Genomic DNA, 72089 nt, shown 5'->3' on the forward strand with positions numbered 1-72089 from the left:
TTATTCTTCAGGACATTCAAAGGCCTCTCAGAAACAACAATAATAAATCCCTGTCTGAGAGGACGAGAGTGCAGTACAGAAATAAACGCGTCGCAGGTAATGGGATCATAACAAGTGTGAGATGGACAATATTTATTTGAAAAACAGCTGCCACGAGAGAAACATATTTACAGGTGTTGTGTTTCCAACTACCTCATCACCCAAAATGCGTATAACTGTACTTGGAGGTTCACATTATTTTCATTGAAAAATGCAGGTAGTGGGATAAATGGTGGTAGAATTTTCGTGAATAACGTGTCCAGTGTAAAAGAATAAGTACGTAAGGAAGGAAGGATGAATTTAAGGTCCGTCAACAACATTCTGGAGGACGACGGTTCAGACCTGCGTCCTGGTGTCCTGATTTAGGTTTGCCGTTATTTCCCTAAATCGCTTCAGGTAAATGCCGGAATCCTTTGAAAGGGAACTGCCGACTTCCTTTCCATCCTTCCCTAATCCAAGCCTGAGCTCCGTCTCTAATGACCTCGTTGTCGACGCTGAACACTAATCTCCTCCTCCCTAGTGATGTAAAATGCCTGACCATTTATTAGTTGGGGCAAATGACCAGGATAAATGTCTGGAAAAATGCCCAAAATTCATAAATGCTCGAGAATTTGGGCATTTTAAAGATTAATTGACAAGCGGAGCTTATAAAAATATTCAAACCAATGTTTTGTACTGGAAAAGATGTTTTGCAAGACTGCTCCTGTAGTAACTTGTTAACCAAGAGAGTTAGGGATGAGTTATTAGGGGGAATAAACGAAACTAAAAACATAACTACACGTTTTTAATGTGCTTAATTCTTAGGGTAATAAATAATATAAAAACAAAACTCAAGTTTAAAAGTAATTCTTCAAATAAAGTGCAGTTTATATTAAGAAGCTAGCCTTTAGGTACTATTTTTACTTATACTATACTACTGCAGAAGGATTGGAGTGAAAAACTTTGTCTATAATGATTTTAATCAGTCATGTGCCGATTCCAGTTCGACGAGTACAAGAATCGTCGATTCTCTAGGAATCGACTAGTATCGGAATCGAACGATTCCAGTGTCTTGGGCGTCGATTCAATACTATTATATATATTTTATGTTACTTTTCTCATTTTACCTTCACATCAGTGCAGTCATACGAAAGGAGGTGAAGAAGGGAGAAGAACAGAAAACTGTAATTTCTCTCGAATGTTGCGACATCTGGCAGTAAAGCATTTCCTTTGTTTCTTCGAAACAGTTTAACATTTAAGGATACATTTACTATCAAGACATACATGCCAGCTGTTTAATATATGCAGCAATAATTTTGCTATCAACAATCATTCTTCAGTAATATTCAGAGATTTGACACGGGTCATAAAGTGTGTTACGTTACACATCCATGACCTAAGGACAATGTTTTCTCCTATACCAGCTTGTCACTAAACAGCTGATCAACACGCTTGTCTCTTCTTTCATTTCGTTCTTAGTGGAACGACCACATATGTTTAAATGTAACATTTACTAACTTCTAAAATCGAGAGTATCGCCCCATCTCTTACGTTAACTGGTAAAGTACAATTTCTAGCAGTTTTTATTTCTTTTTTTTTTTTTTTTGTCATCAGTCTACTGACTGGTTTGATGCGGCCCGCCACGAATTCCTTTCCTGTGCTAACCTCTTCATCTCATAGTAGCACTTGCAACCTACGTCCTCAATTATTTGCTTGACATATTCCAATCTCTGTCTTCCTCTACAGTTTTTGCCCTCTACAGCTCCCTCTAGTACCATGGAAGTCATTCCCTCATGTCTTAGCAGATGTCCTATCATCCTGTGGCTTCTCCTTATCAGTGTTTACCACATATTCCTTTCCTCTCCGATTCTGCGTAGAACCTCCTCATTCCTTACCTTATCAGTCCACCTAATTTTCAACATTCGTGTATAGCACCACATCTCATATGCTTCGATTCTCTTCTGTTCCGGTTTTCCCACAGTCCATGTTTCACTACCATTCAATGCTGTACTCCAGAAGTACATCCTCAGAAATTTCTTCCTCAAATTAAGGCCGGTCTTTGATATTAGTAGACTTCTCATGGCCAGAAATGCCTTTTTTGCCAAAGCGAGTCTGGTTTTGATGTCCTCCTTGCTCCGTCCGTCATGTTATTTTACTGCCTAGGTAGCAGAATTCCTTAACTTCATTGACTTCGTGACCATCAATCCTGATGTTAAGTTTCTCGCTGTTCTCATTTCTACTACTTCTCATTACCTTCGTCTTTCTCCGATTTACTCTCAAACCATACTGTGTACTCATTAGACTGTTCATTCCGTTCAGCAGATCATTTAATTCTTCTTCACTTTCACTCAGAATAGCAATGTCATCAGCGAATCGTATCATTGATATCCTTTCACCTTGTATTTTAATTCCGCTCCTGAACCTTTCTTTTATTTCCATCATTGCTTCCTCGATGTACAGATTGAAGAGTAGGGGCGAAAGGCTACAGCCTTGTCTTACACCCATCTTAATACGAGCACTTCGTTCTTGATCGTCCACTCTTATTATTCCCTCTTGGTTGTTGTACATATTGTATATGACCCGTCTCTCCCTATAGCTTACCCCTACTTTTTTCGGAATCTCGAAACGCTTGCACCATTTTATGTTGTCGAACGCTTTTTCCAGGTCGACAAATCCTATGAAAGTGTCTTGATTTTTCTTTAGCCTTGCTTCCATTATTAGCCGTAACGTCAGAATTGCCTCTCTCGTCCCTTTACTTTTCCTAAAGCCAAACTGATCGTCACCTAGCGCATTCTCAATTTTCTTTTCCATTCTTCTGTATATTATTCTTGTAAGCAGCTTCGATGCATGAGCTGTTACGCTGATTGTGCGATAATTCTCGCACTTGTCAGCTTTTCCCGTCTTCGGAATTGTGTGGCTGATGCTTTTCCGAAAGCAGATGGTATATCGCCAGACTCATATATTCTACACACCAACGTGAATAGTCGTTTTGTTGCCACTTCCCCCAATGATTTTAGAAATTCTGATGGAATGTTATCTATCCCTTCTGCCTTATTTGACCGTAAGTCCTCCAAAGCTCTTTTAAATTCCGATTCTAATACTGGATCCCCTATCTCTTCTAAATCGACTCCTGTTTCTTCTTCTATCACATCAGACAAATCTTCACCCACATAGAGGCTTTCAATGTATTCTTTCCACCTATCTGCTCTCTTCTCTGCATTTAACAGTGGAATTCCCGTTGCACTCTTAATATTACCACCATTGCTTTTAATGTCACCAAAGATTGTTTTGACTTTCCTGTATGCTGAGTCTGTCCTTCCGACAATCATATCATTTTCGATGTCTTCACATTTTTCCTGCAGTCATTTCGTCTTAGCTTCCCTGCACTTCCTATTTATTTCGTTCCTCAGCGACTTGTATTTCTGTATTCCTAATTTTCCCGGAACATGATTGTACTCCCTCCTTTCATCAATCAACTAAAGTATTTCTTCTGTTACCCATGGTTTCTTCGCAGCTACCTTCTTTGTACCTATGTTTTCCTTCCCAACTTCTGTAATGGGCCTTTTTAGAGATGTCCATTCCTCTTCAACTGTACTGTTTACTGTGCTATTCCTTATTGCTGTATCTATAGCGTTAGAGAACTTCAAACGTATCTCGTCATTCCTTAGTACTTCCGTATCTCACTTCTTTGCGTATTGATTCTTCCTGACTAATGTCTTGAACTTCAGCCTACTCTTCATCACTACTATATTGTGATCTGAGTCTATATCTGCTCCTGGGTACGCCTTACAATCCAGTATCTGATTTCGGAATCTCTGTCTGACCATGATGTAATCTAATTGAAATCTTCCCGTATCTCCCGGCCTTTTCCAAGTATACCTCCTCCTCTTGTGATTCTTGAACAGGGTATTCGCTATTACTAACTGAAACTTGTTACAGAACTCAATTAGTCTATCTCCTCTTTCATTCCTTGTCCCTAGCCCATATTCTCCTGTAACCTTTTCTTCTACTCCTTCCCCTACAACTGCATTCCGGTCGCCCATGACTATTAGATTTTCGTCCCCCTTTACATACTGAATAACCCTTTCAATATCCTCATACACTTCCTTTATCTGTTCATCTTCAGCTTGCGACGTCGGCATGTATACCTGAACTATCGTTGTCGGTGTTGGTCTGCTGTCGATTCTGATTAGAACAACCCGGTCACTGAACACACCCTCTGCCCTACCTTCCTATTCATAACGAATCCTACACCTGTTATACCATTTTCTGCTGCTGTTGATATTACCCGATACTCATCTGACCAGAAATCCTTGTCTTCCTTCCACTTCACTTCACTGACCCCTACTATATCTAGATTGAGCCTTTGCATTGCCCTTTTCAGATTTTCTAGTTTCCCTACCACGTTCAACCTTCTGACATTCCACGCCCCGACTCGTAGAACGTTATTCTTTCGTACATTATTCAATCTTTTTCTTATGGTAACCTCCCCATTGGCAGTCCCCTCCCGGAGATCCGAATGGGGGACTATTCCGGAATCTTTTGCCAATGGAGAGATCATCATGATACTTCTTCAATTACAGGCCACATGTCCTGTGGATACACGTTACTTGTCTTTAATGCAGTGGTTTCCATTGCCTTCTGCATCCTCATGTCGTTGATCATTGCTGATTCTTCCGCCCTTAGGGGTAATTTCCCACACCCAGGACAAGAGAGTGCCCTGAACCTCTATCCGCTCCTCCGCCCTCTTTGACAAGGCCGTTGGCAGAATGAGGCTGACGTCTTATGCCGGAAGTCTTCGGCCGCCAATGCTGATTATTTATGAAAATTCAGGCAGTGGCGGGGATCGAACCCGGGACCGAAGACGTTTTGATTATAAATCAAAGACGCTACCCCTAGACCACGGGTACTCCGGTCTAGCAGTAAAAAACTTTAAAAAGTACTTTTTATAAATGCCCAGATTTTTGTCATTTGAAAATGCTTTTGGCAAAACCCCTTGGCATATAGCAATTTATAAACGTCCTGTCAACTGGGCATTTCTCCGGGCCACATCACTACTCATTCCCCCGCCGACATCGAGGTAAATGGAGACGGAGCACAAGCTCGGATTGTATCATTGATGGGGAAGGAAATTGACCGTGCCCTTTTAAAGGAACCATCCCAGCGTTTGCTTGCGGAAATTTTGGGAAATCATTGTGAACCTAAATCTGGATGGCCGGAGGCTTGTTTGAACCGTCGCCCTCCAGAGTGGGAATCCAATGTGCTAACCATTGCGCCACCTCGGTCGGTAGAATACCAAGTCTGTTATTAACTGTAAGTTTCTTTCAGTATGGTATTTAGCGACTTGCAGATTAGAGCTAGTAATTCACATAGGTCATTTTTATGTCGTCTGGAAACCGCCTCCTCCAATCTCATTACAAAACAAATGTCCACCCCTGGTAGCTGAGTGGTCAGCGCGACGGAATGTCATTCCTAACGGCCCGGGTTCGATTCCCGGCTGAGTCGAAGCTTTTATCCGCTCAGGAACTGGATGTTGTGTTGTCCTTATCATCATCATTTCATCCCCATCGACACGCTAGTCGCCGAAGTGGCGTCAACTCGAAAGACTTTCATCAGGTGAACGGTCTACCCGACGGGAGGCCCTAGCTACACGACATTTCCATTTACAATACAGATCGTGAAAATGCTCTAATTGACAGGCAATTAAATAAATGCAAATGCCATTGGTTCTTCCAGACGTCAGGAATACATGTATTGCGGTGTGCACTCTTTTTGTTTTCACAACATATTACGCCCGTTATTGCCGTTATAATTATAGAATACACATTTTATAATCTCAGTATTGAAACCGATTCGGTTCCTAGTTTCTTGATAGTAATTTCTATACGCACGCACTCAGTACTGAAGACATGAATTTGCCGAAATAGATCTACGTGTAGATTACGGCACGAGTGCAACTCATTTACGCAGGTACTTTTAGTGTAAGTGTCATCAAGGTGGCTACTTGCTTCTTGAGTTACAACTAGAGGATTCTTTATCACTCAGAGTGGTCTTTATGTAGATGCCTGGAACTGGAATGTTATTTAGAACAATGGAATAAATACGACAGCTGGGATGAAAATAAATTCTAATTTTATTTACGGATTCTTCCGTCGCCTCTTGGTAGAACAATTCCATATTGTGGGTTAAATAACACTTAGGCGGTTTTTTGTTCTACTGAGTTTTATTTCTATGAACTAGTTTTCGGTTTATTAGGCCATCTTCAGATAACTTCTTAGTTATCTGAAGTGTTATTCAACCCTCAATACACTCTAATTGTAAGACAAAAATAGAAAAAGAAGAACACACCACGAAGGAATTATCCGAATGGAACGGAAATCAATAGATGTCATGTAAAAATGGTTCAAATGGCTCTGAGCACTATGGGACTTAACGTCTGAGGTCATCAGTCCCCTAGACTTAGAACTACTTAAACCTTACTAACCTAAGGACATCAAACACATCCATGCCCGAGGCAGGATTCGAACCGCAGCGGTCGCGTGGTTCCTGACTGTAGCGCCTAGAACCAGTCAGCCACACCGGCCGGGGATGTCATGTACATGTACATACAAGTAAATGAGTGTAATTACGGAAAAATTTGATGATTTACTCATGAGGAAAAGCTTCACAAAATTTAGCAATTCAGTAAGGTGTTGATCCACCTCCAGGCCTTTTGCAAGCAGTTATTCGACTTAGCACTGCCTGCTAGAGTTGTTGGTTATGCTCCTGAGGCATACCGTGCCAAATTCTGTCAATTTGGCGCTTTAGATCGTGATAATCCCCAAGGGGTTTTGGGGCCAGGCCCACAATGCTCTAAATGATAGAATAACGTCGACGAACCACAGGGCTGTAGAATGCCGTTGGTGACAGCGAAAGGCGTCTTGCCATGAAAAGAAGTGACACCCCAGACCTCCACCCCCGGTTGTCTGGCCGTGGGACGGGTGACATGCGGCTGAATACCCTCCGCTGTCTGGAGTGTGTCCAGACACGTCTGCGCTGGTCGTAGTGGCTGACATCGAAGCGGGACTCATCACTGAAAATAATACTACTCCTGACAATGAGGTTCCAGGTCTAAATTGTGTCTGAAGACGCCCCAATGCTTTTCTAATGTTCTGAGGAACGGAGAATGAGAGAGCTGGCATCCCATTTAGTCAGTGTTTTAAAACAGGAGCATATTAGCTATTTTGGTACTCCAATAGGATCATTTTTCTGCTGGTCCCTTTCTTTTTCCTGTCTCTGCAAGGCATGTCACTCATTTAAAAGAGCTTTATGTGTCAGTAAAATTTTGATTGTTTACTTATGTGGTGGTTGAAATAACACCAAATTAGTTTTACACCACAGACCGAATTTTACGTGCACAAAAATTTTGCATGAGCTCAGGACTACAACATGGGGTTTCCAGAACGCTTCTGATGATAACGAAGACCTTTACAGCTCATTTCTCCATGCTACGTCACTTTATAAACTACGCATTCGCCTCACATTGGATATTACGTTCGTGTTTTGAGAGTGCAATAGGGTAACTTTGAACCTCTTTACATCGGAAACCGATAAAGATATCAAGAACATTTTTAAGATTATTTGGGATTGGGATTTTAGTAATATATATGCTAAAATTACAGCCATTTGATGTGCATAGCCATTTTGCAATCGGCGGCTCGGTTTTGATGCCCAAAAACCATGTTTTTGGGGTGTTCCTCTATAGCAGATAAATAATTTTGAAAACTGGAAGACAGCAATTCTACATAAACACCTATTGCATATACCGTTAAAATCTAAGCAATTTGTTTCGGTATCTCGGAGACTGATAAATCCATCAAGAAAATTTTCGACGTTATTCGAGATCGGGATCTTAGAAACGTATTGCAAAAATTTCAACAGTTTGCTGTACATAGCCGTCTTGGAATCCGCGGTTCGGTTTTGGTACGAAAAACTATGTCTTTCAGGTTTTCTCAGGAATCGCCCATGAACTAAATGGTGCCTCCGTAAGTCCATTTCAGCCCACGGTAGACCACGTGTAACTGATAAAGATCAAACCGATTTCCTTAATTTGCCTAAGCTGAAGCAAATGTATTATATTGGAAATTAGACCCTGCGGTGTAGGACTGTTACAGTAACACGACCCTTCTGATGAGCATAAGAATAGTCCCTGTCTCAAGGGGTATCCAAAACACTTGACGGTGCCTTTCTGTCACCAGTAGGACCCGAGGTACGAGCACCGGAAAAATTTCGTTTCTGTGTGTGGTGATTTGGAACATGCTGCGTAGCGCATGCTGTCAGATGCGTACCGATGAAGGAAGGTAATGTGTATGCCTTGCCGGCCGAAGTGACCGATCGGTTCTAGGCGCTACAGTCCGGAACCGCGCGACCGCTTCGGTTGCAGTTTCGAATCCTGCCTCGGGCGTGGATGTATGTGATGTCGTTAGGTTAGTTAGGTTTAAGTAGTTCTCAGTTCTAGGGGAATGATGACCTCAGAAGTTAAGTCCCATAGTGCTCAGAGGCATTTGAACCATTTTTGAGAATGCTTTCAGTGTGTACAGGAAGCTGACAAAAACGGATAATTTCATGCGTAATAACTTCTGTCATCCAAATGATCAAAAACTTCCTCACCTCGATGTCTAATAGACTAAGCGTTCAAATTCCCCATGAATAAACAGGGTCAAATGACTGACATGAACATTATAAGAGCTAACGAGAGCTAATGAATACCATGAAAACAAGGTAATTCTACTGGGACACTTATTATCCACAGGGTCTTTGTTTTAATTTGAGACAACTCAAAATCCCAAAACGAAGTATCGTACGAAAAAAATGTTCTAAGTGAAAAGTTAACATTTCTAAAGGGGACATCAGTCTGTGCTACAACTGGCCACCTCCTAACCACCCATTCTGCGTGGGCCGGGCCATCTTTGTACTTTCAGATGGGGACTCTCCATTTTTATCGTATATCCGTATTCTTCACCAGAAATATGTACAGTTTAATCACAACATAGTTTTCCATACTTGGTAGACGGCGCTATAATCGACAGATGTGGGTATGCCTCTTTTTGCAAACTGAGGACAGACGCATTTGATTCATTTAAGATGTAAATGTAAACCTTTTGTGATCTAACGATTGATACTGACTTTCAAGCTTGAGTTGAGTGTTGCAAATGTGACTGTACAGTACAAATAATGTGGATAGACATTGAGATTTCTGACAAATAAGCTACTTCTGTGGTGACGTAGTTTTGTGTACCCTACGGCGTTGATTCTGGTGAGTCCCCAAACCGTCTAAATGATAGATTTCGATGGCCGACGACGAACTTCGCTATCAGGTGACTGATGTCGGTGTGTGTTTCCATCCAGTCGCGCTGGCAGCTACGCGCCTACAGGCGGAATACAAATGGCAACCACTGTAATAAGGTAAAGTGTCCATGAAGTGATAGAGGCATCTGCCGTGGATAATGACCGATGCATCCCAGTGGTGAAAAGCAAAGGAACTAACGGTCACCAAGCACCCCAATGGAGAGAAGCAAGAGGAGTCACGGATATCAAGAAACCAACGGGGAACCGAAAACTACTACATCCCCATAGTTGTTCCTGGATAACGCTAAACGTAGTTTCTAGCCATATGAAAAGAGTAACCATGTTGTACTCATAAGTCAAATTTCTAACACAAATAGAAAACATAAGGACACAGAGGTTTACACTTAAATAGTAAATGAAATGTAGAATTAGGTGCGTTTGTTCTTATTTTCAAAACCAGGCACACTTGTTATTTGTCGATTAAAGCGCCATACACCACGAAGGGCAAGAGTGATCTGAGGAAACTGTACGTATTTTTTTAGTGCAGAATGTATCTCTCATTTGAAAATACAAAGTTTACTCCGCGCACGCAGGATGGGTGGTTAGGAGTTGGCCGGTTGTAATGCAGACAGATGTCCCCTTTACAAATGTTAACTTTTCACCCAGAACATTCTTTTTTGTACGATGCGTCGTTTTCGAGATACTTAGTTGCCTCAAATTAAAGGGAACACCCTGTACAGTGAGAAAAATAAAAATACCTTGAATGAACAGATTAGAAGAGAGAAAAACAGTTATTTTAAAAATTATGTAAATTTATGTAATATCAAAGACTGTGGTCAGCCACCTTAATTATAATAACGGTACTGACTTTCAGTGCGTAACGAGATATGAAATACCAGGCATCTCCGTGGGTGAGTGCATACACTCTCGTCATTAGTGAGAGTGTCTTTGTTTTTTGATTATGTATACGGTATGCTCAGTCAACCTGTATATGTGTTTGTATCCGTCGGTGTCTTTTTCTGAAGTTATACGGAACGTGCTCACCAAACCCTGTTGCCGTGCCACTACCTGTATTCACGGGCTGCATCCACCGGATCATTTCACTTTTTACCTTCTGACTAGGCGAAAGATACTGAAGCAAACTTTAAGAATACATCGTTACAACGGAAGTAACCACTGATTTTTAACTTTTCTTTAGTTATGTTTATGTTTTACAGTGTGGGGCGAATAAAAGTGGTCCGAACAGAGCTCCAGGGCACAGAGAAACGCAGGAGATGAAAGGAAATACAGTAGTCAACTGACTATGGCAGATGTTGAAAGTGACCACCATTCAGTTGCTAGCACGTCTGGGCTCCGGTCGGCAAGTTCCTGATGGAGTATCGAAGACTGACAGCTGTAATTGCTGAGATCTCATCCGAAATGTTCTGATATAGTTTTTCAACACTACGAGAACTTTTGTGATGCACGTTAGACTTGGGTGTTCCCCACACAAAGTAATCGCACACTGACAGATACCCTGTAAATTCTTTCAAAAGTCCTACAAAGTCCGAAAAATATGCTGTAGAAATGAAACAGTTTTGATGTGCATGAAATGTATTCGCAGTTGCGAATACGAACAACCGTCAGCTGTATAACAGCTGTATAGGGGGATGGCGACAATGAAAACTCGTGTTGAACTGGGACTCTGTCCTGATTTTCCCACTTAACATAAATAGTCGCCTTAACCACTTACACTGACTGCCAGACACAGACTTCCATGTGCCGTCGTTGCTGAGTCACAGACTGTACTCGTACGCACACCATGTAATTCCTGTACAGGGGAGGAGGTTAGACACTGGACTCGCATTCGGGAGGACGACGGTTCAATCCGGCGTCCGGCCATCCTGATTTAGGTTTTTCGTGATTTCCCTAAATCGCTCCAGGCAAATGCCGGGATGATTCCTTTGAAAGGGCACGGCCGACTTCGTTCCCTAATCCGATGAGACCGATGACCTCTCTGTCTGGTCTCCTTCCCCAAAACAACCCAACCCCCCCCCCCCCTCCTGTACAGGGGAGGACATTTCAATTTAATTAGAATTATATATTAATACCTTCTTTTGCCGAAGGGCGTTGATATATATCAACGGGGTGTGAGTCCCCGGCCGAGACTCGAACCCGGGATCTTCTGCTTACATGGCAGACGCTCTAGCCAGCTGAGCCATCGAGGGCACAGCGGATATTGCGACTGCAGGGAGTATCTCACGCACGCCTCCCGCAAGACCCATATTCTCACCTCATATGTCCACACACTACATTCGTAGCGTCCCTTCCCTGCTCACTCATTACTCGTGGAAGACATTCTTACCAAGTTCCGTAAGAGTTCGAGTAATATGTGTTCATCTGCACAGAATAGGAAGGTCATGGCCGGTATTGCCAGAACTATATACTTACATGGATATGGTGGCTGTTCTTTCGTCATGTCCTGGTATCGGCGAACAAATATGGTACTGCAATGCCTGCGTCGATATTAAGAACGACACAATATCGAATTGTACTGTACTTTATTTACATTCCTGCAATTGACGCACCTAATTGTTTTGTTATTAATTGCAAATTCCGCACAGAATGTTATGTACTGCTTCGTACACATCGAAAAGAAGTGTGTAGCTACAGAGCTGTGTGGTAACTGTGATCGTAGGAAAGTTAGACAGGACCAGTAATGATTAGCGCACAAGTTAACACAGCATACAGAAGATTTACTTCAATTGTATTTCTACAAACGAGCGAATATCAATTACAAATAATGCAGCAAGGCATAGTGTCCAGCTAGTACAATAGCAGAAAGGATGAGGCTCTCTGAACTAAAGCGGAGCCACGACTGGACGGCGTCTGTGCAGCGTTACGTACCGACGTGGCTCGAAGTGCGAGTGGGCTGTGTGGCTGCCGCCGGCCGTCCTATGTCGCGGCGAAAGAGGGCGCCCGTAGTCCAGAGCCGCTGGGTGCGTGGCTCAGCGGGCGTGACCAATTGGGTCCGCAGGGTCCAGCACGACCGCTATCCCTATCTGACGTAAACTTGCAGTTCCACTGCTAACTCTGAGACACCGGTAGGGTGGTAGCGATACGAGGCACCACACTGAAATACGAAAATGTTTGTGTTTAATAAATGCAATCAACATTAATTAGCTTCACAATGTAGGTCTAAGCCAAGTTCACCGCTACAGTTTAATTGATAGAAAGGAACTAGTGAAATACTGATAAGCATGAAATTTCTCATAGTTAGGGACGGGAAGGAGCGTCCTGTATTTGCCTTGAAGAAACCTCTAATAGTCCATATCGCTTCCAGTGTTATTTATTCCTGATGACCCGTTTTAGAAGTTAAGGCTTTCATCTTCTGATCTTCAGAAAAGTCCTTAGTATACGTTCTGTTCCATTATGACTGTGTCACACAATGTCATGCTGACATTATACAGTCCGCAGCTCGTGGTGGTGCGGTAGCGTTCTCGCTTCCCGCACCCGGGTTACCGGGTTCGATTCCTGGCGGGGTCAGGGATTTTCTCTGCCTCGTGATGACTGGGTGTTGTGTGATGTCCTTGGGTTAGTTAAGTTTAAGTAGTTCTAAATTCTAGGGGACTGATGACCATAGATGTTAAGTCCCATAGCGCTCAGAGCCATTTGAACCACATGACGTTATACATTATAGTATAGTACTATAGGCTGCATCAAATCTATCTTTGGACTCAAAAGCCCGAAGGCACAAGTTATATACGGTATATTAATGACGATGGACACTTGCAGCATTTAAAAATACACCTATTCCAAGTAGTTCAGCAGTCGCTATATTATATACGTTAGCAAAAATGGTATTTTGTGTAGCTTCTGTATTTAAATTTCAGTTACGCAGTGAAACTTTCTGATGTACATAAATAGTCCATCATATCTTCTAGAATTCAAGGATGTGAAGCAAACAGGTGGCAGACATGGATTTGCTATATTACTCTGTAATGCAGCAAGTTTATGTTAGTCAGACTTTTAATTTGATCATTTTCCAGATACGTTAATTCAAATATGAGATGCTTTATCCTATTTTGATATTGAATCCTCGTGAAAACAACTATTTCAGTGAGAAAGGTGAATAGTTTCACTCAAGTATATAGTGATCAGTTTCGTGGTCCAATGTGCGAGTAACGACAAGTGAACTAAACGTCAACATAGCGTCTAACAGCATTGCCCTGAAGCTCTCAGAAAGCGATAGGGGACTATCGAAAAGATTCCGATTGAGGGTGTTGCCACAGCGAGTATGCAATGTAGCGCGACTCGTTTCCCGTACCAAATTTTGCAATCACCAATGGGTCGCGGTTGGTATTTCCTCCTTTTTTTGTTTTCTGAAGGAATCAACTAAATCTGCGTGGTAGTAGTTTATGAACGGACATCACGCAGTTTTATGTAACAAAACAGTCCATCATCTACCAAATAGCACCATTAGCGAAGAACGGCTCCGTCTAATCACAATCCTTTGTACACTGCTGGCCACCGTAAATGCAACACCCTGAAGGAAGCATCCGAATCAAGTGAAATTTACACCATGGCTTTGCAGCGATGAGATATGCAACTGATTACAATTTCAGCGCAGACGCACGTCACGAGCGCCTGTGGCGCCACCTCATAGCGCCGTTTTACGCTTGGCGATTTCGACGAGTGTATGTTCGGCACGTGTGTTTACCTTGTGGTTGTTTCACAGGACGATCAGTTATGCCTCGTAGACAACAGCGAACATCGTTTGATCAAGTATCCGAGTTCGACAGAGGAAGGATAGTGGCTTACCGAGATTGTGGATTATCATACAGAGAAATCGCTAGTCGTGTTGGACGAAACCAAACAACTGTAATGCGGATATGTGACCGTTGGATGCAGGAGGGTACGACGGACCGACGTGGTCGATCGCATTCACCTCGGTGCACCACTGCACGTGCTGATAGGCAGTGACGGATCGCTCAGTGACATCCCGAACCATAGCACAGCACATTGCGTCTGTAACGCATCATGTAGTGTCTGCGCGTACCATTCGACGCCGTTTACAGCAGAGTGGTCTGTCCGCAAGACGTCCATTGCTTCGTCTACCATTGACGCAGAACCACAGACGTCTCCGTCGCCAATGGTGTGATGACAGACGGATGTGGACGGCAGAATGGAATGACGTTGTCTTTACTGACGAGGCACGCTTCTGTCTGCAGCAGCACGATGGTCGGATTCGAGTGTGGAGACACCGTGGAGAGAGGATGCTGGACAGCTGCATTATGCACCGCCACACTGGTCTTGCACCGGGTATTATGGTATGGGGCGGTATTGGATATTACTCTCGCACGCCTCTAGTACGCATTGCCGGTACTTTAAATAGCCGGCGCTACATATCCGAGGTGCTGGAGCCAATTGTCCTTCCTTACCTTCAGGGCTCGGCCACAGCCATATTTCAACAGGATAATGCGCGACCACACGTGGCACGCATTTTCCAAAGGTTCTTCGTCAATAACCAGATTGAATTGCTTCCCTGGCCGGCTCGCTCTCCGGATCTTTCGCCGATAGAAAACATGTGGTCCATGGTTGCTCAACGAGTGACCCAGATTACATCCCCAGCTGCCACACCAGATGATCTTTGGCAACGTGTGGAAGCTGCTTGGGCTGCTGTACCCCAGGAACACATCCAACGTCTCTTTGACTAAATGCCGAGACGTGTGGCATCGCTGATCTCCAACAATGGCGGCTACTCTGGCTACTGATTCTGGCAGGAACCACATGTCACAGACGTCTGTAAACGTAATCATTTGATACTTGGTCAACATGTTATCTACAAAATAAATTTTTTTGTGCTAGCTCTTGTCTTTCTTGGTGTTGCATTTACGGTGGCCAGCAGTGTACTTATTTCATATCTACGAGCCAGAAAACTGCTTACGTTCGCAGGAACAATGAATGGCCTGTATCTCTGCGCTAAATGACATACACATAGCAGTCATACAACCTGACATATCTCCCAGACTGTGGTTCGAATATGTGAAGCTAAGTAAACTTCAGGTGACGTCCAAATTTGTTATGAGACTTGGACACGGATCTTACCCCGCACATGTATGTAGAATAAAAATTCTAGTTCCTAGATGTCATGGTCAGGATTAGACTGAGGCAGCCAACCTGAATCAAGTAATTCGAACGTGCGATAAGTATAAGAAAGCACAAGAAGTATTGTAGAGGAAGCAGCAAGATGTTTTCCTTTAACAACAAGTGTTAACTCCTTACTCATCAAAGTCGATGTAAATAAGTTCAGTATGGTGGTAGAATGCTTATAAGAAGCCGATATACGGATCAAGATTAGATACGATGTGTGAAAGAGTCTTAATGGAGCAGGTTGTATAACGAACAAAATTTTTTTGAGCATCAGGAGAAGAATGCGATCTTGGCTATTAAAGGTTTCTTCATATACTGATAAACCATTATACTAGGGAAGATTGATTTGTCGTAGGATTAGAGGCTGATTACCGACGGACCATGCCTGACCACTCGAATCCCGCCCTTACACGTGTGGCGTGGAAGCAGAGGTGACACGTGGCCGGGTGTCGTGGCCCGGCTCCACGAGGGCTTCCGAGCAGATAGGCGGCAGCCGAACTGCGGGGATCCGTTACACGCGCCAGAGTTATTAGGCCAGCGCAGATACGGGCCCGCTGTGCTTTGCTGCTCTGTGCTGTGAGCCACCAGATGCGCCTCGCCAACGGCCCGTAAAAAAACCCACTCTGTCCCACAGCCCGCATGTCGCCGTTCTGCTGTGTATGGGTACGCTTGTCAGCCCACACAGCACGTATGCTGTCCTTATGATGGGATTTAATTAAACTGGTAGAGTTGTTATTGTTACTGTGTTGTCAGCAGTAGGAAGACTAGCTTGATGAATCTCTTTTCGCGAGTCCACCCTGTCCAAGTTTTCCCACACCTGTCTGAGTAATGCACTCTTGTTACTGTATTCAATACTTGGTCTCCCTCTATATTTTTTAATTCCCTCCCCCAACCCCAGACTTCCTTTCATTACCAAATCAACAATTCCTTGATACTTGAGGTTGTGTCCTATCAGTCTAACGATTCTTTTAGTGAAGCAGAACCATAAAACTCGTTTCTCCACAATTCGATGAAGTACCTCTTCATCGGTTACTCGATATACCCTTATGATCATCAACATTATTCCGTAGCACCACATTTCAAAAGCTTCTATTCTCCTCCTGCCTGTACTCTTCATCTTCCGCTTTCCATTCCTGTACTAGGATTTACTCGAGGCAGATACTTTCAAATAAGGCCCCCTATCACATTTACATCGAGTGGTTGTAATTACAGTGCACCTACTCGCAGAGGTCCTTTGTGGCCTGCAATTATCGTATGACAGCGAAACTTGGTAGTTATGTTAACACTTTAATGTAGAACCGATTTACGCTGAATAACCAATTAGCTCCAATTGTGGCCCCAGGTGCAAATCCGGCGCTGTTCGCTGTCACAATAATGGTATGACATCAACGCTACCATTTGAGAAGTCATACCGTGAATAAACAGTACGGCTATTGCGAAGAGAGACCGTGCACTGTTAGTGAAACTGTTTTATCGGAACAGCAATTACAGGGCTGTATTGAGGGATTACCGCCGACTGAAAGATCTGTGGAGAGGTCAGTGTCATTAAATTGTTTAAAGAAGATGATAATGAAATTCGAAAACACGGGTGAGCTTGGTATGGCACCTGGGAAAAAAAAAGATGTCCTATCCCAATGGAAGCTATTGACCGGGTTTCTGCTGCCGTAAGTGACCATGCAGCACGTGGCACGGCTAGTGCTAGTGCTCGTGTCGTGTCACGAGAATTGTCCATCCCATGGTCAAATGTGCACGAAGTTTTGCATTCTATTTCACACTTATACCCATACATCATCCACACATCTTGATCCGCAGCAACGTTCTGAATTTTATCTTCTGTTTCTGGCACATATCGATGTAGATGGCATGTGGCCGGGAAATATTCTGTGGAGTGATAATACACATTTTACACTATGGGCGCAGTGAATATACACAATTGCCGCATTTGTGGTACAGTTGAACAGCATTTTGAGCGCGAAGAGACATTGCACTCGCCGTATGGGAAGTCGTAATTACATTGTACGCCTCTACCGGTAGGCAGAGGAGCGCAGTGAGCATCCTTGATGTGGAGCTATTTGCATTATCCACAGAAAATCAGTTGCTTAGCAACACTTCAGTGTTGCTCTGAAATACTACAAACTGTCGTAAAACTGATGAACTTTATTAAGACGTCGTCTGAAAGCTAGAGCTCTTTAGATAAGTGGGTCCCGATATCGGTAGGGGGGTTACATACATCTAATTTTATAGCAGCATTCGTTGCCTTTCTAGGGAAGACGTACTATCGCTAATTTTTTAATTTAGGTGAGAACTTATACTTATCTGGAAGAAGAAAATCACATCAGAGCCATGTTCTTTCTACGATCCCACTTTCTTTTGAAGGTCGCATTCTTATGTGATATGTTTGAGACGTTTAACTCACTGAATAAGTCTACAAGAAAGTGAAGCTCATTTCACTCAGCTCATTGACGAAGTTCCGGCCCTGAAAAAGAACCTTCTCCTTTCGAAGAGAAGAATGAATGACGGAGGGGAAATGGGCTACTTTCCATGTTTTCAGCAGTTTATAAATGACAATGAGATTAGCCTTACTGCACATATTTTAATCGAAGGGAATTTGTCTTAACTTCAAGTTCATACTGAAAAATAATTTCCTGAGAACTGTGGTAGGTTTTGGTAGGTTCAAGATCCCTTGGGTAATGATTCTCCTTCTGACTTCAACACTACAGAAGAGGAACAGTTGATGAACTTACATCAGATTCTGCACCAAAAGAGAATTTTTCATCAATGGCATTACCGACATATTGGTATTCGGCAAAAAAAAACAGTTTCCAAGCTTCAACAAGAAAGCATTGAAGGTATTAATTTCTTTTGCAATGCCTTATGTTTCCGAGACTGGCTTTTCGACAGCAGCTATCATAAAAACCATGTGCAGATCAAGACTTTGTTTGGAGGAGGAAATGAGGATAATTGTATGTCATTTGATGCCAAAATTTGACAAGATGTATAACAAGCCCAGTGTCTCCTACAGAGAAGGATGGAAACAACAAAACGGATCAGGGGAGTTACGAACTCAAGAGGCTTGAAAACCATGCTCGTAGAGTATTGCTAGGCGTCAATCAGTCCGCTTCTCACATAATTTTGTGGTTTTGCTTTATCAAGATATGCTGAGTATCATTTCATTGCCTGTATTTGCTCATACCAGGGAAGAAGATCACGTTGGCAATCTTAATTGCGTGTGTTGAGTGTCATCTAAATTACGATTGGCAGGAAGCCTTGCATCGTGCTCAGCTGCGTTTTCCTAGACTTGCGACCAGGAGACTGGACCTGTTCAATCCAAGCTGTCTTCAAAATTTCAGTCTTTGAAGGGAGTGGAAAATTTTAGGCGGACAGGAATAATGTCTTCCTCTCTTCCGACTGGAGGAGACACTTTCTCTTTCTAGTAAATTTATCTTGGTGATAGGTCCGTGGACTGCCACTAAGTCTGTTCACTGTTTGTATGCCTGAGGCATTTTAGATTTTGGACAGAACTTACCAAGACGCGGGGGTCACAGAGTCAATTGCTGTTCCGTGGTCAAGTAAGTTTGATGTTCTGTTTCTGTACACTCGTGAACAGTAATTTTTGGATGAGAGTTACTTTAAGTTAGGATTCTCAATAGTGGCTACACTCAATAGTTAAAAGCAGTGCGAGATTCTCTCGAGTGATATTTGAGTATCGTTTTACGCAAATTGAGATGGAATGGAATTCGGTCCTTAATCGGTTACGATTCGCTTCATGTCACTAGTGCCCGGTTCACTTTCACGATTCTTTTTGCTGTGAATCACGAGCTGATTTTCATGATTCATTTATTAAGGGAAAATGGTGAACTTTGCTTCCGATTAATCAGTGAGTTTTAACCTCTGTGTGCGAGAAATCGCACTTCCGTGTCTGTTTCCTCAGTCTACAAATCCTTGTTCACTAATAATGACTGATACGTTATTATCGTTTGCTCTTATGGAAACATTCGTGGTTTTTTATGTGTGTTCCAAGTAAAAACAGTTTCAGGGGTATACTGTATCAGTTAAATTATCATTTTACAGATACTTAATTCGTTGAATTTCGCCAAGCACAGTTTCCCTCCTTCTATAATCTCTAACCTCATTTACCTTGCGAGAGAAAATCGCTTGAAATGTTCAGTAAAGTATAAACCCCGATCGATCGCTCTGGAGTTCACTAATTAAATTTCCGTTGCACAATTTTCTCCTCTGGCTAATATTCAATTAATATTCATGGAACTTCAGATTATTTGGCAGTCAGGGGCAGGTAGATAATGTTAAGTACGGTACTCGTGCAACAGATAGTTCGGCTACGGAAAGTTCTTACTGTAAGTCGAAAGCCACTCCCACCGCAAAAATAAAACATGGAACAGAAGCGAATTCTTTTAGTACTTGTTGATTTTACTGTTTTCTACAGATCTGAGTATCGTTCTTGCCGAACTGCAACCACTGATTTAAAATACTAAGTAAATCAAGACAGACAAAAGTCTTTTTTACGGGCAGTGATTTAGGATTTTCTCCAAGGATATTAGATAAACTTCTTTAAAGTGCAAGTGTTCGTGGTGTATTCTCAGAGTGTATAATGAATGAATACAACAGCCACCTCCGCTGTGACAGATGTTACTAAAATGCGGATTTTCAAAAGCTAATAGCGCGAGAAATGAGACTATACACTGAGGTGACAAAAATCATGGGATACCGCCTAATATCGCATCTGGTCCCTTTTTCCTGCGCTGTGGAGCAACTCGACGTGACATGGACGCAACAAATCATTGGAAGTCCTTGCAGAAGCATTGAGCCTTGCTACCTCTACAGTTGTCCATAATTGCCAAAGTGTTACCGGTGCAGGATTTTGTGCACAAACTGACCTATCGATTATGTCCCATAAATGTTCGATGGGATTCAATTCGGGCGATTTGGCTGGACAAACTATTCGTTCGATTTGTCCCCAAAATTTTTCAAAAAAATCGCGAACAATTGCGGTCCGGTGATTTGTCGCATTGCCGTCCATAAAAATCTCATCGTCGTTTGGCCTTCAAGTAGCCGAATATAACCATTTCCAGTCAGTGGACTGGACCACAGGATCCAGTCCATTCCATGAAACCACGGACTACGCCATTATGGAGCCACCACCAGCTTGCACAGTGCCTTGTTGACAACTTGGTTCCGTAACTTCGTGGGGTCTGTACCACAATCGAACCTTACCATCAGCTCTTACCAACTGAAATGTGGACTCATATGACCAGCCCACCAATCATCTACGGTCCAACCAATACGTTCAGAAGCGCAGGTCAGGCACAGCAGGCGGTGTCGTGCTGTTAGCAAAGCCACTCGCGTCGGACGTCTGCTGCCACGCCCCATTAACGACAAACGTCACTGCACTATCCTAACGTATATGTTCGTCGTACGTCCCAAGTGGGTATTTTGCTTTTGTGGCCTCGGTGTAAAAATGCATGTTACGATAACTCGGTTGAGGCTGTCGTGACGCAGTTCATACACATTTCATTTGGAGCGACGACAATGAATCCTCCTGCGCCGTCCACCTCCTCTGAGTAGGACTGACTGTACCAGGACGTATAATTCACGCCTCCCCCTAGCGGGCTATTATTCAGTAAGAGGAGACACACCCACTAATTTCAAGACACGCCTGTAGGGCGCCCTTCTTTCGGTGATAGACTCGCTTACCCTTGTATTTACGCCACGTAGTTCTGACAACATAATTGACGCAGAGCCGGCCAGGCGACGAGCTCGCATGTGGACACGTCGATCTGGAAGTCCAGACGTCTGCTGGCGGCGAATTGGCTATCGACACGACGAATCTGTCGCGCGCTTTCGAGTAATTGTTCCTCGGGCGCAGGCTGGCGTGCGACACGAGGTGTGTTCTCGGGATCTGTCTGGCTACAAGCACACCAGGCTCTTCATTTTCTGAATTTACACAGAATCTCGTTCGTTAAGGAGAGAGAAGCGGAGAGGCTGTGTCCTCAGGCGTCGGCGCGCTCTTTCAGAGAGAGAAATTTACGGCAGGGCTGAGCACAAGCAAAAAGTCCTCCCTTGGCGACGCCCAGTGCCTAGCTACCCAGGTACACGCCGATGCGGTGGATAACTCGACCAGGCCAGTGCGCAGAGGAGAAGACAGTCCAGGCTGAAACTTTATGCCGGCCACCTCTCACAGATCCAACCAGCTGCACAAACATACACCTACGAGGGATAATCACAAACTCCTTCTCCGTTATTTATGTGACTCGTTATTTACGTGACTCGTTATTTACGTAGGATCGAGTGAAGTTCTCCGTGGAGCTTAGAGTTCGTGTGGAGGATAGAGTTGTTGAATATGGTATATATTAGTTACTCACTAACGAGTACTCCACGAGACATCAAGCACCGTTTCGCTACTACCTTAAACATTTCTTAACTCGCATGGTTTTTACCAAGCACGCAGTTCGACTACGACCTGGGCCCAGTCAGTAGTTTCGTACCTTCCGCGGACTAGCAGTAACGGAAATGTTTCGTTACTCACTTATCTTCTTTCCCGCATGTTCGCACACTTATTTTTTATTTTTATTTATCGTTATTGACGATTAATAACGTATTTCACTAATGGTTCAAATGGCTCTGAGCACTTGGGAGTTAACATCTGAGGTCATCAGTCCCCTAGAACTTAGAACTACTTAAACCTAACTAACCTAAGGACATCACACATCCATACCCGAGACAGGATTCGAACCTGCGACCGTTGCAGTCTCGCGGTTGCAGACTGAAGCGCCTAGAACCGCTCAGCCACACCGGCCGGCCGTATTTCACTAATGAATCATTTTTATTCATTACATTTCTTTTAAAAATGGACAAAAAGAAACACACACACGTTCTTCCAAGAAACCAACTTTTTACTTCTCACTGCTCGTGACTGATAAAGTTTAATTTTAAGCATTTTAATTTTTAAATATTTTTATCTTCATTGTCTAGTCAAATAGGTACGAGGGTCACTCCAAAATAAATGCTCACTATTTTTTTTAAATTCATCTTTTATTCTAAATGTTTCAGAGTTTTACAGTGTGTAGATACATCCTTTAGGAACAATATTTTCATTTTTCCCCATAATTTCCATCCCTCTCAACTGCCTTACACCATCTTGGAACCAGCGCCTGTATATTCGCATGGTAAAATTTGGACTAACCTTTTGGAGCCACTGTTTGGCAGCATGCACAAGGGTGTCATTATCTTCAAACCTTGTTCCACGAAGAGAGTCTTGATAGTCACATGGAGCCAGGTCAGGAGTGTAAGGCAGTTGTTTCAGTGTTGTCCATCCGAGTTTTGTGATAGCTTCCATGGTTTATGACTGACATGTGGCCGTGCAATGTCGTCCAATAGCAAAACATCCAGCTTTTGCCGATGTGGTCAAACACGACTCAGTCGAGCTGGAAGTTTCTTCAGTGTCGTCACATATGCATCAGAATTTATGGTGGTTCCACATGGCATGATGTTCACAAGCAAAAGTCCTTCGGAATCGAAAAACACCGTAGCCATAACTTTTCCAGCAGAAGGTGTGGTTTTGAATTTTTTTTTTTTTTTTCCTTGGGTGAAATTGCATGATGCCACTCCATTGATTGCCTCTTCGTCTCTGGTGAAAAAAGATGGAGCCATGTTTCATCACCTGTCACAATTCTTCCAAGAAATTCATCTCCGCCGTTCTCGTGGTGTTCGAAAAGTTCGCTGCATACCGTTTTTCTTCTTTGTGAGCCACTGCCAATATCCTGGGAACCCACCTGGCACAAATCTTTTTTAACGCGAACACTTTCAGTATTCTGCAAACACTTCCATCCCCTATCCCAACGTAGCGTGACAATTCGTTCACTATGAAGCGTCTGTCAGCAGTCACCAATTCGTTAACCCTCTGCACATTGTCTGGAGTGTGTGCAGCACGAGGCCTGCCGCTGCGAGGACAGTCCTCAATATTGCCGTGCCCGCTTTCATCACGTAACCTGCTTGCCCACCGACTAACTGTACTGCGATCGACAGCAGCATCCCCATACACCTTTTTCAACGTCTTGTGAATGTTTCCCACTGTCTCGATTTCACAGCACAGGAATTCTATGATAGCACGTAGCTTCTGACGAACGTCAAGTGTAGCAGCCGTCTTGAAGACATGCAGTGACGGCACCACAGAAACAGGTTGAACTAAGTTTGAAAACAAGCAGGAAGGATGTATCTACACACTGTAAAACTTTTACACATGCAGAATGGAAACTGTATTTTTACAAATATAGTGTCCATTTCTTTTGCAGCGACCCTCGTATTAATATCTTATTTTTAGTTAGAAACACGAAAATCATTATTAACTGATCGAAGGCAGTTATCATTTGTGGTGATTTGCAACTGACTCTGTTAGAAACAAGACTATTTTTAATTATACTGTTGCAGCATCCCTCATGAGAATATGTCATCCACTCTCAAACATACAACGGCCTTCATTACAACTTACTTCTCAGCGTAGGAAAGAATCCATCTTTTCATACCAAGAGATAGACAATTCTTCCATTTTACTCATATTTTCAAGCAACTGAATATATATATATATATATATATATATATATATATATATATATATATATCCAGTTCTTGTAGTGAATCTCTCGTCAGTTTTCTGTAACCTAGACGATATATTGCAGAGCATGCATGTCCAAGGATACATTGCGTCGTAATTCGGAACAACACAAGACCTGCAATATTGCATTTATTCACCGACACCGGATAATCGACTTTCAAATAAAACGACTCGCCAGTACGAGACTATACATAATGGACGTGCGAGTACAGCTTGTAGATACATGGTTAACGACATATGGAAGTTTAGGTCTGGCAATGAGTCATTTGGTTTCTGGACGGAGGGTACAGGACGTGGGGCCAGGCCTCGGGCTGGAACCCCTGCCCACTTTGTCCCCAACCCTCCTTTTGGGCGCCAGGAAGGTAAGATTCCTTAGAAAATAAAAAAAAATAAAAATAAAAAAAGTTGAATCGAAAAAGAGAGAAATCGTAAGCCCTCCTCTCGCGATACGCAAAAGATCCCGGTTGGAGTCCAAGTTCGGCACAAATTTTTGTTGTCGTCATTCCATTCTACAGCTGATCTTTGTCAATATTCGGAATTATGAATATATTTAATGTACTCCTGTACTATGATCGTACGGACGTGCATTTCGTATTTATTATTCTCTCCATGAGCTTCATGTTACTAGCTATGTCTGATGGTAGAAAAATATGCTCTTTCCTCCAAAACACTTTCCTCGTAGCTTTCGCGGTACTTATTCAGTGGTAATGGACTCGATTAATCGTAGAATTTTACTTTAAATGATACGAAACACGAAAATGCACTTGCATGCTAGTACGGTCTTGTTCATACCTACTGCGGTTTGGTCGAAAGGGTGGAGACAGAGAACGTTTCTGAGAGAGAGGGAGAGTGGGTAAGAAGCGGCTGAGGAAGCAAGAAGGATAAGAAGAAAGAGAGAGAGTAAGAGGGAGGAAAATAAGGAGGAAGCATAAAGGAAGAAATGAACGATTACAGAAAGGAGCAAAAACATAATGAGTGGAGCGGTTTCATGATGCAATGTCTATTAAAGCAATCATCTTAAGGCATGTTTGCACCGGCTGCTTGCTATAATCCAGAGAAGTGATTTACATTCAAACGGTTCAAATGGCTCTGAGCACTATGGGACTTAACATCTGTGGTCATCAGTCCCCTAGAACTTAGAACTACTTAAACCTAACTAACCTAAGGACATCACACACATCCATGCCCGAGGCAGGATTCGAACCTGCGACCGTAGCGGTCACGCGGTTCCAGACTGGACCGCGGTTCCAGACTGAAGCGCTTAGAACCGCACGGCCACACCGGCCGGCGAAGTGATTTACATTGTGATCATTTCTGTACATATAGTTCACACGGGTAAGCAATGTGTCCAGACGTTATCAAAATGTAGGGCGTGAAGCACAAGATCAGTGTCTTTGATTTGCACGCTGTTTTCGCGAGTATTCAGTCCCTCCTAGACCACTACCTGTATTATCCCATCAGGTGGACTGGGTTGTCAGATACCATGATGTCGTGCTGAATGCTGAAATTGGCACGCCAGTATAGTAGCTTGTCATAATCATGTGGCGCTGGAGTTTTAGGGCAATTTATGCCCCGGAGCAGATGTTGGTAGATCCCTAGACTACCCATTATTGTTGGCTGCGGTGCTGGCTTCATTATCTGTGCCTATATATCACTGATCAACTCATAAAGCAGCGAGTGTAATACCAACAGTGGAAGGATCGCATACACACAAGATGTTACTATACCATCACCAGAGAATACTGTGCGAACAACATGACCATCATCAGTCCTACTGATCGTGTACTCTAGACTAGTGGGGATGAATATTTATGTTGTCGTGCAGAAGCTACACTCTACAAAGTCATTCATATTGACTGAATCGGTACTTGTCTGCTCGAGTCATCAGCGGTCTTCTGTTCTACTACATTTGTTTTATAAATTTGTTACAATGACTTTACTGCTCAGTCGAACTCTTGTTAGGTGTTGATGCATTGCATTTCGCGTCTCCTACATAACATTATGAAGGCTGTTCGGTTTGCCCTCTATTAACCATTTTCCGTTGACATCGCTCACAGTCTGGCTCAAGTATCGAGGCTGGTGTCTCCCTGACTGAGTAGCGGTGTGGAAATGTTTATACTTCCAAAAAAAAAAAAAAAAAAAAATGGCTCTGAGCACTATGGGACTTAACATCTGAGGTCATCAGGACCCTAGAACTTAGAACTACTTAAACCTAACTAACCTAAGGACATCGCACACTGCCATGCCCGAGGCAGGACTAGAACCTGCGACCGTAGCAGTCTCGCAGTTCCGGACTGAAGTGCCTAGAACCGCTCGGCCACCGCTGCCGGCTTTATATTTCCCAGTTGGAAGATGTTGATACTTCTGCATAACTGAGTAGCATCAACTGTTCGAACTTAGGAAATTTAAACTTGCATCTCCTTTCTGATTCGTCGTGTAACAGTTTTAATAGCTGTGAGAAGCACTGAATTGGATGAAATGAGTCTTGTCATACTTTAATGATAATCCGTTATACATGAAGCACTTGATGATGTTTTCAAATATTTGGTGAGATTATGTTTGGTAGGGACAGTGAAACTATTTCAGTATTCTGGCAATGCAGTTGAAAGGACGGCCAACCCTGTGATTCAACCTTGACAGCATTCACGAATTCTCCTCAAGCAAATCAGTTAGCAAAGTCTAAATCTGTATAGCTTGCCAAGAAGATTATCCAGGCTACTCCGGAATGCTAGCTCAGCGTGTTAACCGCAAAGAGCAGAGTGTCAAAACAAGCCGACGCGCTCGTGGAAGCCGCGCGAGGGGCTTCTAAATGTCAGCAGACGCTGCTCCGGGTTACGTCGGCCTTCTGGCTCGTTTAGCTCGGCGCTTCAATCAGCTCCGCGGATGCTCCGAATTCCCAGAGCGCCGCCCTGCGGCCTCCTACGCACCGAGTGCGTGAGTTTTCGCAAGCTGGCCGCCACGACACCCGCCGACGCGCAGCGCCGCCCATCCGTCTCCGCGTGCTGCGACACGCACTTAACCCCGTTAACCCAGGTTTTGTAAGCGGCATCCTTATAAATAGCACGCACTGCCTTTAACCCCCTCGACCGTGATGTCAGTGCGTGAGAGAGGGAGAGACAGGCGGGCGGAGGCGGGCAGGGGGCGCAGTTCCCCTAATTGAGAATTATGTTATCGCGCGGGGAGTCGCCCGGGGCGATCGGAGGGCCCCGGAAATATGCGTGACTCACCGGGGCCGCCATTCAACCGAGGAGAGAGCAGAGGTCGGCGGAATCGGTCAGGGGGACACACTCCCCGCTGCGGCCTCGTAAACATGCGGCTGCTCATTCACTTGCCGTTGTTTGACAGCCGCCAAGTGTTTGTGGTGTGGCTGACGCCACTTACGACGCCCTTAACATCCGTCCGCTGCTTATAGTCCCTTCTGACGAGCAATTACCGCCGCGGCAAAACTGTTTGTTCAAACGGGTCGAAACGACGCGTGCAACGCGTGCAGAAAGTACAGCTAATTTTCAGCCGACAATTCATCGGTGTTGGGGTGGCCGAGCGGTTTTAGGCGCTACAGTCTGGAACCGTGCTACCGCTACGGTCACAGGTTCGAATCCTGTCTCGGGCATGGATGTGTGTGTGATGTCCTTGGGTTCTTGATTGGCGACTCCATGGAGTGGTCTGTGCACCACGACCAGATAACGGATATAATTGGAAGGACAAACAGCATTGGTCGTAATTTTTTGTTGTTTTATTATCCGCAAAATCGATTTTCGGTCACTTAGTGACCATCCTCAGTGCTGTAATATACAATTAAAATTTGTAGGAACTGATATCAACAAGCTTAGACCGATCACATAAACATGTGATCGCTCTAAGCTTGTTGATATCAGTTCCTACAAATTTTAATTGTATATTACAGCGCTGAGGATGGTCACTAAGTGACCGAAAATCGATTTTGCGGATAATAAAACAACAAAAAATTACGACCAATGCTGTTTGTCCATCCAATTATGTCCTTAGGTTAGTTAGGATTAATTAGTTCTAAGTACTAGGGGACTGATGACCTTAGAAGTTGACTACCATAGTGCTCAGAGCCATTTTTGATAATTCACTTCCCATTTTTGTATTTACTAATACGCTGCAAAGGTTCTTGTCTATAGCAACGGTCTACAGAAGGAGCCTGTGCCCGGTACAGTCAGCGCGCTCGGATGCTGGAATATACAGCACGCTGAAGACTACATGATTCATAGTGACAATCACTACGTTTCACCAACTGCGACGTAATCGCGTGTACAAACAGTGATCCAATACTGTAAAATGCTTTTTTATTCCAGTCTCTGATCACAAATGAATTCTTTGGACGATTACCGGTTTCAGTCTGTAATGACCAACTTCAGATCTAAAATATATAAATATATACATCTAGTGAGCAGTGTGTCTTTTAACATAAAACAGCAATATGTATCACAATATACTGTCATACACTAGGGAAATGTACAGATAAAATGTGGTATAACGTACCTTTTTTACACCATGTCTTAAAGTGATACGGCCATAATGGCATCGTCAAAACACATAAATATAATCAGCATAGCATCGTCACATAGATATAAAATATGGTGTAGAATAGGCCACATCGTCCACATAGTGATTATTGCCAACTAGCTACTGAGGTATAGTAGCATCCAGGAACCTGTTTGCCTACACCCTTCCTAGATGTCGCTACTGTGGGCTTCCTTGTATGTAGTCATCATTTACGCAAGAACATAATCTGATAAAAGAACATTAGATGAAATTCATGTAGCAGACTTATTTAAAATTGATGACTATCATAGAAACCAATTGTGATACATTAAAAGATGAATGCAGTTACAAATGTAAAATTATTAAAAGAAAATATGTGAAAAGTTAGGTCCGATCCTTATTTTTTTATGGTAAATTTAAGCTCAACAATTAATGTAGCGTAATTCATTGCCTGTGGCAACCCATAAATTACTTATGAAAAATAAAATCTCTATATGACAGCTGAAAAGAGACAGATCAATGAACAGCGCCCCCTGTTGGGTCGGCCGCTAGGATCTTATGTAGGCGCGCACCTGTTGTAAGAACTTAACCAGTAGACGGCTTTACATACATCGTGACATGTCTCCCACGGAAAACTTTTAAACAACATATTAGCATTCAATAAATAAAATTATATAGTTTGGCTATACATTCCATGAGTAGGTAGGAGATAATCAGATACAAGATTAGACCGACTACTGTGCGGAAGTAAGGGAACTGCCTTCTGTTCTCAACATTAATCATGAAGTGAGGCTAAGCATAAATACGCGTGGCATTATTTGGTTATTGCAGTATGTTATCAAACAAAGCAAAGTAGGCGTTGGGTACAAAATTGCTTTGTCCATTAAGTACCCTAGTGGGCTCACGTCTCTTGGCCTTGTAAATTTCTAACTCCTCAAGCAAGTCAAGAGCGCGACCCTTCTCTGCCCTGTGTAAAATACGCATACTACTATCGTTATTGTCTACACTGTGGCCGGTTCCTGCTAAATGCATTCCTAATGCAGTTTTGTTATGTGCTTGCAAATGCTCCCTGAATCTAATTTAAAAAAAACACAATCACTACGCTTTACGCGAGGCTCCCGATACTGTATTTCGTAAACTGCTTTCCCCATTACCATTTCTCCACTTCTCGTTGCTCATGTAAACACTTCAGCATCGATTCTGGAAACGCGATTCTATAGTAACAGCCTGTGGAAGGCGAATGTGCCCGGTACAGTCAGCCTGCGCGGATGCTGAAACATACAGCACGCTGAAGACTACATGACTCATAGTGACAATCACTACGGTTTAGCCGAGGCTCCCACAACCGAATTTCGTAAACGGATTCCCATTAAGATTTCTCGTTGCTCGTGGTTTTTTTTTCTGTCATCAGTCTACTGACTGGTTTGATGCGGCCCACCACGAATTCCTTTCCTGTGCTAACCTCTTCATCACATAGTAGCACTTGCAACCTACGTCCTCAATTATTTGCTTGACATATTCCAATCTCTGTCTTCCTCTACAGTTTTTGCCCTCTACAGCTCCCTCTAGTACCATGGAAGTCATTCCCTCATGTCTTATCAGATGTCCTATCATCCTGTCCCTTCTCCTTATCAGTGTTTTCCACATATTCCTTTCCTCTCCGATTCTGCGTAGAACCACCTCATTCCTTACCTTATCAGTCCACCTAATTTTCAACATTCGTGTATAGCACCACATCTCAAATGCTTCGATTCTCTTCTGTTCCGGTTTTCCCACAGTCCATGTTTCACTACCATACAATGCTGTACTCCAGACGTACATACTCAGAAATTTCTCCCTCAAATTAAGGCCGGTATTTGATATTAGTAGCCTTCTCTTGGCCAGAAATGCCTTTTTTGCCATAGCGAGTCTGCCTTTGATGTCCTCCTTGCTCCGTCCGTCATTGGTTATTTTACTGCCTAGGTAGCAGAATTCCTTAACTTCATTGACTTCGTGACCATCAATCCTGATGTTAAGTTTCTCGCTGTTCTCATTTCTACTACTTCTCATTACCTTCGTCTTTCTCCGATTTACTCTCAGACCATACTGTGTACTCATTAGACTGTTCATTCCGTTCAGCAGAGCATTTAATTCTTCTTCACATTCACTCAGGACAGCAATGTCATCAGCGAATCGTATCATTGATATCCTTTCACCTTGTATTTTAATTCCACTCCTGAACCTTTCTTTTATTTCCATCATTGCTTCCTCGATGTACAGATTGAAGAGTAGGGGCGAAAGGCTACAGCCTTGTCTTACACCCTTCTTAATACGAGCTCATCGTTCTTGATCGTCCACTCTTATTATTCCCTCTTGGTTGTTGTACATATTGTATATGACCCGTCGCTCCCTATAGCTACCCCTACTTTTTTCAGAATCTCGAACAGCTTGCACCATTTTATATTGTCGAACGCTTTTTCCAGGTCGACAAATCCTATGAAAGTGTCTTGATTTTTCTTTAGCCTTGCTTCCATTATTAGCCGTAACGTCAGAATTGCATCTCTCGTCCCTTTACTTTTCCTAAAGCCAAACTGATCGTCACCTAGCGCATTCTCAATTTTCTTTTCCATTCTTCTGTATATTATTCTTGTAAGCAGCTTCGATGCATGAGCTGTTAAGCTGATTGTGCGATAATTCTCGCACTTGTCAGCTCTTCCCGTCTTCGGAATTGTGTGGCTGATGCTTTTCCGAAAGCAGATGGTATATCGCCAGACTCATATATTCTACACACCAACGTGAATAGTCGTTTTGTTGCCACTTCCCCCAATGATTTTAGAAATTCTGATGGAATGTTATCTATCCCTTCTGCCTTAGTTGACCGTAAGTCCTCCAAAGCTCTTTTAAATTCCGATTCTAATAATGGATCCCCTATCTCTTCTAAATCGACTCCTGTTTCTTCTTCTATCACATCAGACAAATCTTCACCCTCATAGAGGCTTTCAATGTATTCTTTCTACCTATCTGCTCTCTTCTCTGCATTTAACAGTGGAATTCCCGTTGCACTCTTAATATTACCACCATTGCTTTTAATGTCACCAAAGGTTGTTTTGACTTTCCTGTATGCTGAGTCTGTCCTTCCGACAATCATATCATTTTCGATGTCTTCACATTTTTCCTGCAGCCATTTCGCCATAGCTTCCCTGCACTTCCCATTTATTTCATTCCTCAGTGACTTGAATTTCTGTATTGCTGATTTTCCCGGAACATGTTTGTTCTTCGTCCTTTCATCAAGCAACTGAAGTATTTCTTCTGTTACCCATGGTTTCTTCGCAGCTACCTTCTTTGTACCTATGTTTTCCTTCCCAACTTCTGTGACGGCCCTTTTTATAGATGTCCATTCCTCTTCAACTTTACTGCCTACTGCGCTTTTCCTTATTGCTGTATCTATAGCGTTAGAGAACTTCAAACGTATCTCGTCATTCCTTAGTACTTCCGTATCCCACTTCTTTGCGTATTGATTCTTCCTGACTAATGTCTGGAACTTCAGCCTACTCTTCATCACTACTATATTGTGATCTGAGTCTATATCTGCTCCTGGGTACGCCTTACAATCCAGTATCTGATTTCGGAATCTCTGTCTGACCATGAAGTAATCTAATTGAAATCTTCTCGTATCTCCCGGCCTTTTCCAAGTATACCTCCTCCTCTTGTGATTCTTGGACAGGGAATTCGCTATTACTAGCTGAAACTTGTTACAGAACTCAATTGGTCTTTCTCCTCTTTCATTCCTTGTCCCTAGCCCATATTCTCCTGTAATCTTTCCTTCTACTCCTTCCCCTACAATTGCATTCCAGTCGCCCATGACTATTATATTTTCGTCCCCCTGTACATACTGCATTACCCTTACAATATCCTCATACACTTTCTCTATCTGTTCATCTTCAGCTTGCGACGTCGGCATGTATACCTGAACTATCGTTGTCGGTGTTGGTCTGCTGTTGATTCGGATTAGAACAACCCGGTCACTGAACACACCTTCTACCCTACCTTCCTATTCATAACGAATCCTACACCTGTTATACCATTTTCTGCTGCTGTTGATATTACCCGATACTCATCTGACCAGAAATCCTTGTCTTCCTTCCACTTCACTTCACTGACCCCTACTATATCTAGATTGAGCCTTTGCATTGCCCTTTTCAGATTTTCTAGTTTCCCTACCACGTTCAACCTTCTGACATTCGACGCCCCGACTCGTAGAACGTTATCCTTTCGTAGATTATTCAATCGTTTTCTCATGGTAACCGCCCCGTTGGCAGTCCCCTCCCGGAGATCCGAATGGGGGACTATTCCGGAATCTTTTGCCAATGGAGAGATCATCATGATACTTCTTCAGTTACAGGCCACATGTCCTGTGGATACACATTACGTGTCTTTAATGCAGTGGTTTCCATTGCCTTCTGCATCCTCATGTCGTTGATCATTGCTGATTCTTCCGCCTTTAGCGGCAATTTCCCACCCCTAGGACAAGAGAGTGCCCTGAAGCTCCATCCACTCCTCCGCCCTCTTTGAGAAGGCCGTTGGCAGAATGAGGCTGACTTCTTATGCCGGACGCTTCGGCCGCCAGTGCTGACTATTTATCAAAATTTAGGCAATGGCGGGGATCGAACCCAGGACCGAAGACGTTTTGATCATGGATCAAAGACTCTACCCCTAGACCACGAGTACACAATCGTGTAAATAATCTGAAATGTGTTTTATTATAGGACAACTACCCAAGGAGTTCCACCCAATAATATCCAAACAGCATACTCTCTACACAATTTATTAAATTGCCAATACTAAGCTCTTAAATAACAACAGATTCATATAACTTACAGAAATTAATAAATGGTTAAAAGAGTGAGCTTTAAAAAACAATAACGGCGGCTTGCCACCATAAAATCCAAGATCCTTTTACAATAGTGCTTTTAGAGTTTATCAAAAAGACAAAACCCAATAATAAGTTAACTTGGCAATACAATTTAAAATGATTTTTATAAAAAGAACGTTGAGAGCGACAATGGCGCTTGGCAGCATAAAATGAAAGAAGCACAACACAGAACCAATAAATATAATAGCAAAATAATAATTTGATACAACCAAAGGGCGAGGGCAGCTCCCAATGCAATCACAGACAAGCGAGCTCTCAATACTGCGGAGCCTTACCACTTGAAACGGTCCCCGAAATAAACCGCTGAGAGCTCCCCGACATGCCTCCCACAACTGCCCATCACTTACGCACCTTCGTTATGTTCTGTAACACGACAGATAATAACAACACAAGATAAAATTCGAAAAAGCAAATAACAATATAACATCCGACAGCACATGATAACCACGGTGCCGTTAACTCGGACGCTCTTAACTGCCAGAAGCCAACACACACACAAATCTTAATAAAGAATTGTCGCTTCTTAAAACAAAACAATAAAAGCCAAGCGCACATGAATTGTCAAACCACAGTCTTATAAGTGCCTTAACAACACCAACCGCGACTATTCCACCAAGTTAATAGTAACACAGCGAGAAAAATACAGAACATACCACAAAATGCTGTTACACAACCAGATTGACGAGATCGTGTTGTTCAGGTCCCAGAAGACCGCATATACCAAGCAGCAGTAATTCACTATGTATATACCGTACAAAACTGTCTTCCTTAGGCAGACTTTATCCAACACATCAAATGCTAAATATACCATACATGAACGCAACTCCGGGGAGGACTCCATTTGAGCAAATAAATTAGTGTCAACAAAAATCGTAACGAACCACACACATAGCGAAAAGTTCCGACAACGCCGTCCCACATCAGAATGAAGTTCAGAAACCGCTGCTGGAGCTTCGGGGGAAAAATCTGACAAACCAACCCAGCCCACACCCGAACCTCGCAGATGACTCCAATATTCAGCAACTCGTTGTCTCCGGGCCAGAGTATCACGAGACCCCACCGGACCTCCACATCAGGCAGGCAGGCAGAACAAGTACGCCGACTCCAATTAATCACCACCTCATAGCCAGCACAGCGGCGAGTCGCCTCCACCCCAGCCGACTTTGCTCATATTGCGGGGCACAACAACCTTAACGCTAGTTACTAGCTGACCAGGCAGGGCGAACTTCACGTTCCGTGCAATGCCTGGAAAAACCAACTACCCTCTCTATTTCCGCCGGCCACCGCAAACACACTCCAGCGACGTTATAGCAAATCGCCACCGGAGCGCCACCCGCACCAGGACAGTGAACTATAATAGATGACAGTGCGCGCTCTGAACAAGATCACAGGATAGTGGCGCTCGCCACACCACAATCCAGTATCGACTCTGAGAATGCGGTTCTAGCTACCGGATTTCCATCACTGAACGTTGGCTACCTGCGATATATAACTAAATCATAAATAGAAACTGCCAATTTCATGCCTTAACGTGTAAATACGAGAGCAAAGAACGGTTTCCGAAAGTCTGTTTTCGTCTTCCGGAAGTTTCTTTTCACGTACACGTTACAAGTACGTTGTTAATACATAGTAGGAAACGTACACCACATTTTTTTCGGCAGCCTACGCTAAGTAGGGTTGCTAGCTCTCTACTTTTGTAGCTGGGAGGTCAACGCTTCCACGTGGAGCGCCTGGCTTTAATTCTCCGTAGTGTCAGGGATGTTTCCGTGGTAGGAATGGGCTGCTCGTAGCTACAGAAGGCCAGTTGAGTAGCTACAGGGATTGGAAAAAATATGGATACACAGCGAGAAGTGCGTGTTTGAACATAAATGCAGACGCTAGACAAGCCTGCAGGTTGTAATGTCGTGTTTGACAACGAACGCCACCTGCGCAGCACCCTCAATACGTTGCAAGCGTAATTCGTGCTCACAACAGTGTTCTGTATAGTTATGAGCGCATTATGTTGTAGCTAAGTGAATTCGAACGTGAGCAAATTGTTGGTACCCGTGCGGGGATTATTTCCTTAATCAAGTTTGCCGAACTGTTTGTAGTTTCAAGAGGCACCATATCTAAGGTTTACATCGAAGACAGAGAAAGTGTCAAAATATCGTTACCTAAGTCACAACGAGGACAAATGTTGTATGCTGAATGATGGCGACAGACGGCTTTAGACGAGGATTGTGACGAAAAATATGAGGATGGCAGCTGCAAAAGTCACTGGAGTACTTGAAAGTCGGGATCTCTTTCTTCTTATCTCGTGTTTTCTACTGAATATCTCGTGCTTGTACTCTTGTTAACTTTACTATTACAGAGATCGCCTGAACTTTATTATTTTTAAATTGGTCCTATGCGCAACAAATAACTTACTTGGTCTTTCTGCTGCCACTACTTGATTTGCTGCATTCCATTATTTAACAAAAACATAAAGAAACCTATTATTCATGCTGAGTGCAATCCATGGCAGCTCCTGCTGTTGCTGCGGCTGCTGCTGCTTACTACAACTACATATAATTCAAGAGAAAGGGTTTTGTCACATCTGAACTCGATAAATGATAACCCAAACAAGTAATTCCTTTTTTCAAAAACTATATTCTGAAAGCGATTCTTTCTCATTCAACTAACAATACGCTAGAAGCTCTTTGAACAATCGCTTCGTATGTAAATCTGTCTCCAGTAACATTAAAGCAATATTACAAATTAATCAAACTCTTGTGACAGACTGAAATACTTCACAATTAAATACATAGTGAAACAATTCCCTGACAATTACAAAAGAAATCAATCACAAAAAGTTATACTTTATCTATTCGCCTAACAATGGTTTCCCTTAAGAATTCAACTCCTAGCATTATGAAAATTACCGTCTGCTGCACATACACAAACTCTTTTCTTTAAATTAACAAGCGCGCTGCAAATTAGAAAAAATATCAACCCAATACCAAATCCTGTGTCGCTGCTGGCGGACGACCCCTCGCCCAACACACGTGCGCACCATAGCAGGCGGGCTCCTACACTGGCTTCCATATTGCCACTAATTAATCCGTGCGCTGCGAAGTGCGACAACAATATCTTAGATTCCAGAGCTTGTGTATGCGCGCTGTAGCCAACCTTTAAATCCTAAGAGAGTATTGCCAACTCTCATACAGAACGTCGCATTCGGGAACCATTTTAGTACCAAAACAACAGAGCAGAGTTCTTTAAGCTGGGAATAACAGGACGAACTGGGACCCCAGAACCATTCATGAATGATACAAATACCCGTAACAGGTAAACGTGGTGCCGTAGACGTAAAATCTGGACTATGGGGCACTGGAAGAATGTCATTTGATCGGATGAGTCTTGTTTCACACTGTTTCCAACTTCTGGACAAGTTTACGTTGTAAGAGTGAAATATAGGTGGGTTTTGGTGATGGTTTGGCAGCCGCATGATAGTATTCTATGGGCCCTATGGTTGTTTGCAATGTCGCATTACTGCAAGGATTATGTGATGATTTTGGCTAACCGGTTTCCTGCCATGATACAATGCTTTTTCCCCAGTGGTAATGCTGTGTTCCAAGATGAAAGGGCCCCTTTCACACAACTGGCATCGTCCTGGACTGGTTGTATGAACACGAGTATTAAACATCGCATCTTAGTATTACTGAGCCTTCGTGGTTGACTTTGGAGGAAAGGGTGGCTGATCGCTATCCACCATCATCACTGTTACCTGATCTTGCCACTAATTTGGATGAGTAACGGTATAAGGTTCCTTTGAAAAACCACAGAGGACCCGCATTTACGTCTTCCGGGACGAATGGAAGCTGTTTTGAATAGCAACGGTTTTCTTACTCCGTAATAGACATGATAATGTGTTGTTGGCATTGTTCTTACATTTTGCCCGCCCCCTGTGCTTGGACAAATATTAGTGGTTCAAAGTTCTAAGAAGCCTAGAACGACAGAGAGAACGGATTGCTGGACCCATACCCCTCAACAGTGCATTCAAATGAAACCGTAAGGAAGTAGATGAGTCGGTTTCAATTCAGCAGATCCAGTCCAGTCACATCTGTGAAGCGTGATTTTTGCCGAGAGTGCGGCGCTACATCGCATCTACTTCAGAGGTGTACAGTTTTCGCAATGTACCATCGATGTGCAAGGCCACCTGGTCTCACGGAATGTGAACAGTCTCTCTATATACCTCTCATTCCCTCAACCTTGTGTGAAATGCTGCGCCGCTTGGAAACAGCAGCGAACAGTGAGTGCAGTAACTCAATACATTCTCGGAACGGTATGTGGTGGATATCTGTGGCTGTATCTCGTGCGTCTGGTGGAGGACACATTTAACTTTTGTGAAAGATTTACAAACTTTAAACCTAAAATTCAGTCGAAAAAGGCACCCCTATGTTGTGAATGCATGCATACAGACGATATCCCAGTGCAAAATCTTACGATTCTATTGAAAATGAAAACCTTGTAGTCTTACTGCCTCCAGAGCGGTGAAAAATGGTGACGTCAACTTTGAAATATTTCATCTGACTTCACAGGGCTCTATCATCTACATGAATTAAGATTTAACCGTGGAATAAATTCAGATTTACACACAGAACTACAAACTTTTTGGAATATATTCCAATTTGCGAATAGGGACACCACCAGCTGTGTAATGTAATGACGACAACGAAAATTTGTGCCGCCCGGGACTTGAACCCAAATTTCCCACTTATCACGAGCGGTCACCTTACCCTTGGGCTGTCCGAGAACACTTCACGGCCAGACACAAACTTCATATTTCGTCAGTCACGTGTCTGTACCTCGCACTCGTACATACATTATGCATTAGAGGGCAGAGATATTAATTGAAAGTCGCTTGCCTGGTGTCGGTAGATATACACGATATTGCATTCCTGTGTTGTTAAGAAGTACAATGTGATGCTTCTTCGGACAATCATGCATGGAACATTGCTTGATACTTCCGAACAACACAGGCAATTCAGTATCGTACAAATTTTTTTCTTATTGAGAGCAAAGGTTATTCTCTTACTATTTTCCTAATCAATGTGTGGAAACTACAGTCCGTTCTGCTGTGTGACCCACAATGCCAATGTCGTGTAGTGGCTAACACATCTGCCCAGTAAATAGAGACCCGGGTTCAATCAAGGCCTTGGTACAAATTTTAACTTATTACTTAAAATTTATAATTATCGAAGAAAAGGAAACACCTGGTAAATATTTCATATACCTCTAGATATGCAACCCAACTTACGTCATAGGTCCTGGGGCCAATTGGCCCAATTTGAGGTGCCTGTCTTAAGGTGAATGAAATGTACTACAGGGGTCTTTTATTTTTCCAACCCTGAATAAGAAGTCTTGCAATAACCACAGTAAAGGATACTGTGATTCGTTCAGAAAATATATTTCTGGCGGTAGCTCAAATAGTTTGTGCCTGAAGGTGCAACCATAGTTGCTGGGAAATCGATAGTAAATAAATTAAAATAATAAACTCAGTTGAGTGGAAGATACATTTTTTTTCGATTTATTGACTTTGGGGCTGTGCCCATTCGGTTACCTCCACTATACGAAAGTAGGGACAACACATCACCCCAGTCCCCGGCCGGATATCGAACGCACGCCTTTTCGCTTTGCAATCCACCGCGCTACCCGGACTGAGAACTGCACTGAAAAGAAAAAAAAAAACAGGTACACATGACTGATATCGGGTAGGGTCCGCACAATCACGCAGAGATGCCGCAACACGACCTGGCATGGACTCGATCAATGTCTGAAGTACTGCTGAAGGGAATTGACACCATGAATACTGCAGGGCTGTCCATAAATTCGAAAGAGCGCGAGTGGGTCGAGATCACTTCTGAACACCATGTCGCAATACATCCCAGATATGCTCAATAATGTTCATGTTGGGGAGTTTGGTGGCTAACGTAAGTGTTTAAACTCAGACGAGTGATCCTGGAGCTACTCTACAGCGAATATGGACGTGTGGGGTGTCGCATTGTCCTGCAGGAATCACCCAAGTACGTCGGAATGCACAATGGACATGAATGGATGTAGATGATCTGACAGGATGCTTACGTAGGTGTCACCTATCAGAGTAGTATCTAGACGTATCATGGGTCACATTTCACTCCAACTGCACACCCCTCGCACTATTACAGAACCTCCATCAGCTTTAACAGTCCCCTACTGACAGGCAGGGTCCATGGATTTATGAGCTTGTCTCCATACCCGTAAACGTCCATAGGCTCGATACAATTTCAGACGAGACCTGTCCGACCAGGTAAAATGTTTCCAGTCATCAAAAGCCCAACGTCGGTGTTGACGGGCCCAGGCGAGGTGTAAAGCTTTGTGTTGTGCAATCATGAAGGGCACACGAGTGGACCTTCGACTCCGAAAGCCCATGTCGATCATATTTCGTTGAATGGTAAGCACGTTGACACTTGTTGATGGTTCAAATGGCTCTGAGCACTATGGGACTTGACTTCTGAAGTCATCAGTCCCCTAGAACTTAGAACTACTTAAACCTAACTAACCTAAGGACACCGCACACATCCATGCCCGAGGCAGGATTCGAACCTACGACCGTAGCGGTCGCGCGGTTCCAGACTGTAGCGCCTAGAACCGCTCGGCCACTCCGGCCGGCCTTGTTGATGGCCCAGGATTGAAATCTACAGCAAGCTGCGGAAGGGTTGCACTTCTGTCACGCTGAACGATTCTCTTTAGTCGTCGTTCGTCCCGTTGTTGCAGGATCTTTTTCGGTCTCAGCGATGTCGGAGATTTCATGTTTTACTGCATTCTTAATATTCAAAGTACACTCGTGAAATGGTCGTAAGGGAAATCCCTCACTTCATTGCTACCTCGGAGATGCTGTGTCCTATCGCTCTTCCGCTGACTATAACACCACGTTCAAAATCATTTAAATCTTGATTACCTGCCATTGTAGAAGCTATTACCGATCTAACAACTGCGCCTGACACTTGTGATCTACTATAGGCCTTTCCGACCGCAGCGCCGTATTCTGCCTGTTTATATCTCTCTGTGTGTGAATACGCACGCCTACACCAGTTTCTTTGGCGCTTCATTGTAATTAGTTAAGGAATAGCCTTTATTCTCGACAACAACAAAAGCGTAGTGGTCCCATGCGTTTTTTTACGTTTGTACCCGTAGACGGTGTAGTCTTTTGAATTTGTATGAACGTCTATGAAACGCCTTGTATTAGAGAGCCTTCCCTGGGTGGTGGCTGCACGGCAGGCCCTCGCGGAAGTTGAACTCGAGCCGCCGGCGGACGGGGCCGGCCAGCTGCGCGCACGCAGCTCCGCCGAGAAAGCGGCCGGCTCGCAGTTGCCCAACCCGTGACCCGCGCGAGAGAGCTCCCACGTAGCGCGCATGCCGGTCACCGAACGCTGCAGACGCCCGCCGAATCTCCACTAGCCACGTGTAGCCACTCCGAGCACCTCTAGAGGCAACACCAAAGTTGCTTGCTTCTTCTTGACTCAGCGATTTCAGTCTGTGTAAATGAACTGTTAAAAATATCTCTCGCCATCCGCGTCACTTTCGTAGTTTGTGAAACAAACATATGACATGTTTAGACACCAAATAAACTTCGTAAACATACACACCATCGGTGAGTATGTGTGTGACTGTAGATTTCTGGCCATTAAAATTGCTGCACCACGAAGATGACATGCTACAGACCTGAAATTTAACCGCCAGGAAGAAGATGCTGTGATATGCAAATGATTAGCTCTTCAGAGCATTCACACAAGGTTGCCGCCGGCGGTGACACCTACAATGTGTTCACATGAGGAAAGTTTCCAATCGATTTCTCATACACAAACAGCAGTTGACCAGCGTTGCCTGGTGAAACGTTGTTGTGATGCCTCGTGTAAGGAGGGGAAATGCGTACAATCACGTTTACGACTTTCATAACGATTGCGGTTTATCGTATCGCGACACTGCTGCTCGAGATGGTCGAGATCCAATTACTGTTTGCAGAATATGGAGTCGGTGGGTCCAGGAGGGTAATATGGAACGCCGTGCTGGATCCCACCGGCCTAGTATCACTAGCAGTCGACATGACAGGCAACTTATCCGCATGGCTGTAACGGATCGTGCAGCCACGTCTCTATCCCTGAGTTAACACATGAGGACGTTCGCAAGACAATAAACATCTGCACGAACAGTTCGACGACGTTTGCAGCAGCATGGAATATCAACTGGAGACCATAGCTGCGGTTACCCTTGACGCTGCATCACAGACAGGAGCGCCTGCGATGGTGTACTCAACGACGAACCTGAGTGCACGAATGGCAAAACGTAATTTTCCGGATAAATCCAGTTTCTGTTTACAGCATCAGGTTGGTCGAAAAAAATGTTCAAATGTGTGTGAAATCTTATGGGACTTAACTGCTAAGGTCATCAGTCCCTAAGCTTACACACTATTTAACCCAAATTATCCTAAGGACCAACTCACACACCCATGCCCTAAGGAGGACTCGAACCTCCGCCGGGACCAGCCGTACAGTCCATGACTACAGCGCCTGAGACCACTCGGCTAATCCCGCGAGGCCGGGATGGTCGCTTCCGCGTTTGGCGACATCGCGGTGAACGCACATTGGATGCGTGTATTCGTCATCGCCATACTGGCGTATCACCCGGCGCGATGGTATGGGGTGCCATTGGTTACACTTCTCGGTCACCTCTTGTTCTCACTGACGGCACTTTGAACAGTGGACGTTACATTTCAGATGTGTTGCTGCCCGTGGTTCTAAACCCTACATTTCAGCAGCATAATGCACGACCGCATGTTGCATGTTCTGTACGGGCCTTTCTGGATACAAACAATGTTCGACTGCTGACCTGGCCAGGACATTCTCCAGATCTCTCACCAACTGAAAACGTCTGGTCAATGGTGGCCGAGCATCTGGCTCGTCACAATACGCCAGTCACTACTCTTGATGAACTGTGATATCGTGTTGAAGCTGCTTGGGCAGATGTACCTGTACACCCCATCCAAGCTCAGTTTGACTCAAAGCCCAGGCGTATCAAGGCCGTTATTACGGCCAGAGATGATTGTTCTGGGTACTGATTTCTCAGGATCTCTGCACCCGAATTGCGTGAAAATGCAATCACATGTCAATTCTAGTATAATATATTTGTCCAATGAATACCCGTTTGTCACCTGCATTTCTTCTTGGTGTAGCAGTTTTAATGGCCAGTAGTCTAGTTGTAGTGCTGTCTGACAGGTAGGGCGGCTACTACAGCGCTTTAATAGTTTCGGGTGTAGTCTTAGTACCAGACTTGGTTGGGTATACACTTAACAGCCAAAACATTATGACCACAGCCCACGGCAAAAATGGATGCCGCCTGTTGGCGTTGCAGCCACCTGACGAGCTAACAAAAGTATGAAAGCGAAGCAGACACGGACGGGGAATCACCCTAGCGAAAGTATGGACTGCAAAAAGGCAAATCCTTTGGGATACGCAATTGACAAAGGGCGTATTGTCACTACGCAGAGCCTGTGAGTAAGTATCTCGAAAACGGGGAATCTGCTACTCTCATGAACATCTTCTGAAAGACGCAGAAGGAAAGTGAAACTACGACTAGGCACTAAATAGTTGTACGTCCACGACTTTTCACTGAGCGTCGTGTTGTCTGCTCCGTAAAGAAAGGTAGATGGTGATCTGTGTTCTCTCTGCCGAAAGAGCAAAATGCTGGTGCACACACTAGTGTTTCTTAGCACGCCGTTCACCATACATAGTTGATCATGGAGATCCGCAAAAGACCACCCTCAGTATTAACATGTTCACCCGACAGTGGTGGGCACATGACGATTGGGATTCGACCGTCGATCAATGGAAACGTGTCTGCTTTTTGGATGCCTCTCATTTTTGCTACGCTAGGTTACTGGTCGTCCCCGCAAACGCCGTCACCGAGGTGAACGGCGGCTCGGAGCGTGCAGCGCCCCACTGATGCACGCTGGTGGGAGCGGTATCATGCTATGGGAGACTTTCTTCTGTTCTTGCATGGACCTGTGGTAGTAACCGAAGACACGCTGACAAACGTGAACCAGCTGCATCCCTTCATGCTTGATGTCTTCCGCGATGGCGATGTCATCTTTCAGCGGTATAGTTGTCCGTGTCTCGGAGGCAGAACCGTGCTGCAGTGGTTTGAGGAGCATTATGGTGAACTCACGTTGATGTCTCGTCCATCAAATTCTCCTGAGGTAAATCTTACGGCACACATCTGGGTCACTATCTGGCGTCATCGCCGCGTACACAAATCAGCGGCTCGTTATTTACGCGGATTACATAACCTGTGGGTATACTTCTCGTGCGACATGCCTCCCCAAACCTACGAACCTACGAACCTGATAAGCAGAATCAGTAAAGTATTTCTTTCAAAAGCCGGACGAACAATTTATTAAAGTGGTGGGTATCAGTTTATGAGGGGCATGGAGTCGTCGGCTGTTGAATTATCACTGAACTACACCGAGGTGCTGTGCACTCTTGTGACACAGCATTGTCGGATCCAGACAGAGTTTGAAAGCTGTCTCATTGAGAATCTCCATTTGGCCATGTAGACGAACCGTGCAATATTCACATTTCTGGGGCATTCGGACGTGACGGTGGCCCGATTTTGAACTACTTGGGAACGTGAAACCACGTGCACTCGTCTTCAAATTTCCAGTCGACCTGTCTGATCATCACAAGCGATGATCGCTATATTATGTACCAAACGAATCTTAACCCCTTCACATCTGCGTGAAAATAATGGACTCCCTACAACGTTCTGTGTCATCCTTTACCATTGTTGGAGCCTAGTAACAGCCAGACTGGGAGATCAGTTAAGTTAAAAGTGTTGTTTTTACGTATGAAGGGCAGCCAAACAAAAACCGCTTACAACGAAACTATGGATTGATCCCATTAAGAAATAATTGCCACACGCGTTAATGCATTTGTCCTGCTGGGAGACGAGACGATAAATTAATGTTTCTTAGAAGGCAGTCCGCCGCTGACGGATTCACAACCGCATCCACTCCTGCACTTCCAACTGAAACTGACGTCCACGAATGTCTTTCCTTATGTCACCAAAAATCCCACCGTGGAATATCTGGGCTATACGGAAGACGTTTCGGTGTTTATCGCCGATTGTGGTTCCACCTGTGATCACCGGGATCCGTGTAGCGAACGGGCGAGGATTGCAGGTTATGTTTGCTACATAGCTGTCTGACGGGTAGTCGAATCGTAGGCGCTAGACTTACGATGCTATGGCAGCTGGATGAACACACTAGACCAGTGCAGCAACAACGAAGGTCATAACCCAGCAACTGCATACCCTCGTGATGTGCAATTTCTCCGTTCCCGTACCACAGCGGTGACAGTATGGAAGCGTAACAACAGTGGGTGCACCTGTCGCGCGGACTGTGTGTTATTTCGGGTGATGTGTTTTCATTTGACTGCGTCTAATGCTCTCACTCTTCTGTTCCTCCACGTCCTCTACGTCTGACGCCAGTGTACTGAACACCGCGGAACGGACCTTACATATGTTACATGCGCCTTGTCCTATTCATTTCATGAATATAGTGAGCAAAATGTAACTTATTGTATGTCCCCAGCGTGTCCTCTATTCGCTCTATGTTATGCCCATGATGCATATGGTGGTATCTGCGGTTGCTTACTGAACCAATATTGTACCCAGGAGAGCGCCTCTTCGACCGAGGCAAATCAACGGCCGCAAATGTCGTTTTTCAGGGCTCCAACAATATGAAAATCGCGTTGGGAGAGGATGTATAGGGGCTTCCCAGCGAAGCTTCTAAAGTGGAGTCGAAAGCACGCCAGCTCCGGTAAAAGTCATGATGACCCTATTGATTGACTACAAGGGTCCGCACTTCTAAAAATTGAAGCGCGCCATTAAGCCCAAACGCCCAGGGATGCTGCCGAATGGCATCATTCTGTTGCAGGGATATGCACAACTGTGCTGTAGACATTTCACTAGGGAACCCTCACACATTTTCCGTTAAGTGCGGATCTCTCACCAGGTAATTTTCATATTTTTGGGGCCCTGAAGAAAGACATTCATGTCCGATGACTTGCTTCGGACGAAGAGATACACGCTTGGGAGCAGTCTTGGGTTCGTAGATAACCGCTAACATTTCTCATTGAAGGCGTTGACCGTCACAGTGGGATAAACATATTAGCAGTTATGGTGATTATTTTTGAAATAGTAAACAGTTTACTTGCTCTTGACATCTGTCTCGCTGTTATTTAACTGCCCTTTATAAATTATGAACATTAGTAATAGTGCTGCTACTGTTCGCGACCGTCGTTTTTGTCGCACATTTTCCATCCAGTCCAACAGACTGGGTTCTCTAAGCCAAAATTTCATTCAGTGTAGCTTATACATATATCCCTGTGTACCGGTACCTCCAGGATTTTAGAACGTGATTCAAATGACTCCGAGCAGTATGGGACTCAACATCTGAGGTCATCAGTCGCCTAGAACTTAGAACTACTTAAACCTAACTAACCTAAGGACATCACACACATCCACGCCCGAGGCAGGATTCGAACCTGCGACCGTAGCGGTTGCGCGGTTCCAGACTGAAGCGCCTAGAACCACTCGGCCACACCGGGCGTCTTTTAGAACGTAACTGAACGGGAACTACAACATAGACATAAAATAGACGCATATCATTGGACACATCATCTATCCAAACTTTTAACTCATGGTTGCGGCAAACTTTAATACGTGCGAGCGGTTGCCGACAGTAATTTACCAGTGGAGACGCGGAAGCAACCCGCTGTGGAAATTGTTCATTGGGCACCCTATCGGCAGGTGCAAACAAGTTGATTGCGACGATACGGAAGGGATGAATTGTCTACGAATTCTGACCCATCTACCGCCTAGTGCAACTACTCCACGCCAAGAATTGCGAAACGAAACTTGGAGAGGTGCTCTGTCCACTAACATGCGTCTTTATGTGAATGTGCTATGGTTGCCACGCAGTCATCTTTAGAACCTCCCGAGATACTTGTGAATAATCCTGTATTCGAGAAGATAGTTCCATTGTATCTTGGCTGCCAAACTGCAGTGACGTGCAATGTCAGACGTCTCTTGGAAATTTATTAAGATAGAACTATCTCTTCACTTGCAGTCATCATTTCTCAGGTCTCGTGTGTAGAAAAACAAAGCTGTGTTTCAAACTGATGGTGTTTCCTGAAACGAAGCTCATTCTTTGTGGGTAGCTTTATTTCTTCACGTGTTTTGGAGAGTTTTTATTTCGTTCCGGTTTTCCTATTTTCGAGTTTCTTGCAATTCCTTGGTTTCAGTCTGCTAATAACTCCACTACAAGCTGAGAAACGCGCTTCCTCTACAGTTATTCCTAATTTTTCGGTAATGCTTAGTAATTCCGCCTGTCCGCGTCCACATATTGCTACTGCGTTTTAAGTTATCCAATGGCAGTTTATCGTGTTGTTGGTATCTCTACCACGATTTCCGCAGCTTCTGTCTTTCTGCGCTGTCTACTTATCATACAGAGTGATAAAACCATGTGCACGCTGATTGGGACCATTCCTATGAAACACGGCGTACCTAAATTCGGTTCCATTCGCTGATAAAAATTAACCGAGAATTATTTCTTAGCTATTTTCCCAACAATTCTGTTTCTTCGTCGTACGTCTTCCTTCCTTCCATCTTCTTCTTCTTCTGCTGCTGCTGCTACTACTACTACTATTACTACCTCCATCTTTTGTATCACCTGTTCCACAAGTACATCATGCTCTTTCCAAGTGTCTGTCGGTTGTCCTTTGTTCAATGAAACTGCATCGGGCAACATCCGCGTCTATGTTTTTTTAATTACTGAAGTGTGAAATACACAGACACATAAGACTTGTTGCATAAGTAGATTGCAAGTATGTATTGCGAACGAGGAGACAATGTCCACGTGCGACTTCAAGTCAGGTACAGCTGTTGGTCTATTTATCACCCTTGTGTTAGAAAACTTTTCAATGGAAGCAGGAATAAATCTGTTATGCGTTGTCCAGAACACTAAAGCTAACATATCTGTATACGATATCTTTAATCGTTTACTCGTTTATGTTCAAACCGATCTCAGTTGGTTTCACGAGCTACCTAATAAATATGACTATGAATAATGTCAGACAGTCCCTATTTAACATTTTCCACCATGTGAAACGGAACATATTAGTAGATCTTCTACTCAACTACAACTAAAGTCAAGTTATAGCTTTCACAAATGTTTATGAATTATATCCGGCGTCTGTTGAGATAATTATGGTACAATATTGTTGGCTGTGCCTATTGTTTATGTGGAATAGTGACTAATGCTAGCTCATTTAGCTAGAAAACTTTTGATATCTATTCATACCAGCGGAGTATTGAAATTTTTTGCAGCATAAACAGAACAGTAATATGTTACTATTAATGACATTAGAAATATGACTTACTTTACAAAGAAGACTGGCTTATTATCAAGCAGACTTTTGAATATCGTCTAGACTATTGCACATGACATGCCATGACACAACGCAGAATTGAAAGAAAAATAGTGTTGTTCGCAACACAAAATAAATTTGAATACACCAAAAAGCTTAACGCTGATGCAGTCCAGTTGGATTACCCACTGGAGGGTGCACTTTTGTCGATTCGCTGGGCAACTCTGCAGCTCCGTGGTTGAACGCACAGCCGGTGTACTTTACCATGCAGGGTGTCCCGAAATTCCCGTTACAAATTCTTAGCAGTTGTCGATGGAACTGAGTGCATAATACTTTGAATAGGAACCCATAAACAGAAATGTCATCTAACGACGCTATAGAGCCCTTTAAAATTATGTATATAGAGGGTGATTTTGTGTTGGTGTTACAAACTTTCAAGGATGATGGAGAAGCCTAAATGTGTCAGTTTGAGTCACGGGTCCCTGTGCGAAAGTCATAAGTGAAAACAGTTCTGATACCTCTGGTAGTGCTATATATGTTCATGCACACTTGTTACTAAGGTTTTAGGGTATGCAGCACTCAGAGGTGGTTGTATGGACCGAAACAAGAAAAAAATAACCAGAAAACATTGACTCTAAAATGCATACCTTCAGAGCTATAAACACTTTTCAGATGGAGGAGACGTGTTTCGGAGTATCGAAGATCAACAAATGCTCGTAGCTCCTCAGAAATCCATTTTAGAGCCCAGAAATAATTGTCTATTTTTTGCCTATACTACCACCACCGAAAGTTTCATACCCTGCATTCATAACAACAACAGTACCGTTACATATATTCCACTGCCGGAGGTATCAGAATGATTTTCACTTGTAACTTTCGAAATGTTCTTTTACCAACCAGGGACTCTTTCTTCAAATTGATACTTCTATCTATCTCCATCACCCTTGATAGTTAATGAGATCATCACGGAATCGTCCTGTATATACACACGTTTACAGGCACCAGCGCCTACAAATTTGACGCTCTGTAACGTAATTTGATATTTCCGGACATGGATTCCGATTCAAAATATTATGTACTCATTCCCCTCCAAATGTCCTAGGAGGTTGTCACGGGAACTTTCGAACACGTAGTGTTTCAGGAAACTGTAATGAATATTTTCTGCCGCAACTCATGGTATTCAGGACAGTAAGTAAAATATTTCCATGAACTGTCGAGGTGCTGACACATTTGTGTCTAAACCTGTTGGCTGTGAGCTGGCTCACTGTCATGGACCCAAACCGTTGTTGTTGTGGTCTTCAGTCCTGAGACTGGTTTGATACTCTATCCTGTGCAAGCTGCTTCATCTCCCAGTACCTACTGCAACCTACATACTTCTGAATCTGCTTAGTGTATTCATCTCTTGGTCTCCCTCTACGATTTTTACCCTCCAAGCTGACCTACAATACTAAATTGGCGATCCCTTGATGCCCCAGAACATGTCCTACCAACCGATCCCTTCTTCTAGTCAAACTGTGCCACAAATTCCTCTCCCCCCCAATTCTACTCAGTACCTCCTCATTAGTTATGTGATCTACCCATCTAATCTTCAGCATTCTTCTGTAGCACCAAGTTTCGAAAGCCCTATTCTCTTCTTGTCCAAACTATTTGTTGTCTATGTTTCACTTCCATACATGGCTACGCTCCACATAAATACTTTCAGGAAGGACTTCCTGACACTTGAATCTATACTCGATGTTAACAAATTTCTCTTCTTCAGACACGCTTTCATTGCCGTTGCCAGTCTACATTTTATATCCTCTCTACTTCGACCATCATCAGTTATTTTGCTCCCCAAATAGCAAAACTCCTTTGCTACTTTAACCGTCTCATTTTCTAATGTAATTCCCTCAGCATCACCCGACTTAATTCGACTACCTTCCATTATCCTCGTTTTGCTTTTGTTGATGTTCATCTTATATCCTCCATTCAAGACACTGTCCATTCCGTTCAACTGCTGTTCCAAGTACTTTGCTGTCTCTAACAGAATTAAAATGTCATCGGCGAACCTCAAAGTTTTTATTTCTTCTCCATGGATTTTAATTCCTACTCCGAATTGTTTCTTTTGTTTCCTTTACTGCTTGCTCAATATACAGATTGAATAACATCAGGAAGAGGCTACAATCCTGTCTCACTCCCTTCCCAACCAGTGCTTCCCTTTCATGCCCCTCGACTCTTATAACTGCCATCTGGTTTCTGTACAAATTGTAAATAGCCTTTCGCTCCCTGTATTATACCCCTGCCATCTTCCGAATTTGAAAGAGAGTATTCCAGTCAACACTGTCAAAGGCTTTATCTAAGTCTACAAATGCTAGAAACGTAGGTTTGCCTTTCCTTCATCTATTTTCTAAGATAAGTCGTAGGGTCAGTACTGCCTCACGTGTTCCAATATTTCTATGGAATCCAAACCGATTTTCCCCGAGGTCGGCTTCTCCCAGTTTTTGCACTCGGCTGTAAAGAATTCGTGTTAGTGTTTTGCAGCCGTGACTTATTAAACTGATAGTTCGGTAATTTTCACATCTGTCAACGCCTGCTTCCTTTGAGATTCGAATTATTATATTCTTCTTGAAGTCTGAGGGTATTTCGCCTGTCTCATACATCTTGCTCACCAGATGGTATAGTTTTGTCAGGGCTGGCTCTCCCAAGGCTATCAGTAGTTCTAATGGAATGTTGTTTGCTCCCGGGGCCTTGTTTCGACTTAGGTCTTTCAGTGTCCTGTCAACCTTTTCACGCAGTATCAGTACCGAAACTAACTAACAAATTTAAATATGTGGAGCTCGTTTAATACTCGAAAGTGACTTTCAGTTTGATCCCTTGGATACGTTAGTGCTTCTCAGTTCTGTCTCGAGTGGTGAGAGAACTGCCTATTTTCCTCGCTGTTTGCCCAAGCACAGTTCGCAGCCACCCTTGCGATCGGCTAAGGCACAGCGCTACGCCGCTGCGGCGGCGCCAGGCATTCCCGGGCCGGCGCCGGCGGCCCGCCCCCGCCCACGCCCTCGCTGGCCGTGTTTGCACCGGCGCGGTTCGCCGGCGGCCTCCCGCGTCTCTATTTCCGCAGCGCCGCCGCGCCGGTGGATCTGCCGAGTGACGTACGCCTTCCTGTGACGTCACAGGGCGAGGCCGCGGCGCGGCCCTGCGCGGGTCGGCGCTCCACGAAGCGCAGAGGCCGGACGGCGAAACGTGGTACCTACCGCCACCTCTACTGCCACGCTGAAGCCTCCGCACACGGGACGTACTTCTCATCCCGACGCACGCCAGACGTGGCATCCGTCGTAGGGATGGGAAAAACCGACCGGGTTAAACCGAAACCGACATTTTAGCTATGAGTAACCTAGTGAGTACGGGGTCCCGAGCTGAGTCCTGGCATTGCTTCCACTTACTTATGCCAGGCTCCTCACTTTTATCTTTCCTATTTGGCCACCCTCGGCCAACTCTTGTTCTTTTCCGACCCTGACACTATTAGGTTTCGAGGGCTAGGGGTCTTTCATTTCCAACCTATACTTCTACTGAGCCGAATATCTCTCGGGATAAGGAGATTACCTTCTATCAAGTGCCAATGGCCTTGTAAGAGGGCGGATGAGCGGCTAGAAGAAAGGGCTCTCTCTTGCCCTTGGGGTGGGAAACTACTCCTAAAGGCGGAGGAGCCACAAGGTGGCCAACGGCATAGAATGGAGAAGGCAACGGGAAACCACTCCATTAAAGACCCGGGCGGGTATCCCAAGTATCAACAGCTGACGATGGAAATCTCTTTGACAAGACACCATTGTAGTTGTTGCAAACCAATTTGACCATAACAGAAGAGAGAAACTTTCTTTATATTTGTTGATCTCGGTCATAAAATGAGCATTTTCATTTCTTAGTGAAAGCCGGGTAAAAAGAAATGAAATATCAATTACCCATAGCTGCTGTGCTATAGTTTTAGTTTTGAAAATAAAACTTTTTTAACGAGTAATTTTTATTTGTAAAATTTCCGTTGCTTTGAAATATTGTGTTACTATAGAAAATCAGAACACCTGTAGGGAAGCAGCCTACTCACGCCTTATAAAATTCACATCAGTCTTTCCATTGTGTGCCAGCCAGTCCGCTGTATCTAGCTCTGACGTCATAAACGTTGCACAATACTTTTTAAAAATCAAGTAAATAACCTGAAACGTTTCTAGCATGTCAGGAGTAATACTAAATCAATATGTGTTGAATATCAGTTCAATAACTTTAACCATTTTCGAAATTTGGACGTTTTTCTGTAAAAATCATTGCCGCAACAGAAAAGAGCTAGAAACTTAAAAATTTATATTTAGATTCCTTTTGCATAATAATTTAGTAGAAACACTATTCTGGATGTCACAAATTAAAATTTTAGTTGAAATTCATGATTTTCTGCTTTTATCTTAAAAATTAAGGAAGCAAGATAGATTACGTAGGTGAATAAATAAAGCTAGGATGTTTAAATTTAAGTAGAAGGGAGAGCCGCTATAATCATGAAGACGCGAGAAGTTTCAACTGTATAACTATAAAACTATAGCGATAGCGTACGTCCAAAGGGCAAGTTCAGAGCTCGTCTACTGCGTGTAGTGTAATTAAATTAATTATCTCGCCCAAAATATTTGACTTAGCCACGTCAGACTTTTATTATGATTACTTACCTGTGTGCTGATTGCAGATTTAAACTGAGAGCTTCATCGGCCATCAGCAAAGGAAGCAATGATTTATCCGATAACTTAATGTGGTGCATTACTACCCCGCGGGAGGGCAGATTTGATCTGGCGTTCCCTTAGCCGTCCGCACCGCGGCTTTATATGTAAGAAAGCTGCATGAAAGAGGAAGGCCCCAGTTCTCTCCAGACGCTGATTCGTGCACCATCTGTGCCGGGAGTCGCGTCGCGTCGGTATTGTTGATATAAACAGCCTCAGATGCGGTAATAAGTTACTCGGGATACGCGTAACCATTAAATCGTTTTCGAGTGAAGTGATAATTTTGGGATGACGTTAATGATCTATCTTTAGTTTGCGTATGTCGTATTTTCACGTGCCGCTGCAGGACAGACATTCTACCATTATTAGCGTGGTGTTTGATGAACATTATCATCAAATTATGGCGAGCATTCACTTAAACATTTAATTTGAACAGTTATAGTTGCATCAGCGCATTAGACTCTGAACTGCTCTGGTAGTTGGATTGTGTGGATTCTTTTTTGCTCTGTGACTTTCAGAATATAGTGAACATTTCAGAGAGAATGGTTTTTGATTATGAATCCCAGACAATCTCCTAATTTCTCAGAGCTACAAGCTGTAGCTATAAATGTATTCCTCAGATGAAGTGGGCACTAGGAATTCTAATTACAGGCTTCACGTTTTGCTAATCACTTTCTGGTTGCCAATATTGTAGTTAGAGAGCCAGTGTTGAGAACGGAAAACAACAGCATTAAATAAATAATAGGAACATTAACAATTATACCACCCGCCGCTCCACACACCGATCAGTCCTACCGTAATAACAATGCCGACAGAAACGAACACGTGATATAAGAATTGGTACAGCATCGCTGATGGAACTCTGAACCTGTTACGACGTGGGATGGCCTATTGGATGGTAAGCGTGGACATTCAGTTTGCGAGATTTGACCCACCTGGTATGTGTGGAAGCTTGTCACTGTTGTCGTCGAGCATTAGTTGTATTACAGAATGGCATCATCCCTAGTCTGGCAGTTCTTGCAAAGTGAGGTATCGTTAAAGAATATTGGCTCATTTGCTTCATAAGATTAAAAATGGAAGGATCCACAACAAACGTGCGACATCATTTAAGGACAAAAATTGAAACTTAACAATACATTCACAGTAAACAATAAAAATAGAAAGTTGCTAGTCTGTTGCCTGTACAAAATATGCTTGTGGCTTTTGAAAGCGGACAAATAAACCTAATTTTTCTTCCTTTGATGCTAACTATTCGTAATACCCAAATAGTTGTACGATCCTCGATTACAAAATAATTTCTGAGCAGAGTATCAAAAAATTAAAATCAGTACTCGTGATTTATTTGTAGTATTCAGTCACTTATTACTTTTCGAGGAAAGAACCGACCGGTGGACGGACTACGTTTTCTTGTATTTGCCAATTTAATTTAATATGTGATTCTATGTATCTAGAACCTGAGGGACTCAAAATGTTTCAATCTTTGTTTGATGTCGACATTCATTACAGGAATAGGAACAACAACCCAAAAACCAGTTATTTCAGAAACTGGCTATTTCGAGCGGTTTTAACACTCAGGTTAAACTGGAGTTGAAAATAACCGATATAACCGAAAACCGGTTTTTTCAGCGATAACTGCCATCCCGTTGTGGTTGCTGCACGCTCTGAAACAAAATGTTACATCTCACGGAACTTGCATCTCATCGTGATTCGAAACATTATAATTTTTGATTTTCACAGTGACTTCCATTTCGCGGCCAATCAGACCTTAATTTCCGAATGGCACTCGTACTTCTTCATGACTGTATACGTATTTCTCAACATAGACAGCGTGGCGACGAACACATTTCTCCCAACGAGAGTGGTGTATGTTGATACGCTCACTATAGAATGTTTGACTTGTTGGCGATTTGCACCGCTTTGTCATTATGAAAGTGAAGCTCTCGAAAGTGTTCTTTAAGTTCTGGAAACAGATGAAAATCGAATGAGGTCAAATCGAGACAGTGTTGTGTACGTAGTTCCGCGTAGTCAGCGCGTACACAGCTTTCCCACTAGAGCGCGCCCCGCTAAGCACAACAGCGCGGGCGCAGCGCTCGTCCGTCTCCGCTCTACGAGATGGCGCTTCCATAAAGACGGACCAAATTCTGCTTCCGCCGATCCGCGTATTAATATGTAACGCAGCCATTGAGATCGCTGCTAACGTAGAACCTTTTCTCCTCGCGGATCACACTCGCGCAGTGATACCTGAACGCGCGAGGCATTACAACGAGTGTACAGACCTCCGATTAGTCAGTCTGCATTAGTCTGTAGTCAAGTTTCAGTCTGCGCCTAATAAGATTATCATATTCCTGTACAGAGCCATGAAGAGAAATGTATAGACACTTTGTCAAGTATCAGAGATATGTGAGAATAAGATTAACATACCAAGACCAAAGGAACATCAGATTGTCAATTGTAAACAGCATCCAGAATCAAGTTACGTAATATCTATGTTTTTGTATTATTTTAATAAATGTGTGTGAAAATTAATCAAATTCTGTTTAAAGTTGGTCACCGTCAATCTACTACTCTACGCGTACAAGTGGCATTTCTATCGTCTGACCTAACGGCAGAAGATAAACACGCCACGATAAGACCACGAGACATATTTCTGACACTCGCCTACTTCGCTAGAGCGACAAGTCAAATAATCTGATGGTGTGTGTACCGAAGGTCTTACAGTACGCACACCACAGACAGTATGGTCGATGACAGTGAAGCTAAGGCGTAGGATTTTTGCAGATGTCGCAGCGCTCGTGTGTGGTCTGGCACTCTCATGCCGAAGTCCACACGTGGACGAATTCTTCGAATTCGTGCTTTCAGTTTTTCACGCACCGATGTAGTTAACACACCATCATGTTACACGCTACAATTCGAAGCCCTCTAACGGCGGATGGTTGCATCTTGCGTCAGTGGAGCGGGAAAGTAGACCAAGAAAGATGCATGCCATGCAATACATACTTCAAAAGATACAGACAATAGAATAAAAATCTATGAAAGCATAAGTTTTCAGGACGCCCTCGTAGAATTCGAGATCTAGATTCACTTCATTATCTCATCTGAATAGAAGAGGAAAAATTTTTTCAGACTTGCATACTATTATTGAAAAAGATATTTACCGAAAAATACAAACATGAGGCAGTCCAGGAAACCAAGAGTTCGGTACGAAAATTTTGCGGAAACTTTAATAATGGTGAAGACTTCCAGTGTGTAACTTTCGTTTATTTTCTGACAAAGGCTGGCAATCACGTTAATGTATCTGGGCACTGGAGAAATATACCAGTCGTTGGGTTATGCAACAAGAATTTCGGCAAATACATTGTTTATAATAAATAAAATCGACTTTTGCGGATATTACTTCTATTAAATTAACGAGAAAGATCAAGAATCCTTTAGAAAACAAACGATGAAAAACAATTTGAAAAGATGTGGACAAGAACATGCCACCTTTCTCTTGACAGATAAAGATGCTATCAGCTACACTACGATTTCTACATGACAGCGACGCCTCCATGAAGGTAGCTAATTCACTATCTAAAGAATGTATCTACAAATGTCATATTGGCATTTAATATGCAAATTTTATCAAAAGGACACGCTATTGAAAGGTCATTATTGTGCCGTAGCGTTGAAACGTTATTCTTTCATAGCGAACAAGTTACAACACAAAAGACATAAACTAGAGGAAACCTTTACGTATCGATACATAGTTCTCTATCTTTTTATTACAACAAATCGTTGTTAAAACGACGCGTCTCCTAAATTTCCTCAATTTCCTGATGCTTTGAAACAGCTAATATTCAAACCACGTACTCTGTGATAAAGAAAAACCAGATATGACACTTAACACCTTACAACATGGTTGTTCTTAAGTTCTAATTCTGACTTAAAAACGATGACGCATCTCATTAAGTACATTCCTCTCTACGAGGCAAGAATCTCGCATGCCATAGCCTTCATTTCACGTTTCGCAGTGTAGTATACGTCACCAGCGCCTCGTCCACGCGCGTTTCTTCGTCCCGTGAAGTCTCTACGTCACGGGTACCCGTGTCGTTATATTCGACTAAGTGAATGCAGAGTGCTCCTCTCTTAGCTGATGGATTGTACGAGAATGGCGCTGCCCTGCCGCAGTAGCAGCCGCCGTTTGAGACCTCCATAGAGTTTACTCGCAAGCCTCGCTGCGACACCGCACGACTAATCACTTTTTCCATGTTTCTATGATCCACCCATTACATGGATCAGGGCAAATAACAGCTTAGTAATGTCACCATGCAATTCTGAATAGTTATTTAACAATAACATCCCAAGCCGGCCGGTGTGGCCGAGCGCTTTTAGGCGCTTCAGTCTGGAACCGCGAGACCGTTACGGTCGCAGGTTGGAATCCTGCCTCGGGCATGGATGTGTGTGATATGCTTAGGTTTGTTAGGCTTAAGTAGTTCTAAGTTCTAGGGGACTGATGACCTCAGATGTTAAGTCCCATGTTGCTCAGAGCCATTTGAACCAATAACATCCCAAACAATGACGTTCCGTCACTCATTATCATTAGTTTCCATATTTCTAAACAGCTAACGCAGTGAAAGCCGTCCTGTGTGAGTTGCAAGATGTCTATTAACGCTTTAGAGAACAAAGACAAATTTTATTTTCAATATTTCATATAGTTATTGACCTAAACGAAACATTTAAAATGCTATAATAATCTACTCACTAAGGGAGGACTTCCATAAAATTGACCGGAAACGTCATTTTTCAATTGATTTTTATTAGTAGAACTCTTGGAAAATACGTTCTCAAAGTTTCAATGATAAACTCACATCCGATGCGAATGAAAAATAATTAAATGTGTGACGTGACTTTTCTGCCACGCCCACGTTTTGAAACAACACTTCAATACTGTCTCGGTGAACAACGACTCCGTGGATTATTTTCAAGTAAACTTACAAAGGGATACATCTAGAAGGCTATGATACATACTCTTTGGTTTTACAAATCATCTGTATCTCTGTTTCCTATCTCAGAAAGAATAACAAACCGGCTGCTTTGTTTATGAAAAACAATTCTTGTTTTGCCACATTTTCTTTATTTAATGATGGCAACGTAGGGAGGTAGGTAAGCATTAGAGAGAATGGACGTTAAGATAGGAAATTTCACTCAAGGAGTATTGAGAAAAATAGATTTACAGCGGCTCTCAACAGTATCCTGTTATACAACATCACATACCTGTGAAATTATATCACTGTATGACACATAATTCAGGAGATAAGACATCACAAACATTGAGTACTTGAAAAAGTAGCTGTTTCTTACATTGGAGATGAATTATGTAACGACTCGGTGGTGGTGGTCACAGGTAAATTCTAATCAATAATATATGCCTTTCCAAACTGTAATACTACGCAGTCACAGATTCCTGCCATACATCTCATAAGTTTGTGGAAACACAGAGCTATGAGCATTTCGGTGTACGGATACATATTTTGCGTCAAGCAATTATTAGTATTATTTCGATCGGTCCAGGGCGTGGTTCAAGACACTCTGTTCGACGCAATTCCAGCAGCGTGTTTCTCAGGAATTTTGAACTACAGCGGCCTCCGCGTGCTTACGAAGCGGCAGTGACCTCAGAGTTAGTCAGCTAGAAGCATTCATTGTCAGAATTCAGTTGACCACGGAAAGAGAGATGCGGGCGAAAGATTCCTGATCACCGAAGATTGTGCCGCTGTCCTTGGCTAAAATCGGAACGTCTTCGCGGTGGTTCAAGCAGTAAGGATGTTGTATGAGGATATAAACTCAATCGACTCCAGGGGAAAGAGTATATTTTGGCACCCTCTCCTTGTCAGTGGTTTTCAAATGTCTTTACCTATAACGTTTGCACCAAAGTTTGAGCCACAGAATTAAATAAAAACCTTATAAAGTGTACCTGTTTAAACGAAAGTACACAGAACTTGTCTTCTTATTAAAGACGATACAAAATCGATAGGGTAAAACACATCGTCATTTACCTACGACGAACCTGTTACAGCTTCCGCTTCTTAGCTCCATCGTTTCCGGTCCGATCTACGTCCCTTACCATTTGGGTATATATTTCAGGACTTTTAAGAATGTTTGCCTTGTTGTATTTTGTTTACATGTCCCGTTCATTTTTGCTTATGGTATCTTATTTTCTGTTGCTCCAAATACTTAACCTCATTTGTAACATCTTTGTTTCTTAAGCTATAATCTAGTTCCCATTCTTTAACTGATCTGAGGAATTTCCCCTCTGACGTCAGCATTCGATTTATGTCTTCCTTGTTTGCTATCCGTAAAGTAGCAATGAAACAGCTAATGTTTTATAGGTTTTCAGTTGCATGTTTTGTCGTTTTGTTTAACTTTCATTTTACTGTTCCACAGACACCTTGAAATTCTCCTGTCTTATTCTTTATATTTGTGTCAGAATCAAAACAAATATCGAAGCCCAGGTAGTTAAAATGGCCTACTTGATGGATTAGTTTGTTTTTTATCTATGTTTTTGATTGCACCTGATATTTTCCTTAAAATTCCATTACTTTCGTTTTTGTATACATGTTTCTAAATTATGATTTTGATCAGTTTGGTGTGATGTATAAATTTATCTTTGTAATTCTTCTTCTGTTGAGGATATACAGTCTGGTCGTCAGTATATATTAATACTTTTACGTAATGGTCCTAACCTAGTTTTTTTTCCTTTGTTGGTTTTTGTTGCCTCATTCTGCTTCTTAATCATGTCGTTTATATGTAAATTGATTAAAATTGGGGAGAGACTGCAACCTTGTTTACCTCTTCTGTTAGTAGCAACGCCATTCTTACCTCTTTTGTTTCCGGTTTTTATTACCAATTTAGTTTCATTTTATAAGCTCTTTATGGGACCTATCAAGTGTTACGGAAACCCATTTTTCCGTAATTTTCTCATTACATAGCCGGTTATACTCTAGTAACGTCAAGATCGCCAAGCTTAGTGGCCCTATAGATCGAACATGTCGTCCTGAATAGTGTCACGTATTCTCAGTTGTGAGGCAGTAGTGCTACAGGGTAAAAATGTAGTCACTTGGTGTAGACAATTTGGCTTCAAGTAGGTCACAGCATGCAGCATCCTCCCTCAATCTCACGACCTCACGACGCCACGCAAGGTCAAGTGTCTTGGGATCGGTCTTAGTTGGTTTGTATGTGAGGGAAGTGCTAAACAAAAGAATGTTAAAACCATTCTGTCCTTAACACTTTTTTATACAGAACGTCGACAGTTTCAGACCGTGACCAGCTGGGATCTGAACTGCAACACCTAAAGAATTTGTTGGGGAAAAACAGAAATAAAGTACATCAAAGAAGAGCTGCATTTGTGGTTAAATGAAGTCGCAAGCGCACTAGCCAACGGAAGACCACAAACCGACAGTAATCTTTCCGTTCTCAGAGCGACCTCGAGCGAAATAGGGTGCATTTTACGCACATAGTCAATCAGTCGTTAAACCTCTGTGGAGAATTTAGGATTTTCTATGTCCAGTGAAAGACATCCTGGATTTGAAAGGGCCTGTTATCTCCACTGAACCATGCGAAACTGCCAAAAATTGCGTATTACGGTCAATCCGCACCGTGGCCAATGGCTGTTCTAGACACATACGGCACATCAAGTACAGAAATCGAGAGAAATCAGCGACAAGCCTCTCTTATGGGCACGAGATCAACTTTAAGAAAATTAAGGATCTCTCCCACACATCGACCTACTGGGACTCCGTAATAAAAGAAGCATGAGCAGTAACAGGTGTAACAGAGACTCAAGTTATAATCTGGAAGTTATCTGGAAGCGATAACCTGAGGCGGGGTGTCTTCAAAGAAATACAGTCAAGTGGAGAGACGTGATGCTGAGACTCGGTGGGGGATGGTGGACATACCATCGCATCACCTATTTCCTGGATTTGCACGTTCGATTCCCACCATTCAGGTGACGTCGTCGTCAAAAGAAGGTTTAAATCCAAGTGACGTCACCCGACCAATCACAGGCTTTAATGCCACTATAAAGGAAGCAGGCTCTGGTGCCGGCAGACAGTCACGAAGAAAATGATGGCAATCTTCGCAAACTCGAGCTTTAATTCCGAGTCGAAGCGGTCTGAACACCGAGGAAGTTTTATTCAAGTCAATGATCGTCCACTGCCTAAGCTGCGGAAACACATAGTAACAACACCTAAGGCACATGATAGCGGGCGTGAGTGTGTATGTGTGTGTGTGTGTGTGTGTGTGTGTGTGTGTGTGTCGTCGATATCGACTCGCGGTGCGTTGCGCCGGTATGCTGCTCGACGCTAGGACGCATGGAAGAGCTTCCGCGTGATTTGGTTCTTTCATTGGAAACTCATTTCACGCGTGCCTGGCCAACTTGAACGACGGCACCGAATGAGGACCGCCGGCAGCATTGGCATCAGCAGTAGCAGCAGCAGCTCCACGGCAAGTGCGCTGAAGACAGGAGGCTCGCGTGCTTTGAGGATCGTTGGCCCTCATCCACGCCATCTACCTGCTGTGACTCATCACCTGAGGCAGCATTCTCCACATGGGAAACCGTGCGTGCCAGGAGAGCTTCCAAAGGCGCTTCAGAGATACTGGCTGGCTGTTTCCATACAAGAAACACGTAGACTGGGGTGAACCGATAACGACCAGCTTCATATGGATGTGTTAGATAAGCTCATGTCCGCTGAATTCTCAGAGATTTGAACAGATTAGCTGGTGAAACTTGTGTTTCTCCCTACGTACAAAATACTCAAATAATTTACAGGAACGCAGAAAATCTGAATTAAATCCACCCGAACATTCACTTCACTTTTTTTTCATATATCGTCAGTTTTTTGACTGGTTTGATGTGGCCCGCCGCGAATTCTTCTCCTGTACCAACCTCTTCATCTCAGAGTAGCGCTTGCAACCTAAGTCGTTAATTATTTGCTGGATGTATTCCAATCTCTGTCTTCCTCTACAGTTTTTGCCGTCTAAACCTCCCTCTAGCACCATGGATTTCCTGATATCTTAACAGATGTCCTATCATCTTCTCCCTCCTCCTTGTGAGTGTTTTCCACATATTCCTTTCCACTCTGATTCTGCGTAGAACCTCCCCATTCCTTACTTTATCAGTCCACCTAATTTTCAACGTTCGTTTGTAGCACCACATCTCAAATACTTCCATTCTCTTCTGTTCCGGTTTTCCCACACTCCATATTTCACTGCGATACAATACTGTACTCCAATCGTACATTCTCAGAAATTTATTCCTCAAATTGAGGCCTTCATTTCATACTAGTAGACTTCTCTTGGACAGGAATGCCCTTTTTAGCAGTGCTAGTCTGCTTTTTATGTCCTCCTTGCTCCATCCGTCATCGGTTATTTTGCTGCCTAGGTAGCAGAATTCCTTAACTTCATCTACTTCGTGATCATCAATGCTGATAATAAATTTCTCGCTGTCCCCATTTCTGTTACTTCTCGTTACTTTCGTCTTTTTTCGATTTACTCTCAATCCATATTCTGTACTCATCAGACTGTTCATTGCTTTCAGCAGATCGTGTAATTCTTCTTCACCTTCACTCAGGATAGCTGTGTCGTCAGTGAATTGTATCATTAATGTATTTTCACCATGAATTTTAATTCCACTCCTGAACCTTTCTTTTATTTCCTTCATTGCCTCTTCGATGTATAGATCGAACAGTAGGAGAGAAAGACTACATCCCTACGTTAAATCCTTTTTAATCCGAGCACTCATGTTATTCCCTCTTCGCTCTTGTACGTATCGTATGTTACCCCTCTCTTCCTATAGCTTACCCGTATTTTACTCAGAATTCCTAATACCTTGCGCCATTTTTCATTGTCGAACGCTTCTTCCATGTCGAGGAATACTATGATCATGTCTTGATTTTTCTTTAGTCTTGCTTCAGAATTACCTCTGTGCTGTCTTTACCTTTCCTAAAAGCCAAACCGACCGTCGCTTCACCATGCAGGTCGACAAGGATGGCTACCTTATCTTCCTTCATGTACTAGTTATTAGGGAAATTTGAAGGTACTTTGAGACACGCCGTTTCTAGGAAACCGACTCACACTGATTTGTTCCTTGAGGTTGGTAGTTGTCACCATCGTGCTTAGCATGAAGGGCTACTCCGTATTTCGATTCATAGGGTTCATGTCGTCTCAGACACTGAAAGATTATCAGCTGAGTTAGCCCACCTCGATCCGGTCGCTGTGGCGCTTCAGTCTGGAACCGCGCGACTGCTACCGTCGCAGGTTCGAATCCTGCCTCCGGCACGGATGTGTGTGCTATCCTTAGGTTAGTTAGGTTTAAGTAGTTCTAAGTCTAGGGGACTGATGACATCAGACGTTAAGTCCCATAGTGCTTAGAGCCATTAGCCCAACTCGATGTAAACGTTCGCCAGGATGTAGAAAGACAAATCAGATGCGTATTGCGCTATCGACCAACTGTGAATCGGGTGAGTGCTGAAAATAACGAAGTGGCACCGAAGACCAAGGCATTCCTGCCTTATGCAGGGAGCATTTCCAACGAAATTTGTCGTATTATGCGGGAACGGGGTGTGAAGTGTGTTCCTCGATTACCCTTTTAGGGTCTGTAAAGCATGATGTTGGTCGCCGTAAGGAGGGTGTCTACTTTACCCTATACAGTTGCGGCAAGTGTCGTACAATGGTCGGACCATCAGAATCGTGCGGGACCGGTGTGTATTGAGCAAAAGCGTCACACGCGCTTGCTACAGCCCAGCAGCTCTACCATTACAAAACATTGCCTATAGAATGTATCAACATCTACATCTATGCTCTGGAAGCCACTTTGCGAATGTGACGGAGGGTACTTCATGTGCCAGTGTCGCATCCCCTTTCCTATTCCAGTAGCGAATGGCTCTTGGAAAGTACGATTACGGTCAAGTCTACCGTCAAGTCTTAAATCTCTCTGATTTTATCTACATGGTCTTTTCACGAGATGTACGTAAGAGGAAGTATATATTTATTGACTCTTCTAGGCTCGCAACCTCTATGTACTGTAACAGTAGACCACGCCGTGATGCAAAACGCATCTCTTGCAACGTCTGCCACTAGAATTGGCTGAGCATCTCCGTGACTCTTTCGTGTTGATTACATGATCCTGTAACAAAACGCGCTGCTCTTCTTTGGATCTTCTCTATTTCCTGTGTCAATCCCGTCTTGTACGAACAATATTCAAGTACTGATCGGAATGAGGGTTTCGTAACCTATTTACTCTTTTGACGGACAACGTTTCTTGAGGATTCTTACAATGACTCTCAGTCTGGCATATGCGTTTCCTGCGATTAGTGGTCGTTCCACTTCAAATCGCTCCGTTTGCATACTACTGGATATTTTATGAAAGTAACTGCTTCCAGATAGTGTTCGTGAGATTCTGACGCGCATTTCCAAATATTGAGATAGTGTTGTTTAGTGTACACTTGCGATTAAATTAGGAAGTGATGTTATAAGTAGAGACAACCATTTTTGCTTAAATACCGCTTGGAAACCATCTCCCTTCCAGGCCAAAGAATAGAGGAACAAAGTTGATGCAACCTCTCCCGCTGGTAATTTAATATTCACTAACGATAACTTCTGACGCTGGTCATGTTTGGTTTTGCGGTAACGCTTATGTTTACGATGTGTGTGTGTGTGTGTGTGTGTCTGTGTGTCTGTGTGTGTGTGTGTGTGTGTGTTCGGGTTTGTGTGTGTGTGTGTGTGTGTGTATGCATGTATGTTTTTTTCGATAAATGACTTGCATACCTAGGTCTCAAACTTCTTTGCACAGCTCTCTCGTTTTGCATTGGTGACTGGAAAATGACTGTGTTTCTACCTGTCGAAATACAGGTGCCCGTCGAAGATTCTAGCAGATTCATTTCCTTCCATTGTACGACAATAGGCTCTTTTTTCATGTTTTGAGTGCGAGGGTGCGCAGGGTGTGATCGTTAAAGACCAGCAACCAAAGCAGTAATCTATCAAAGGCCTGACAAATGTTTGTAGGGTGGAGAACGCAGGAAGGCTTGGCCGGACTCACCTTGCGTGGAGTAGCTATGTTGGCACAGATCTTCTAGACTGACCTTTCAATGAACGAGAAACGTTCGATATCATTTGAAGGCACCGTTTGCCCTCAGCTACGTTCTAACTTTGATGATGGAACAAGGTTCTCCTAGGAGAATTTCAACTATGTTCTCAGTGCTAAAAGGCATCAATGAGTTTCCTGCTATGTATACCACCCTAAAGGCTGGTCAGAAATAGTCTGAAAAGCTTGTAAGGATGTTGCAGGGTAAACTGTGCTGAGAAATAATTCTTGAGGAAAACATTCGATACGTTGCGCTGTTTCCGACTTAATTGACATTGAGATGGCCAATCAGGTCGTTGAGGGTGGATGTTCAAAAGGCCCGCCGGATACGGACAGTGGCAGCTATTCTCATAGCGCAGATGATAGCGCACGAGACTGTTCGGCCTTTGGCTCGGATTCGATCCTTACTAGCGTCCCATGTCCAATTTTGGTATCGTTCTCTTGTTCCGTTTTAGGAAATCAAGCGATAAACACCTTTGGCAACATCGTTTATGGCGGGCCGCTTGATTTTGCTCGCGCAATGACCTGATTGGCTAACTTCAGTGCTGATTACCTACGAAACGGCGCAACGCATAGAATTTTTTTCTCAACAACTATTTCTTAGCACAGACTACCCTGCGACCCCTTCAGAAACTTTTCAGACTATTTCTGACCACGACGCAACGTATAGAATTCTTTTCTCAACAACTATTTCTTACCGCAGCCTACCATGCGACACCTTTAGAAACTTTTCACACTGTTTCTGTCCACCCTGTATAAGGGTAAGTCATTGGTTAACGTTGTTACCAAAAATCGTGAAAAGTATTTGACCAATATCTTCAAAATTTTAATGGGATCCTCTAATGAACTTTCGCACGGATGCAGGCTATATGTATTTTACTATATATATAATAATCTATGTAACTACTTATGTAATATACAATGTGCAAACGTTGTTGCCAAAAACATTCCGAAAAGTACGTGATCGATTTACTTTATCTTTTTGCACGTTCCTCTAATAAAAATTCAGACGGACGTAGGCTATATAGGCTTTTTCAAACCGAGTGCTGTGCTGTGGAAATGTGTGGTCTCGATTTATTCCTCGTAGTTAGCTTCAATTGTGATAGGAGGGCACATAAAGCATTAGACAAGGTATTCCTCCCGTATATATTGTTTCCGTTTATAAATTTTCAAGCAAAAAACACAATGTGCTATTTTGTTTTCTTCTTCGCCGTCAATGTTACGGAAAACAAAAAAACATGTATTTGTGTCTTGCCGAGTTATGATCAAAATAGTACTACAGGATCTGTATCGCTCGCATCTTTGTAATCCTATTCATTGACATATTAAAACTATGCGTTATACAGTCATTAAAGCTACTATCGTGACAGGTCCAGCAGCTGGAGGTATCAATGATACCAAGTGATGTACCCATTCATTTTTAACGACTTCCGTTCCCAATCAAGGATTCGTTTACAATAAAAATAAACAAGTCTCAAAAAATGTTCAAATGTGTGTGAAAATCTTATAGGACTTAACTGCTAAGCTCATCAGTCCCTAAGCTTACACACTACTTAACCTAAATTATCCTAAGGACAAACACACAAACACACCCATGCCCGAGGGAGGACTCGAACCTCCGCCGGGACCAGCCTCACAGTCCATGACTGCAGCGCCTTAGACCGCCCGGCTAATCCCGCGCGGCTAAACAAGTCAGAGAGAGGGATATGGGGATAGAGAGGGGGGGGGGGTAGGAAATGGATATACAGAGGTGAGGATGACAAGATGAACGGAGACGGAGCGGAAGAAGTGGTGCACAGGAAGAGGGGGCGTGAAGAGGAGATGGACAAAGTGAGGGGGGAGGCGGAAATGGACAGCGAAGAGTGTGAAGGAGTTTATGATATATATCCAATTCCAGTACACACGTAGCAATGGCGAAGCTTTTCTAGTTTCACTAGTTCACTTATAAATACGACTTTTGGTGTCAGAAAACTGCGGAAGGAAGGAGGCAGCATACCCCTTCAAGTCGCGGTAAACATTAAATCGACTTTCATCAAAAGTACAGGACACGGATCCCTCGTGCCGGTAGGCAGGAAAGTCCGAATTGCTTATGGAAGGGAAAAATGATATTTAATGCTATTGCGAGTGGAAAAAGCACCTGCCAGAAGACCACTCCTCCCCGAAGTTCCGCGACTCCTCCTCGCCTGCTGATGTCCTCACCTCCGCATTACCGCCTCATGACTCGATGAACGGTGAGCATCTGAAGACACGCGGGCAGAATATAAATGTCAAGACCGTAATGTTTGCAAAAGTCTAAAGGCGGTCTTTATACAGCACTGGTTGCTGAATGGCAGCCCCTTGATGATTGGCCTCCGTAATGATAAGATGCATAAAGCAATGGGTTGGATATATGGAAAAAGCGAAGTACCGTGCTGTAGCTCAGACATGCCACCTGGCATCGATAGACTATGTAGTCACCCTCAGTCAGTAGCGTTATTGGATGCGGTATGGAGTTTGACGACCTTGCCGGAACCACCACTTCTCACTCAGGCTGCTCCTCAGTTAGCATCGCGAGGCTGACAGAAGCCCGTTTCAGTCCTTCCATCAAGGGAAATTTCCTGTCAGTACTATGAGTCGAACCCAGTTTCTTCGCATGGCAGCCAAACGCGCTGCCGATTGAGCTATAGAGGCTGAATAATAAGCTGGATACAAGCGAAGTACTGAGTGTGAGGCGAATGTGGTGCCCTGATACATATTAAAACGTGTTTTTGTACAAATTCCTGCTGGACAATTTCGGCATAGTTCCTTTAAAAAGTCTACTGCTGATTTCTTTTTCAGTCCATGTGCAATCCGTGCTTCTGCTCCACTTTTGATCACCTCGCCGGCAACAGCACATTATACAAGGAGTGTTCAGTAAGTGATGCAACACTCTTTTCTGGAAGCAGGTTGGTTTTGTTCAGAGTACCAATACACCATATTATTCCCCACTCTTTTGGTTGAAAATCCTGTTTGCCAAAACAATCTCGGTTCAAGGCGACGGCCTGACGCCGCCTCTATGGGAGGACATTTATGCCCGTATGGAACCACTGTAATGGCCGACGTCAGAGCCATTGTCTTACTGTATCGGTAACCTCCCCTCATCCACGTACTTCTACGCGCGGAGTGCGTCCTTCGTTGAGTCAAACAGATCAAAGACGGAAAGTGTGAGATCCAGGCTGTGGGGTGGATGGCGAAGAACAGTCCAATGAAGTTATTGTGCTTCTCCCGGGTGCGAAGATTTGTATCAGTCATGGAGAAGGAGCAGTTCGTTTGCATTTTTGCGCGATATTTGCGCTTCTTTTGATTTCTGCCAAAAGAAATTCAATGACAGTTATCTGCTTGGAACAAACCTCCGTTACAAATGTCAGCGCCGCGACCTGTCGGATCTTCATGAAACGATAGAAGCATAAGCAGGAAATTCCACCATGTCGCGGAACAAATTCTGCGTTCTTAACCGAAAATGACCGAGGAAAAACGCGTTTGCATTACTTATTGAACGCGCATCGTAGATTAACCTCGTTCAGTTTACGACTTACCAATAGCGGTAGAAAGTTTTTAATTGCGTTATTAGTACCGAGAAAAGTATTTACAGAAATCAAACTGTTACAAATCAGTTCTTCAAAGTAATTTTAGTAATCCATACGTAAATGTTAAAATGTAGGCCCAATCACCTTTCATAACGGGAAAAGCTCTAAAACTGAAGCGTTTCGAATGAACGAGCCCTCGTCGTATACTATACAAGAATATATGAAAACGATAATGTTAAGAATATAATTAACAGTGTCAAATTTTCGTCTTCGCTACCCTTGTAACCGTGTCTTTGTGAACTGTGCTTTCTCTCGGTACAATAAGCTACAGTAGGTCAGCGTATGCAGTACTGAGTAGCGGTTGCGTCACAGCTAGAGATATTCGCTGTTAGTTCTGATGATGAAGGCTGATTGCTTCGAAACGCTTCGGTTTTCGTGTTTTTGTATTGTGAAAGCTTTCTGAGCCTACATTATAACTTCTACATTGACACCAAGATCTCGTACCCATTATAGAAACATAATTCATATTTCTTTGTAGATACATCTAACACGCCTTAAAACCAATGGTAAGGCATTAACTCCCATATCCGTGTACTGATTTGTTTCCTCGCAAAGAAGCATAAAATAACCGACCGAGACGGAACAACTATACGACACTGATTTCGTATACGGGAGTACGACGGTTCAGATATCCTTCTGGTCATTTAGAATTATGGGTTTCGTAGTTTCCCCTAATCGCTGAAGGCAAATGCTAGAATGAGCCTCCTGTAAAGTGATATGGATGACTTCCTTGTCCATTTTTCTATAAATAGAGCTCATGTTCTGTCTCATAATCTACTCGCTGATGGAACATTAAATCCTAATTATCCTTCCTTCATGAAGTAAACTAATTCACTCCGCATTGCTGATAAAAGCAACCAGTAAATTTAGGTGTTAATTTTCCTCCAGTACGTCGGAACCTGTTTGAAATACATATATTACATGAAGTTACAGGAGCCGCAGAGGCCTTAAATCTACATAACCTAAAAAAGTGAAATGGTTGTTATAAATAGATTAGACATATCAATCGTCAGAAAGGTTCTTGTATGAAAAACTTTCATAACTCACATGTTATAAGTTTCGCTGAAACTTTGACTCGAGAAAAATCGTTTTTAAATGTGTTGTGTTGTTGCGAAAGAGTTGATATATGTTGTTGATGTAGCATGTGTTACAGAGTCTATGCCTCTGAACGCATTCCATGCTAATGAAGTACAAATTACATGCAGAAATGTTGAAATTATGTGTATACGGTCTACCTCGTTCTCGCAAATAGTTGCACAACGAGCTCTCTCAGTTCGGTAGACGAGATACTGCGTACGACGTACGCGGGCGCCGCTTTTTTTGTGCTTTACTTTTTTGTATATCTGCCGCAGGACCTGAACATGAGTTAATATCTTTTCTGTAGCAAAAGAGCGAAAACGGGACGATTCCATTTGTTCCCGCACAGACACGGGCGCTCCGCAACCGCAGAACAAAGCAGATATAGAAAAACGCATTTCCGTTTCCCTTTGCAAACACCCCCTGCCCGGCCACTGCTCGGCTGGTTAAATTCGGCGCACGAGGGACAATAACTGCGGCTATTTCTGACTGCTGCAGAGGCCGCAGCTTTCTGGACGTAATGAGGAGCTGTTTACAATTTTAAAACAGCACCGGTGGTCCGCAGCAGAGCAAAAACCTTGGACCGGCCGTGGCGGGCTGGAGGTGGCCTCTTAAATCTCGGCGGAGATGCCGCAGATACGGCAGTGGCTAATACGACGCTGCAGACGGCCAGCAAGCCGGGCGCGCGTACGACTGGCTCCAAGCGTCGCGCACCTGCGTAGCGGCACACACGGTGGCCCCGTGGCCATGCTGATTTACGCTCACCGTATATTCTCAGTCAGCGGAAACACCCGCGTCTCTTAATTACTACAGCTCCACCACATTGTCTCGTCACGACGTAATTCACACGATTTATCAGTCGCAACTGGAAAAAACTTAAAATTACTTGACAAAAACGCGTCCCCTCCTCTTAACCACTATGATGACACTTGGGCTGTAAGTCCCTTTCATAACTTAGGGCACATTCACTTATTGAATAAAATGTCTTCGATTTACAAGCCGCGTCACTTCAAATAAAACTGTTGAGCTCTCGACTGTTGCCTTTGCCATCGTCATCAGGCTTCCGTACAGTCTTCATTTTGTGTACACGGGGTGTTTCTCAATTCATGTTACACGCCTCTAGAGGTTGTAGAAGGGACTTAGTAGATTAAGTTTTACGTAACAACCCAAGTCCAGAAAAGTTATCCAAAGGCGCTACAGCGGGTCAAAGTGACAGGCGCCGGCGCCTGTAAATGTATGTATATACAAGGTGATGGAGAAGGATAGATGTATCAGTCTGAGGTAAGCGTCCCTCCCTATACCGGAAACGAACGAGTCGAAAATTTCAAGCGAAAACCTTTCTAATAAATGGTTCAAATGGCTCTGAGCACTATGGGACTCAACTGCTGTGGTCATAAGTCCCCTAGAACTTAGAACTACTTAAACCTAACTAACCTAAGGACAGCACACAACACCCAGCCATCACGAGGCAGAGAAAATCCCTGACCCCGCCGGGAATCGAACCCGGGAACCCGGGCGTGGGAAGCGGGAACGCTACCGCACGACCACGAGATGCGGGCAACCTTTCTAATAGCTGTGGCATGAAGTACATGTACCGGTACTGTTGTTTCTGAAATTGTAGGGTGTACAACTTTCTTGGGCAGGTGGTAGTACGGACTGAAATAAGGAAAAAACATCCAGTAAACAAAGGCTCTAAAGTGCTTACCTGAGAACCTATGGCCAGTTGTTCATCGATTTTGAAACACATCTGTACCGAGCAAGTGCTCATAGCTCTTACGGTTAAGTCCTATAGTGATCAGAGCCCCTTTGATACTGATACTGGCAAGGTATTGGTCCCCGAAAATCCAAGACAGTATAAAAATCTCTACAGTAGTTCCTCTGACTAGGCCGGACATGCAAGAAGAAGCGAGCAGACGACTTAAGTTTATGTGTGTAGAAAGAGAAATTTTAATAAAACATTTTTTATTTACTTACAAAATCTTAACTGTAACTTAGATTTTGTGTTTGCATGCAGCAACGTTCGTCTCTTATGCTTCGACAGATGGTGAATGCAATGTACGGTATGTTCAAACAGCGAAGGAGATTTCTTTTGTGTGATATAACAACAGTTAAACAAGTTTCAGGTTTTTTACTTTACTTGCACTGTGAAGCCATGCTTCTTGCGTGATTCTAGCTCAACGGGAAGCACTATAGGTTTTGGTGAGTGAGTTTTCGAGTATCGAAATACGTGACATTAATTGACGTATCTTTTGATTGCGTTGACTTAGAAGCTTATAATTTTTACGACGGTATGGGACTGTAAACCTTAGTATCTGACAGAGACTGGAACTTGATACCCCAAACTGTTCAAGAGACGATGGATCGTAACAGACTAAGAGACTGGAAGGTGAATAAAAGATGGCAAAAACGTTTTTGTGTTATAATTACAAATTAGCAATTTTCGAATATTTTCCTTTAGTTGTACTGTGAATGCTCGGTTTTTCCAATTGCCATAATTCCAGGCCAACAGGAAGATCCCTATAGGTTTCGATGATTGAGTTTTTGAGTATCAA

The sequence above is a fragment of the Schistocerca piceifrons genome, chromosome 4 (assembly GCF_021461385.2).
Source record: "Schistocerca piceifrons isolate TAMUIC-IGC-003096 chromosome 4, iqSchPice1.1, whole genome shotgun sequence".
Classification (NCBI taxonomy): Eukaryota; Metazoa; Arthropoda; class Insecta; order Orthoptera; family Acrididae; genus Schistocerca; species Schistocerca piceifrons.